Here is a 70609-nt window from a genome sequence, read left to right as displayed (position 1 = left end):
GGGAACCAGTGGACATTGTCTACTTGGATTTCCAAAAGGCTTTTGACAAAGTTCCTCACCAGAGACTGTTGAGAAAACTCAGCAATGAAGGAATAAGAGGGGAAGTCCTCCTATGGATTAAAAACTGGTTCAGGAACAGGGAAACAAAAGGGTGGGTATAAATGGGAAATTCTCACAATGGAGAGAGATAGTAGAGGAGTGGTGTCCCCCTAAGGATCCGTTATGGGACCCAGTGCTCTTTAACCTATTCATAAATGACCTGGAAGTAGGGGTGGGTAGCTGTGGTGGCCAAAGAGCTCTTTGCAGATGATACTAAATTATGTAGAGATTGGTAGAGAACCACAAAGGATTGCGAAAAAGCTCCAAGTGGACCGTGAGAAATTAGGTGAGTGGGCTAAGAAATGGCAAAATGCAGTTCAATGTAGCAAAATGCAAAGTGATGCACATAGGGGCAAAAAATCCAAACTTCACATACACGCCTTGGCCACAGCGGGTCCAGTGCTATCAGTCACAGACCAGGAAAGGGATTTGGGGCATCTTAGTTGATAGTTCCATGGGAATGCTTCAACTCAATGCATGGCAGCTATGAAAAGGCAAACTCTATGCTTGAGGGGATAATTAGGAAAGGAGTTGGATAATAAAACTGCAAGGATTGTCATCATGCTCCTTATATAAAGCCGTGAGATGCGACTCATTAACTTGGAGTTCACAGCATGTGTTCAGTTCACAATGGTACGCCCACATCTCAAAAAGGATATCGAAGAGATAGAAAAAAGTGCAGAGAAGGGCAACGAGGATGATTGAAGGATTGGAGCACCTTCCTTATGAGGGAGAGGCTGCAGCCGCTTTTGGGACTCTTTAGTTTTGGAGAGGGAGACGTCTGAGGGGGGATATGATTGAAGTCTATAAAATTATGCATCGGGTAGAAAATGTTGACAGAGAGAAATTTTTCTCTCTTTCTCACAATACTAGAACCAGGGGGCATTCATTGAAAATGCTGGGGGGAAGAATTAGGACTAATAAAAGGAAACACTTCTTCACGCGAACGTGTGATTGGTGTTTGGAATATGCTGCCATTGCAGGGAGGTGGTGATGGCCACTAACCTGGATAGCTTTAAAAAGGGCTTCTGGACAGATTTTATGGAGAAGCTCGATCTTATGGCTACCAATCTTGATCCTCTCCTTGATCTGAGATTGCAAATGCCTTAGCAGACCAGGTGCTCTGCAGGAGCAGCAGCGCGCAGGAAGGCCATTGCTTTCTACATCCTGCATGTGAGCTCCCAAAGGCACCTGGTGAGGCCACTGTAAGTAGCAGAGTGCTGGACTAGATGGACTCTGGTCTGATCCAGCAGGCTAGTTCTTATGTTCTTGCTTAAGTAAGGAGAGAAACCAAAAGCTGCTTTACTAAATTGTTCAATAATACTCAACAAACAAATGGTGTGCTGCACGCGTGAAGCAGTGATACAAACAGGGGAAAACGCGACTTTTCACACACACAGGCAAGCATGAGGCACAGATACATCAAAAGGATATTAATGAGCCAAAAGAGTCAGTAAAACGAAATTCATTCACTATAACAATTATAGGCTCATTCATTAGATATACCAGACGACGGCCACACAGCCCGGAAAACTTACCACAACCAGTTTCTCTGTGATACACCTCTGAAGATGCCAGCCACAGATGCTGGTGAAACGTTAGGAACAAGATCCACCAGACCACGGCCACACAGCCCGGAAAACCCACAACAACCAGTTTCTCTGTGATACACCTCTGAAGATGCCAGGCACAGATGCAGGTGAAACATTAGGAACAAGATCTACCAGACCACGGCCACACAGCTCGGAAAACCCACAACAACCAGTTTCTCTGTGATACACCTCTGAAGATGCCAGGCACTTTTCAGATGGCAGAAGCTGAAACATTAGGAACAAGAGATCCTACCAGACCAAGGCCATTACACAGTCCTGGAAAACCCCACCCACAACCAAGAAGTAGGGAGGAATGTTTAGGTGAGGGCCATCACCTTGTGAATACCCACTGCAAAGGACAACAATTAAAGAGTGAATGACCCATTACATTAACAGAAATCCAGGTACAAAAGAAATTTCCCCCAAATGAACTTCGTTATTTTCCTCACTCAACAGAAACCACTGAAAAGAGCCTCTAAAGTCTCCAGGAAGCAGGGAGGAAATCCTTCAGCCCCCATCCTCCAGGACTTCCCAAACACCCATCCAAGTCGAAAGATGCTGGACTCCAACCTGCTCCAGAACTCATACCTGGCAGCTCTGCACCCACCTAAGGGCTGCAAGGGCTCTGAACAAAAGCAAAGCTGCCAGCATCCCCACCCACCCCTCGCCATTGGCAAAGGCTCTTGCAGCAAGTCCCCACCCAATCAGTGGTGTAAGCCTCTCCTTCTGTAATTAGACCAATGGAAAATGAATAGCAACATAAAGGGATTTTAGGAAATGCTCGCAAGGAAGCTCTTTATTAATTTTACTTATTTTATTTTAATTGTTTCTTAACCTCCTTTCCATTTTGCAGAACCTCAAGGGGTCTTTACAGTGTAAATAAAATGGATATTTTAAAAAAATTTGTTTTGAGTACAAAAGTAAGCAATTCAATGATTGTTCGTGTACAGGGTTGTAGAGCCAGTAGGAATTGAATGGAACCCAGAATCCCAAGGATGATGGATCACAAAAAATCCAGAGGGTTGATGCTTCATTAATCCTTTCTGACCTCATAAGACAGAGTCTTATCTGATAAACAAAGCAGGAAGGGGAGAGTATCTTTTCCAAGAGAGGGTTAATGTGCTGCAATTTTCAGGGAAACTTGCAGGGAGCTAGTCAGTGCAGGTCACTGGGAGGAATGCCTGCCCGTGTTTGCACAAATCCTACTGAGTTCAGGACTCTGCCTGCTCCTCCCTTTTCGTCCCCATAGCAAAATGCAAAGCCCGTTTTGCAGACAGAAGAGATGGAAAGCGAAAAGAGTGGCTGGGGGTTTGCTTTGCATCCCAGAGGGAGGAGGGAGCAAACTTTTAGCTGATGAAAAGGTCCCTTGGCTGCCTCCTGACTCCACTGAGTCTTTGAAGCTAAAGTTACCTTGTCTCTCTTCCTTTTCCTCTTTAAACCGCTTCTCTCAAGACTCTCTCCTCTGCTGCGTTCTTTTGCTTCCTTATTTACCTTAATGCGTGTTGCATGCAGCCTCAGCTCTCACCTCCTGGCTCCAGAGAGTCTCTGTGTGTGTGAAGGGAGGGGGCGGAGAGAGCTGAAAGTCGACTGCTGAGAGTCGACTGCTGGCTGGCCCACCCCCTCCTTTTGTTTACCTTCAACTTCCTTCACTGCCTGAACTCTGAAGGTGCTGCTGGCTGCAAGTCTGTTTGCCTGGCAGGGCAGGGATGCTGACGCCCAAGCGGCCGGCCAGTGAGGGGGGAAGGGGGAGGGGCCAGGCTAGCCCTTAGCAACCCCTTCTCAGCACTAAAAAAAATTAGTAACCACCTCTCGGGAACCGGCTGCATCCCACCTCTGCACGTGACTACATCCCTCACATGCCCCCCACGTGACTAAACGGTCTCATGCCCTGGGCAGCCGCCCATCCTGCCCAATGGAGGTTACGCTAGTGTTCAAGAGTAAGCTTGGTGGTAGTCGGTGGTTTTGCTTTAAAGCAACTGTGCAACTCTTCCAACAGGTGAATCACGACCCTAGGAGGGTTTACTTAGAAGCAAACCCCATTGCCAGCAACCGAGCTTACTCCCAGGTAAAGGATCATGCTTTCGTTCTTCCCATGAAAATCAGTAGGGTTAACAGCGCTTAACAGGGTTACCTACACTGCTTCTCCAAAACTAGGTCTTCGGTTTAATGCTAATAATCTCCCTGAAATAATCACACTATTATCACATGATGAACTCTGTGCACACGTGCCCACAGAGAGGGCTCTGAGTGCCACTTCTGGCACCCGTGCCATAGGTTCGCCACCACTGCCCTAGGCCCTTCCTGGGATGCTTTGCTCAAGTTAGCCCCCAGATATATATTGCAAACAAAATCCTGTCTCTTTAGTGAAGAACTCCAACTCTTGGTTCAAGGAGCCGGGGAGGGGGATGTCCCCTGCTCACCTACATACCTTGGTATTGTCCCTACTAAAGTGCATATGGCCTTGAGTGCTGGGGTTGCCGGGTGCTGGAAGCTTCTGAGAGCTTGGATGCAAGGCCAACAAAGAAGGCCCTGCAGAGGAAGTTGTAGAAGGCGGCCATGTTGGAACAGCCAGATTTGAGTCCAGAAGCACCTTAGAGACCAGTGAGATTTCTGGGAATGAACTTACGAGGGGCAAAGCTCCCTTTGTTGTTCTCTGACTCCCCAATGTTCATAGCCCCCAAATCTGAGATATTCCCGGGTGGGCTGTTCTGCAGAGGCAAATTACCTCTGCCTCTCAATCGCCTAGAAAGCCCCTTGCTGGGGTTGCCATAAGGGGGCCACAACTTGACGCAGAACCCTGGTCCAGATGGAAACGGATCCATGCTGGTGGCAGCTGCAGCTTGACAAAACCCTCCCGTCCCTTTAGTGAAGAACTCCAACTCTTGGTTCAAGGAGCCAGGGGTGTGTGTGTCCCCTGCTCACCTACATACCTTGGCATTGTCCCTACTAAAGTGCACATGGCCTGCTATTAAAAGGTTCTGTTCAATCCCAAACAAAGGTGGGCCCTCACTAGAGCTGGGTGAAACTCTTTCCCCTCAGCCTTTCTTCTAGGGTGTTTTTTCAAGGACCCGGCTCAAGACCAGGTTTGCTCTCATTGCACCAACACTCCTGAGGCGATGCTGCACGTTTTATTTGACTGTCCCAAACATGCTGATTTTAGACCTGATTTTCATTGAATTATCCCTCCTCTGCTAAGGTGCTCTAATCCTAATCTTTCTTTTTTTTGTTAAATAATAGCTCATCCATAATATTGGAGATGGTTGCAAATTTCTTGGGAAAGGTTCTGGTATGCTGATCCTCCCCTGTACTTCAGACTTTCTGCACTGTTTGTTTGTTTTCAATCCAGTATTTTATTAATGCCTATTAAAGGTTTATGATGAAATATCTATAAAATCTACTTATCTCAGCGCTCAGAAGCTAAGCACGAACCACACTGGCCCGAATGTGGATGGGACGCCTCCAAGCAATGGCATAGTGCCAACGGGGCAGGGCGGGGGGATGACACCACGGGCGGAGCACCAGTGGAGGCATGGCCAAGCCGTGGAGGGGGCATTTCGGGGGCGGGGCGGTGTATGAGCCAACGGGCCCGTTCTGACCTCGCAGCCCTGCAGGCCAGCCGACAGGCAGCTCACAAGTTTTTCACAGGATCCTTCTCACAAGCACTTTCACTTCAGCAAGAGAGGAAACGGAAGCCAATTCCTTTCTATGACGAAGTCATAGGAGCAGCAGTTGCGTAGGAGGTTAAGAGCTCGTGTATCTAGTCTGGAGGAACCGGGTTTGATTCCCAGCTCTGCCACCTGAGCTGTGGAGGCTTATCTGGGGAATTCAGATTAGCCTGTGCACTCCCACACACGCCAGCTGGGTGACCTTGGGCTAGTCACAGCTTCTCAGAGCTCTCTCAGCCCCACCTACCTGACAGGGTGTTTGTTGTGAGGGGGGAAAGGCAAGGAGATTGTAAGCCCCTTTGAGTCTCCTGCAGGAGAGAAAGGGGGGATATAAATCCAAACTCCTCTTCTTCTTCTTCTTCTTCTTTCTTCTTCTTCTTCTTCTTCTTCTTCTTCTTCTTCTTCTTCTTCTTCTTCTTCTTCTTCTTCTTCTTCTTCTTCTTCTTCTTCTTCTTCTTCTTCTTCTTCCTCGCAGTCATTTAAAATCACAAAAAAACAAGCCATCCTTCAAACAGTTCCAAACATCACAAATGATGAGGATTGCTTTCAGTATACTGAGCAAAATCAAGGCTACGTGCCGAGTAAGTCACTTGTTAAAATAACTTGGTTGCTTTTGCGTTCCCCCCTCTATCTTATCTGACCTTCCTGGATCATCACCAGCTGCTTTCATTCAAAGGAGCTGGTGATTATTTTTTACAGACTGCCCTCCGACTGGTATTGTTTAAATCTATTTGCAACCTTTGCATACAGGCGGGCAGCGCTGTGGTAGGGGCACAGGGTGTGTGCGCGCCCCAGGTGCAGTTTTGATATGGACATATCGTTTATGATGTTTTAAGCCATTGTATTTAATCATACAAGTTACATGAGAGTAATTCACTGGGCACCAAGCACTTCAGAATGCCGAAAAAGAGAAAGATTTCAATGCACTGAAGATGAAATCAGGGTATGATTGTCTCACAAATGTCCCAACATTGAAAAAGTAACAAAAATACATGAAAATCCTGCTTAAATTATCAAAGCAAGGTTATTAAGAGTTTTCTGAAGTTTGTTGCTTTTATTCCTAGTTTAATAATATATATTTTAAATTTTGAGCACAAAGTGCAGCAGCAAACATTTTGATCTGGTTGTTGTGATTTTCTGGGGTGTGTGGCTGTGGCCTGGTAGATCTTGTTTCTAACGTTTCGCCTGCATCTGTGGCTGGGATCTTCAGAGGTATATCACAGAGGGAAGTATGTTACACACTGTGTCCAGTCTGGGTGTACCGCCCAGGGGGACATATGGAGTCAAATGTCCCTGGGCTGTGGCCATCTTGTTGGAAAATCCCCCCACACCCCTCCCCCTTCCCCCCAGGTCCATACACTGACTTTAAGACAAGTGATTTGCAGACTTGGTGTAACTGTGCTGGTGGCTGCAGCTTGCAGGCACCACTGAGGCGCATCTTCGGAAGGCTTCATGCTATAGGTAGCAAAAGAATGTCATGGTGACTTTGAGATGACCTGGTGCAAAAAAAAAGTTATTTGGTCATGGTGGGGAAGGTCGGCCACCCAAGGTGGGGGGGGGGACTAAGATTTTGCACCTGGCTACGTTTCCTCTAGATATGCCTCTGCCTGCAAAGAGGGGATTGGAATGTTGTTCAGTTACTGACTAGCACCTGCTGTGGAGTTTTGCTGTCTGTGTTATCTGTACTGCTTTGGCGCATTTCCCAGACTGGCCTGGTCCGGCGTGTGAAGGTTTCTGTGGAGGCTGGGCCAGAGTTCTCTTGGACACTTTTCGGAAATTTTTATCTCATTGCTTGCAAGTCCTTGGAAGGAGTCTAAGCCTTTCAATAAAGATCCCCTTCTTCTATGTTGATACTGATTGTCTGGTCTTGGTTCATTACACTGCCACAACACACTGTGCCCCAGTTGCACTTCAAGTGTGCCCCAGCTGCAATGCAGGCATGGCCAGTCACAGTAAAAAAGCCCCCCCCCTCCCAAATCTCTCCTTCCCTCCATGAGGCAAGGTGAGGTGGGAGGCCTGGATGAATATCTGATCCATGTGTGGGGCAGAATCTCCAGGCAAATGAAGGGCCTTGACCTGTTCAATTTACATGACGCTGGGGCAGGGGCAGCCGGGGGTGGGGGGAGCTCCCGCCTGGTTCCATTCATTAGTTGCCTTGGGGCTTTCCATGGCAGGGGTGCCCAATCTGTGTCCACAGTTAGACTGGTGCAGATGAAACCGGGCATTTCTGTTCAGCATTTGCCAGAATTTAGCTCTGAGATGACCAACCTGAAATCTCAAAAATGAAATGGAAACTTTACACCTCGAAGAGCTGTTGAACTTTATTTCACTTGTTTAGTTATTAATGTTATTTATAGTTCACTCAAGGTGGATCACACAGTCTAAGTCAATGCGATCGACAGGATGAGACTCCTGATAGGCAACGTATTATTGTTGTTGCTGTTAATTTGATTTCTTAACCACTCTACCCCCAAAGGGCTGGAATGGGGCTGGAATGGCAGAAATCTGAAACAAAGCTGAAATCTGAACAAAGTGCAAGTATTATACTTGACAAGTTAAACAAGTAAATGGTATTAAACATGCAGAAATAAAATCCACTGAGAATAAGACAAGAGAACACACACCATGCCCAGTAGTAGAGATGTAAAATTTCCAGAAACTTTGAAGTGATGGGGGAAAGGTTTTTTCAGGGGGGGGGGGGGTCAGAAAAATTGAAATATATGCAACACTTACTATCCTATTAAACCAATACTCATTTTACTGTTTTAACTACATAAAATGCATCATTCATATACTTAGCATACAACATTGCAATATTTGGCATATTTATTAGATTTTATGTGTTATAAATGTCATAGTTTTCTACAAGCAAAATTACAAATATACCCAGCACTTGAGACAAAACTGCAAGTTACTACCTTAGTACATGTACCTTAATTTTTGTGATTTGAAAAGTAGAAAAAATAGAAGCAAATATAAAATATTACCAAACGACAGTGATCAAACTATGAGTATGGTTTTACCTTGAACTCACAATAAATTGAAACTCTTAGCTTTCATTAATAATATCTGTATAACTAGATACATTTCCAGTCAGATGTTGTCTCCTTCCTTCTGTGGCTACTGGCTAGAGCAGTGGTGGCGAGCCTATGGCACAGGTGCCAGAGGTGGCACTCAGAGCCCTTTCTGTGGGCACGTGCCCCCCCCCTCACATCTAGGCTGGCCTGGGATATTGGGCTCGATTATTAGCATTAAACCTAAGACCTAGTTTTGGGAAAGCAGTGTAGGTAACCCTGTTAAGCGCTGTTAAACCCCACTGATTTTCATGCGAAGAACAAAAGTGCAACCCTTTACCTGGGAGTAAGCTCGGTTGCTGGCAATGGGGCTTGCTTCTGTGCAAACCCTCCTAGGGTCGTGAGTCACCCATTGGAAGAGTTGCATGGTTGCTTCAAAGCAAAGCCACCAACTACCACCAAGCTTACTCCCGGATAATGTACACCTCGGAGTGTACTAAAACCTCAGTATTCAGGTTAAATTGGCACTTTGCGATAAATAAGTGGGTTTTGGGTTGCAATTTGGGCACTCGGTCTCAAAAAGGTTCGCCATCACTGGGCTAGAGAGAGCTCAGTTCTCAACAAAACTGTCAAGAGTTCCCCTCTGAGGCTTTCTGTCATACCCCCCTCTGACTGGAGAGCCAGCGAGGCGTAGTGGTTAAGAGCAAGTGGATTCTAATCTGGAGAACAGGGTTTGATTTCCAAATCCTCCACTTGAGTAGCAGAGGCTTATCTGGTGAACCAGATAAGTTTCTACACTCCTACACTCCTGCTGGGTGACCTTGGGCTAGACACAGTTCTCTCAGAACTCTCTCAGCCCCACCTACCTCACAAGGTGTCCTCCTTCTCCTCCTCCTCTTCTCCTCCTCCTCCTCCTCTAGTCCAGCAAGATGGGGAAATAAAGCTACCTGTCACCCAGCCATGGGTTTATCAAAGCAGTTTGAGGGATGGCTGAAAAGGTCAACCACAAGGGAAGAGTGAGGTGAAAAGGAGGCCTGCCTGCATACTCCCTTCACAAAGACCCTTCTAGGTGCAGAAAGACATAAGAGCTTATGTCCACCTTGCTTACTTCTGCCTTCACATATTTCAAAAAGATGGGGTACCAAACTGTTAGAAAAGCCAGCAGATAAGTTCAATACTAGCCGTGGCCTGAGTCCACATTCAGATGGAGCTCACCAGCTTGGGCTGTCTCTGCCCATAGCCTGGCCTGAAACCAGACTGGAAAGTGTCCAAAGTAGATGAGTTATCCAAGAAGTCCTGGAGTTGGTCCACCACTATTAGCTCAGTCACTTTGCCTGAAAATGGCAGATTAGCAACAGCACGATAATTGACCACATGAATTTCTGTAGTTCGTTTTTAAATTTTTTTTAAAAAGAGTAACAGGCATAACTGGCAACGGGCGGCGAAAACTGAAAACGGCGTACTCTGAGGTACTCCGTTTGCGCATGTGCAATGCAAATGGCGCACGGGAAATATTAAAAAGTTGCCTCGGAAGCCAACGGAAGCTGAGGCAACCGCCGATCTCCAACTCCGAGGCGACCAAATGGCCGGGGGCGACTGTAAGTCTGAACACCACTCAGACAAAGTCAAGGTTAAAAGAAGAACTTTATTGATTTGGGTCGCCCTAGCTACAGGGTGCCGGAACTGAGGATTCTTGTCCTCAGTTCCAGTATTTATCCTATTTACAAAAACAGACAGCAACCAATCAGCTTTTCCCCTCCCCCCAGTTCCTGGTCTCTCATTGGTTCTGATGGAGCTACATAGTTTCGTTTTGCCGTAGCTCCCCAGCTCGGTTTCCCGCTCTAACGCAAAAAGGCAGGAGCTGGTGATTGCTGGGAATTGTAGTCACTGGCGTAATGCCCATTGTGCAAAGTGGGCAGCTGCCCAGGGCATCACCTTGTGGGGGGCATCAAAATGCTGGGTTCGTTTTTGGATATTTTTAGTGGTTTTCAATTTTTGGCCTGCAGGGGGAGCAGTTTTTAGGCTAGTGGCACCAAAATTTCAGCGTATCATCAGGAGATTGTCCTTATGCTACCCCCCAAGTTTGGTGAGGTTTGGTTCAGGGAGTCCAGAGTTATGGACTCCCAAAGGGGGTGCCCCTATCCCCCATTGTTTCCAATGGGAGCTAATAGGAGATGGGGCTACAGTTTTGAGGGTCCATAACTTTGGCCCCCCTGAACCAAACTGCACCAAACCTGTGGGGTATCATTAGGGAAGTCTCCTGATGAGACCCTGAAAGTTTTGAGACTGTGCCTTCAGAAATGTGCCCCCCCCCCCCCCAGCCTGCAACCTGCATTGACAGCAATGAAGAAAACTCAATGCAGAACAAAGATTCCTGGGCAAATTTCGGGATGTTCTTGCAGGGAGGGCATTCTTGGACGTATCAGCACCAAAATGTCAGGGCATCATCTGGAGACTGTCATGATGGCACTCCCAAGCTTTGGTGCAGTTTGGTTTAGGGGGTCCAAAGTTAAGTCCCTCAAAAGGGTAGCCCCCATCTCCTTAGCAAAGAATGTGGGATGGGGTACCCCCTTTGAGGGTCCATAACTTTGGACCCCCTAAACCAAACTGCACCAAACTTGGTGAGTCCCATAAGGACAGTTTCCAGATGATACCCTGACATTTTGACAGTTCTGATACACATCCAAAAATGCACCCCATTGGGAGCAATCCAGAAATTTGCCCAAGACCTCTTTGCATTACCACGTGAAGTTTTCTGTATTGCTGTCAATGGGGGTTGCAGGCTGGGGGGGGCACATTTCTGAAGGCACAGTCTCAAAACTCTCAGGGTCTCATCAGGAGACTGCCCTGATGATACCCCCCAGGTTTGGTGCAGTTTGGTTCAGGGGGGTCAAAGTTATGAACCCTCAAAACTGTAGCCCCCATCTCCTATTAGCTCCCATTGCAAGCCTTTATTGGCATAGACAACAGTACAACAACAAAAACGGATTAAAAAGCATATACAATACAGGAAATAAATGTTAGGTCGAAGGAAATCTACTGGCGTTTAGTAATTTCCAGGAGAAAGTCTGCCACTATCATACAGAGAGAAGGATCAGGATTGTCCAACAAGTAGTGTAATCTAATTAAATCGGGGAGATCTGGTAAATGTAAAAGAGTAAGATTCACATACTTGGATCTGATTTCCTTGAATCTGAGAAAGTGTAGTAATTGGTGGGCCAAAGATTCAACTGAGCCATCATTACATGGGCACAATTTTTTAGCCTTTTTCTTGCTTATTAAATCTGCCATGTAACAAGGCAGAAGGCATAACATTCAACCTGGAAAGCATTATGGCTCTCCTTTGAGCAGGGCAGTGTTCCAAGTGGCCCCATTCAAATGGGAGAGAAAAATACAGGGGTGAGCATGTTTTCTTGGCTGCGGTGATTAGGGTAGTTGACCTTTTAATTTTCTATAAGCTTCTGAATAGGACAAAGGGCAAAGTGAATCCACTGACAGTCCAATAGAGGCCATTTTTTTCTTCAATTATGAAAAACGAGGGGTTGGAATGGGTATCAGAGAGCAGACAGTGGACCAGGGAATTACAGTCCGAGAGAAAATGAATTTGCAGCCAGAATCTAAAAGCCCTCAGCCAAGCAGCTGATTCCAAGGAGTTTTGACCTAACTCCAGACAAGGGGCTGCATAGGGCATGCGATTTGGGGATTAGATCTTACTGGAAACAATAGGGGATGGGGCACCCCATTTGGGAGTCCATAACTTTGGACTCCTTGAACCAAACCTCACCAAACCCGGGGGGTAGCATAAGGACAGTCTCCTGATGATACACTGAAATTTTAGTGCTGATATGTCTAAAAATGCACCCCCTGCAGGCACCAATGTCCTGGTGCAAAAAAAATTTGGTCGTGGTGGAGTGGCCGCCCATGGGTGGGGGTGGGGGATCCAACTCAGGTTTTGCCCAGGGCTACAGTTTGCCCAGGGCTGCCTCGTTACGCCCCTGATTGTAGTCCTGACTGCAACCGGCGAAGACCGAAACCGTTGATCTCTGAGGTCAACTAAGACCGTGGTTTGACTGTACATGGCTTCCTCTGTCAGTGACTGAGGAGAGGCACCCCTAGTGTCACCAGCTGACTTTGGATGGGCATCAGTGGTTCATTGATATGATCCTCACAGAACAGGTATCAACTGCCCCATGAACCAATCAAGACCCCCTCCCCCAACATTTGCCCTGTTAGTTTCCACACAGAAGCCATAAAGCCATGCAGGGCTTGATGTATTCAAGGTAGTGTCACCCAATAGGTGCTGCCTAGCCATTATCATTGCTGCTCCAGGAACCCAGAGGGCTTCATCGTTGGCCACTCTTGATGGTCACAGGTGGCCATACAAAATAAAAGCTAATTAAATGGGGTATTGCATATTGTCCAGTATCAAACACAGAAATCCAGTGTCACTTAGCATCAAATACCAATATAAACAACTTAGTAAATATTTCAACAAATATTTTAATGGTGTGTTGTGGGGTTTCTGGGCTGTATGGCTATGTTCTGGTAGCATTTTCTCTTGACTGGGTTCCAGTAGCATTTTCTGAAGATGCCAACCACAGATGCAGCCGAAACATCAGGAGACAATGCTACTGGAACACAATCAGGAGAAAATGCTACTGGAACATAGCCATACAGCCCAGAAACCCCACAACACCCTAGTGATTCTGGCCATGAAAGCCTTCAACAATAAACATTTTAATGTTATGAACGTTTGAATAATTGGGGCTGATTTTTTTTTGTGCCATCAAAATCATCAGAGAATAATTTTTTAAAGAAAAACTGAGCCTATTTCAGTGATGGCGAACCTTTTCGAGACCGAGTGCCCAAACTGCAACCCAAAACCCACTTATTTATCGCAAAGTGCCAACATGGCAATTTAACCTGAATACTGAGGTTTTTGTTTAGAAAAAACGGTTGGCGCGGAGGCGGGCGTTACTCGGGAGTAAGCTTGGTGGTAGTCGGTAGCTTTGCTTTGAAGCAACCATGCAACTCTGCGACAGGGAGGAATCCGCGGAAGCCCTAGGAGAGGGGTTTACTCAGAAGCAAAGCCCATTGCCAGCAAGCCCAGGCTTGCTCCCCAAACCAAGGATCACGCTTTAGTTCTTTGCGCGAGAATCAATTCCATAGGGGTTTGCTGGCAGCTTAACAGGGTTACCTACACTGCTTCCCCAAAACTAGGTCTCAGGTTTAATGCTAATAATCAAGCCCAGCAACCCAGGCCAGCCTAGATGTTTGGGGGGGGGGGGGCACTCTGTTTGTGCGTGCCCGCAGAGAGGGCTCTGAGTGCCACCTCTGGCACCCGTGCCATAGGTTCGCCATCACTGGCCTATTTGGTCTCCTTTCCAAAAGCTGACCAAGCTTGGGAAGTTCCCTCCCTCCCTCCCTGCTGCAGGGGACTCTGGGCCTCTCCCCTTCCAGTTGTGCTCCTCTGGTGGCTCCATCCATCCAGATCCTGTGCTGAGAGAGCAAGGAAAGTTCAGACTCCTCCAATGTGCCAGGCAAGAGCATCATCACGACGAGGGCATCACAGATCGTATGTGTCGTTATCAGATGATGTCAAGAGTCTTAGATGCCAATCAAGGCCATGCATTGAATTGGGTGTAAAAAGCCATCATTTCAATAAATGTTAGTTAACCACCCAGGACAGGAATGGGTCTGAAACCTGTGGCTCTCCAGATGTTCATGGACTACAATTCCCATGGCCAATTGGCCATGCTGGCAGGGGCTGATGGGATTTGTAGTCCACGAACATCTGGAGAGCCGCAGGTTGCAGACCCCTGGGCCAGGTAATCCACAGTTCAAATCCCCCCTCTGCCATGAACTCCTTCGTGGTGGTAATCCGTACCCTCTCTGCCTTCAGCAATATGCTGGCCTACCTGATAGGGTTTTCTTGAAGACCACATCAAGATCGTTATAGCTTTGAAAATACAAAGCGCCCTCTAAACGGAAAGTAGAAATATCAAGGTGGCAGCTTCTGAGCTTGGGCCTCAAATGAAAGACATCCAGCGAGGAGGCCCCCGAGTCGAAAGGCCGGCGGGCTCCAGGTCCGGTTTCCGCTTCCAGAACCCCGTTTTCTGGTTTACGCCATTCACAGTCTTCTCATCTGTCCCGGCCCCCCACAAAGTGGTGCCCTGGGCAGCTGCCCATCTTGCCCAATGGGCATTACGCCCCTGGTCCCGGGAAACCCGAAGCGGCTTCTCACAGCCTTCTCCTCTCCTCCCAACCTCCCTGCGAGGTAGGTCAGGCTGGTGCCCCCCCGGCAGAGGAGTCTCCCACCCTCTGATCCCGGTTCGACCCCCTCGCCGCGACGCCGCGCTGCCTCTTGACTGCGGGAGGGGCCAACGTGGTCCGCGCGCCCCGAGCGACCCGGGGAGGAGGCCTTGGGGCAGCCGGCCTTTGCTCTCCTTCGCCGCCGCAGGCTGGAGAGGGGCTGTGTGGCCCTCGCAGGATGGGACCCGCCGCCCCCGCAGCTACTAGCCCCACCCGAGCGGGCCCCTCCCGGCCAGACGCAGGCAGCGGAGCGGAAGGCGGCCGGGCCCCCTCCCCAGGCGCCCTCCCCCGGCCAGGGCTCCCCCCTCCCGCCGGAGGTGCCCCGCCCGGCCCTGCCCGCCTGGGCGACGGTGGCCCGGCCCGTGGGTCCGTCAAGGCGGAGCGGAGCCGGCGGGCTGGGCCGGGCTCGGCGGGGGTGGGCAACGACGGCGAGGCCAGGAGGCGGCGGCGAGCGCGGGATGGCACCGGACGGGACGGGCGACGGCGGCCACGCCACGCCCCGGGCCGTCCAGGTAGGTCCCCCTCCGCCGGGCGCCGGAGCTCCCCTGGGCGCTTCCCGCTCCTGCGTGGCCGAGCCTGGGAGGAGCAGCCCTACCCCCCCTCCACCTCCCCCCCCCCCGCAGTTTCGGCATGGAAATGGCAGGCGGTAGGGGGGAGGAATGGCACGGGCGGTGGAAGAAAGGAGGCTCCCCCGCTCCCCCCCCCCCGTGAGTGTGCGGTTGTTCTGGTCGTTTCCTTAAGCCCCCCCCCCCCCTTCTCCGGCAGGTCCGGCAGCCTGTCCTCCACCAGCCAGATGCTTGGGAGGGCGAGGGAAAGGAAACGACTGAACTGTCTTGGGGGGGGGGGGGCTGCTCCGCCCCCTCCAGATTATACGTGTGTTGCTGATTGGGAAGCAGGGACGTGTCCCCCCCCCCCCGCCCCCAGTACTCCTCTCCATCATTAAGGATTCACGAACGCCAGACCCGATATTCCAAAGGCAGCCATGGAAGCAACACAGACCCGTCGCTCGCCAAAGGGTGGGACCCACGAGCCCCCGCCCGCTTTGGGAGGAACCACTGAGCCAACTATTCCTTTATGTGTTACATTATATAGCAGTCGGAGAGGAGATAACAGACCCCTTTCCTAAATCCTCTGTGTGGTGTGTGTGTGTGTTCCAATGGGATCATCTGTGGAATTCTTGAAACGTAAAATTATAATATTTCTAGTGAAATTCAGTTTGGTTTCAGAAATGGTTGGATTAAAATTGGCCCCCCAAAGCCCCATTTGGCCCTACAGCCCCACGGGTGCCTGTCTGAGGATGATCCAGTGGCCAGGGAGCTTCGCCGCCTCCTGTGAACTCATGAAACTGCTTTCGGGCAGTACTGCCTATTCTGACTGGCAGCTGCTGTTCTAGATTTTAGGTAGAATGTTTGACTGGAAGAACCAGGGATATTTTATGTATTTTCATTTATACCGTACCTTTCTCCCCAGTGGGGACTAAAAACACCCTTCGACAATCTCCCTTTCCCTATTTTATCTTCCCAAGTGCTATTAGGATGTGTGACTCCTCCCAGGTCAGGAAAAAAGTTTCCATGAAAGAGTGTGAATCTTAACCTGGGCCTTCCAGATGCTGATCTCTAACCAGGAAACCAAGCTGTGGACCCTCCATGTGCCAAACAGATGCTCTCCCAACTGAGCTATGGCCGCTTCCCAGTCCCCTCTAGATGCAAGAGGCCTTTTTTGGAATAGTAGCACTGCAGGTGGAATCTAAAGTCATCTGACAATGAAGTCCTGGGGTGTTGTGGGGTTGCCAGGTTGTTTGGATATGTCCCAGTAGCCTTTTCTCCTGACGTTTCGCCTGCGTCTGTGGCTGGCATCTCCAGAGGATCCTCTGAAGCCCGGACACCACACAACACCCCAGTGATTCCAGCCGTAAAAGCCTTCGACGATAAACTGAAGTCCTCTCCAGTGGTTCCTGCCACCCACAGCCCAGACCCCCACCAAGCAGGAGTCAAGACAGCAGTCCGGTACTTTACTGTTTATTCAGTCCAAGGCCAGGATCAACACAAGCAAAGGCTCATTCATTCCAAAACAACATTGCTGCACCACTGCAGCCCTATTCCTACAGCCTTATATACAGAATGGCCTCCCCACTAAGTGCCAAGCTCCCACAGCTCTTGCGCTCCCTTAGCCCTGGCTCCTGCCAGGACTCCCTCTTTCTCCTGGCTTGCTCTAAGGCCTGCTGCCGTACCTCCGCTCCTATAGGTGGCTCCTGGCTGCCTTCATCATTCATTGTTCGAGGGTTCAGGTGATCCCTGGGGGTGTAGGAGCTGATAGGCTGTCCCCTGACTGAACATCCGGGTACTGGGGAAGGACAGAGCTGGGATCTGCCAGTGGCTTTGGGGTAGCAGTTTCAATCCCAGGGGTTGCTTCCTCAGGTGTTGCCTGAGCCCCTGGCCCTGATCCTGTGCCACTACTGAAGGCTCAGGCTCTAAGGCCTCTTCCGTACATGTAGAATAATGCACTTTCAATCCACTTTCGATAATGCACTTTCAATCCACTTTCGATAATGCACTTTCAATCCATTTTCACAATTTTTTGAAAGTGGATATTGCTATTCTGCACAGTAAAATCCAGCTGCAAAGTGCATTGAAAGTGGATTGAAAGTGCATTATTCTGCATGTGCAGAAGGGGTCGAAGTCTGCCTGAGTTGGCTGGACCTCTGATGGCCCAGCTACAGCCTCCTGTACTCCAGAGTCACTCTCTGAGGCATCTGCCATGGGGCGCGGGGACCTGACAGGTCCCAACGTGAGGTACGCAAACCCCCAGGGATACCTGCTAAAGTGTTTGGGGGTACACAAAAATTATGTAATTGGTCTGCAAAGATGGGTACAATTTTAGGGGTACACGAGTGGAAAAAAGGTTGGGAGCTGGTAACCCGGCCCAAGGAGGTATCCAAGCAAAAGACGACTTTTCAGCTGCTGAGGACTTGACGCTGTCCTTGGTGCTAGACTCAGATGTCACTGGAATGCTGGAGGCTGGGCCTCAGAGGTCCCATTATTTTGAGAGAAAGAGAGAGAGAGAGAGAGAGAGAGAGAGAGAGAGAGAGAGAGAGAGAGGATTAGTCTGGCATGGTTTGCTCTTGGGAAACCCATATTGACTTTTAGTGATCACGCCATTCTCTTCTGAGTGCTTACAGATTGTTTAGTGATCTGGTCTAGAATCTTTCCTGGTATTGATGTTAGGTTGACTGGGTGGTAATTGTTTGGGTCCTCTTTCCCCCCTTTTTTGAAGATGGGGACAACATTAGCCCTCCTCCAGTCTGCCAGGACTCCTTCTGTTTTCCAGGAGTTTTCAGATAATAGTAAGTGGTTCTGAGATCACTTCTGCCAGTTCTTTTAATATGCTGGGATGTAGTTTATCAGACCCTGGAGATCTGAATTCATTTACAGTAGTAATGTATTCCCAGAGAGAGTGAGAGAGCGCGAGCCTAAGAAATTATTCCTCTCCAGGGAAGCTATATTGCTTAGGAATCTTGATTCCCAGGCTATATCATCTGCTAGACAAAAGTACAAATCCTGAGGGCTCCTCCAACTCCCTTTCCTTAGTAATCTCAGAGATATGGAATACTTATGGAGACGTAAGCTCTTGGTGTTCACTTAGAATGACATGGCCCCTAGAGGCATGTAGGCACAATAACTTTCATAAAGTGGCTGAAAGGTACTGACCTTTAAAGCCATTCGCGGCCTTGGCCCTGCATATCTGAGGGACCGTCTCTCCATGTATCACCTTTCTAGGCCCCTCCGCTCATCAGAGGTGAACCTCCTGGTGATCCCTGGCCCCAAAGCGATCCGGCTGGCCTCTACAAGGGCCAGGGCTTTTACAACCCTGGCCCCTACTTGATGGAGCAGGCTCCCAGGTGAGATCAGGGCCCTGCGAAACATACAGAGTTTCCGCAGGGCCTGTAAAATTGACCTGTTCCACCAGGCATTTGGCCAGCTGGGATAACATCGAAAATCTGCTATAATGAACATCTGGCCTCCCGTGGGTACAAGGAAGGGGGACGGTTGGGAGCTGAGGCCATCTGTAAGTTATATATGGTTCTTCTTAATCAGTTATTGGTTGTGGTTACTTGTCTTAATTGTTTTTATGGTTTATAGTTGTCTTAATGTAGGATGCAGCCTGAGCCCTTTTAAGGGGGAGGCCGGTATATAAGGTGATAAGAAATAAATGAAATGAAAATGGAAATAAGAGAAATAAATGAATGAATGAATGAATGAATGAATGAATGAATGAATGAATGAATGAATGAATGAATGACATTGTATCACGTATTCCTCATCCTGGCTTGGATCACCCAGCCTAGCCCAACCTCAGTAGATATTTGGCCCTGGTTAGTGCTTGGGTGAAAGACCCCCCCCCACACCCCGCAAGGAAGTCCAGGTTTGCCACACAGAGTCAGGGAGCAGCAAACCACCTCTGTTCATCTCTGTCCTGACCTAGATTAACCGAGCTAGCCCAATCCCATCAGATCCTGGAAACTAAGCATAGTCAGTCCTGGTTACTATTTGGATGGGAGGCCATCAAGGAAATCTGGGGCCGTGTCAGGCCTGCGCCATCCTTGGCCTGGCAGAGTGCATGTATGCAGACGAGCTGCAGCTGGCCTAGCCATCTCCACCACCCCAAGGCCATGGGACACCTCTTTCCTTTGTTCGCATGTAACTACTAGTTCAATAGAGCTTGCCGAGTACTCCTTAACTGTCTTTCATAGGGGATAACTGGCCTTTCCCAAAACAATGTGACTGTGGTACTGTCTTTCTCATGCTGATATAGGGGGAATGCAAAGGTGAACCAAACTTTATGGGTTGAACCAAACTGTAACCTTGAAGTATATACTGGGGGTCAGGGAGTTTGAATCTCAGATTCAGCTACCTGGCTGTTGGGCTGACACAGTTCTGAATAAAGCTCTGGAAACCTTCTTGAGACTTATCATTGACTGGAGTGCCAGACCCTTACAGGCTGCTATGCAGAGGCAGGTCATAGAAAACCACACCTGTGTTTCTCTTGCCTTGAAAATACCACGAGGGGTCATCATAAGTTGGCTGTGACTTAACAACACTTTCACCCTGACCTGGAGGACTCAGGCAGGTCTGATTTTGTCAGGTCTCTGAAGCAAAGGTTGGCTCTGGTTGGCATTTGGATGGGAGGTTGCCAAGCAAGCCCAGAGTCGCTATGTGGAAGCAGATGGTGGCAAATCCCCTCGGTTCATCTTTTGCCTTAAAAACTTTTTGAGTGGTCACCATAACACATTGTTGACTTGATGGCCCTTTCTTCCATGCTGGGCATTCTTTATTTGTTTCAAACATTTCCCTGCCATCTCTCCAGAGAACCCATTCAAGGTGGTCTTCAAAGTAAAACTATAAAAGCCATTAATAAACAACTGCAAACCAAGTGTTACAAATCTAATGTTGAAGATTTTTTTTAAATGATACTTTTGAATTTTATTGAGTATCCAGTGTTCTCACTACTTGGCAATATGTTAAAATGGTATGTTTGCAATTTGGTCGTGTGTACACTATTGGAAAGTTACTGTTATGTAATTGGTCTTCTGCTGTGTTAGATCAGTGGATTTCAAGTTGCTCAGGAAGAGCAGCAGTGGCGTAGTGGTTAAGAGCAGGTGTACTCTAATCGGGAGGAACCGGGTTGGATTCCCCGCTCTGCCGCCTGAGCTGTCGAGGCTTATCTGGGGAATTCAGATTAGCGTGTACACTCCCACAAACGCCAGCTGGGTGACCTTGGGCTAGTCACAGTTCTTCTGAGCTCTCTCAGCCCCACCTACCTCACAGGGTGTTTGTTGTGAGGAGGAAAGGGAACGGAGCTTGTAAGCCCCTTTGAGTCTCCTTATAGGAGAGAAAGGGGGGATATAAATCCAAACTTTTATTCTTCTTCAAATGTAAAGTGGATCACCCCAGGAAGCCCCAAGGATTGCCCATTGGGTGCAGAGTTCTGCCTTAGCTCTGACCCAGTGGCTTCTTGACTGGATCCAGGAGCATGTTGCATACCTTCTTTTAGCACAATGCTGGCTGCATGCCAAATCCTTGATGCCAAGGACTGTTTGGGGTGACAGCAACCCCAGCCTTCTCCCCTCACATGCCCCTGCCCTTCCCCTGTTCACCAGGCCCAAACCATGTTGCATTGCCAAAGAAGTCGTCCTGAGTTGTTGACAAGCCCGGGGATCTGTTTCCTGGTGTAGAGTTTCATGATCTGCCCAGTTCTGGTCCGATCCTGCCATGTCTCCCAGGCAGGATGTGGGAGGCTTTTGGTGCTGGCTCTCCTCCCTCCCTGGGACTGTTATCTGTTCTTTGTCTTTTACTTTCACTTGTAGGTGAGGCCTCATCTGCAGTGGCGTAGGAGCAGCAGTGGCGTAGGAGGTTAAGAGCTCGTGTATCTAATCTGGAGGAACCGGGTTTGATTCCCAGCTCTGCCGCCTGAGCTGAGGAGGCTTATCTGGGGAATTCAGATTAGCCTGTGCACTCCCACACACGCCAGCTGGGTGACCTTGGGCTAGTCACAGCTTCTGGGAGCTCTCTCAGCCCCACCCACCTCACAGGGTGTTTGTTGTGAGAGGGGAAGGCCAAGGAGATTGTAAGCCCCTTTGAGTCTCCTGCAGGAGAGAAAGGGGGGATATAAATCCCAACTCCTCCTCCTCCTCCTCCTCCTCCTCCTCCTCCCCCCCCCCCGCTGTTGAGAGCTGACACAGTTCTGAATAAAGCTCTGGAAACCTTCTTGAGACTTATCATTGACTGGAGTGCCAGACCCTTACAGGCTGCTATGCAGAGGCAGGTCATAGAAAACCACACCTGTGTTTCTCTTGCCTTGAAAATACCACGAGGGGTCATCATAAGTTGGCTGTGACTTAACAACACTTTCACCCTGACCTGGAGGACTCAGGCAGGTCTGATTTTGTCAGGTCTCTGAAGCAAAGGTTGGCTCTGGTTGGCATTTGGATGGGAGGTTGGGAAGCAAGCCCAGAGTCATAATAATGGGAAGCAGATGGTGGCAAATCCCCTCGGTTCATCTTTTGCCTTAAAAACTTTTTGAGTGGTCACCATAACACATTGTTGACTTGATGGCCCTTTCTTCCATGCTGGGCATTCTTTATTTGTTTCAAACATTTCCCTGCCATCTCTCCAGAGAACCCATTCAAGGTGGTCTTCAAAGTAAAACTATAAAAGCCATTAATAAACAACTGCAAACCAAGTGTTACAAATCTAATGTTGAAGATTTTTTTTAAATGATACTTTTGAATTTTATTGAGTATCCAGTGTTCTCACTACTTGGCAATATGTTAAAATGGTATGTTTGCAATTTGGTCGTGTGTACACTATTGGAAAGTTACTATTGTAATTGGTCTTCTGCTGTGTGTTAGATCGATTGGATTTCAAGTTGCTCAGGAAGAGCAGCAGTGGCGTAGTGGTTAAGAGCAGGTGTACTCTGTCGGGAGGAACGGGTTGGATTCCCAGCTCTGCGCCTGAGCTGTCGAGGGGCTTATCTGGGAATTCAAGATTAAGCGTGTACACTCCCACAAGCCAGCTGGGTGACCTTGGGCTAGTCACAGTTCTTCTGAGCTCTCAGCCCCACCTACCTCACAGGGTGTTTGTTGTGAGGAGGAAGAGGCGAGACTTGTAAGCCCTTTGAGTCTCCTTATAGAGGAGAAAGGGGATATAAATCAAACTTTTATTCTTCTTCAAATGTAAAGTGGATCCCTTGCCCAGAAGCCCCAAAGGATTGCCCATTGTTAGATTGCAGAGTTCTGCCTCCAAGCTCTGACAGTGGCTTCTTGTTGAGATCAGGAGCATGTTGCATACCTTCTTTTAGTACAATGCTGGCTGCATGCCAAATCCTTGATCTGTTGTTTGGGGGGGTGACAACAACCCCAATGCCTCTCCCTCACATGCCCTGCCCTTCCCTGTTCACCAGGCCCAAGCCATGTTGCATTGCCAAGAGGGAAGTCGTCCTGAGTTGTTGACAAGCCGGGGGATCCTGTTTCCTGGTGTAGAGTTTTCATGATCTGCCCAGTTCTGGTCGATCCTGCCATGTCTCCCAGGCAGGATGTGGGAGGCTTTTGGTGCTGGCTCTCCTCCCTCCCTGGGACTGTTATCTGTTCTTTGTCTTTTACTTTCACTTGTAGGTGAGGCCTCATCTGCAGTGGCGTAGGAGCAGCAGTGGCGTAGGAGGTTAGGCTTCGTGTATCTAATCTGGAGGAACCGGGTTTGATTCCCAGCTCTGCCGCCCTGAGCTGAGAGGCTTATCTGGGGAATTCAAGATTAGCCTGTGCACTCCCACCGCCAGCTATGGGTGACCTTGGAGCTGATCACAGCTTCTGGGGAGCTCTCTCAGCCCACCCACCTCACAGGGTGTTTGTTGTGAGAGGAAGGCCAAGGAGATTGTAAGCCTTTGAGGAGTCTCCTGGGAGAGGGGGATATAAATCCCAGCTCCTCCTCCTCCTCCTCCTCCTCCTCCTCCTCCTCCTCTTCTTCTTCTTCTTCTTCTTCTTCTTCTTCTTCTTCTTCTTCTTCTTCTTCTTCTTCTTCTTCTTCTTCTTCTTCTTCTTCTTCTTCTTCTTCTTCTTCTTCTTCTTCTTCTTCTTCTTCTTCTTGTTAGACACCTGCTAGCTTTTGGTCTCCAAAGGGCTGGGGAGTATGGGTTGCTTTGTCCTGGTGAAGGCCGGGATGTCTCCTTCCCGTGAGACTTTTCCAGACAGCCTCAGCCTTTGTGACTGCCTGCCCCATCAAGACGCTGCCGAGCGGGGGCAACCTGGAACAGAGCTGAACTCGCAGAGTTCAGGCAGTCTCATCGGTCAGCCATTGTGGATCAGGGCCTCTGCTGCTTGGAGGCAGAAAACAAGGCCCTAAGGAGGAGAATGGATGAGATGCAGAGACACTTCAGAGAGACAACGAGGCAATTCGAAGCATTGCGAGTTCCCTGCCCCTGGCCCCATGGGAGGCGGAGGTCAGCCAGGGAAGCTGACTCTTCAGCTGTTGCCAGAAGCCCCTGTACTGCTCATGCCTGTGCCACACATGGCTCCAGCAAGACGGGAGTAGTGGGCCAGGAGCTGAAAGCATCCTTTGACAGAACCATGGGGAAACTGCCAGAGGCGTATCTAGGCAAACTGGAGCCCGGGGACAAAACCTGAGCTTGCCCCCCCCAACCCGGCCCAGCATAGGTGGCCACCCTCCTTCACAACGACCAAACAATGATTTTTTGCACCAGCTCGCAAAACACCCCCCACCCCCAACAAAACATACATGGCTCTCTCCCCACCACTTTCCTAATTGTGTCCTCACACCAACCCTGTGAGGTAGGCTGCTAGCCTGAGAAACAGCTCCAAAACAGTGCAAGGGGAATCAACTTTTAAGCATGTAAATCTCTCACAAGTCACCCCCCATCAGAAGGTTTACCAAACAAATGTCAGCATCATCTTCAGTTCTGCTGCTGCTGGGCTCCCTGCTCAGCTTGCCTTTTCCTGTGCCTGCTGTCGGGGAGAAGGCTTCTGAGTAATGCCACACTTAATTTAAGGTGAAAAAGGCACGCTGGGTTAGAGGGATGGGAGGCGGAGCTCCCCAGTCCTGCTCCTGGGAGCCCAGTGGGATTTCTCCCCTGCCCCTTGGACACTCCAGGCCACCATACAGAGTGGGCGGGGCTATGACAGGCACCGGGAGCAGTCGGCTGCTTCAGCGCCTGCTTGCTAGGGCTTGCTCAATCACTCGCTGTATAGGAGGATGTTTTGCCATCCCCCACATGACCTCAATCGATGCACCCGGGGACAAGGCGTACCCCATGTCCCTAGGCAAGTACGCCAGTGGAAACTGCCATATTTCATGATCCAAATGGCGGCCTTTTTGCGTGACTGGGCAGCCTCATTTGCATCCAAAGAAAGCTGAATGTTCTATGTTGGGGTGCTGCTGGATGGAGAGCAGCTTCCTGGTTCGTGGGACTGTTCAAGGTGGGTACACCCGAACTAGTAAACTTTGACCACTTTCTGCTCCCCCTGCACGACTGTTCTGAGGATCCATTCCAGGAGGCGGAAAAGCCCACACGCAGCTGCAACACCCCCAGCAAGGAACCCAATCAGTGGTGGGATTCAGCCGGTTCGCACCACTTCGGCAAAACCGGTTGTTAAAATGGTGCTGGTAAACAACCAGTTGTTACATTATTTGAATCCCCACCACCGGAACCGGTTGTTAAATCACTTGAATCCCGCCCCTGGACCCAATCCATCACTGAGCACGCCTCCGTGTTCTGGCATCTGGCCAGCCCTCTGGGATAAGGCTATTCTGGAGAATTTCTTCCAAGGTGAACTGGATGCAGAAGTGCCGCGATGGTCCTTGGTGCAGGGAGCTTCCAAAACTACCATGAAGTGGATTCAGTGGCTGGGGACACGGAAGGGCATCTGCAGCCAGTGAGATGACCCAAACAATGCCAAAGTGACCCTAGTTGGGCTAGGACCCCAACGAAAGGAGAGTTGCAAAGTCCAAAGCCCATAAAGGAGATAGGGCCATCACCTGGGCCTGTGTCTCTCATGTTTGGGGTGAGGGACATATGATTGTGCCCTGCCCCAAGGCTGCACCCCAGATAGCCATGCTAACAGGAGAGAGGTTTAAAAAGAAGACCATGATTAAACCAGCCCAAAGGGGCTCTGCCAGGGTTGGGAACCGCCACACCTGAGTTTGCACTGGGGAGCAAAATCTTGGCCTAGAACCTGATGGATGAAGGGGTAGCCACCCTGCAGCTGCAGGGAAATGGGATTGACACATTGGCACCAAACGCCAGGATGGGAAGTGAGGGGCCACGCCGTGGGTGAGTGGACTTTTATTGCTCAAGTTAAACTTACAGAGTGTGCAGAAAGAGACTTGTGTGACTTTATGGACTATCGTAGACTCTGGCTGTGGCCGCTGCCTGATTAGCCCTGCAGAAGCCACAGGGCTGGGTTGACACCTCCTGAACTTAAAACATCCAATTATGTTTGAAGAGATGGACAGGGTTAGGGTTAGGGTTAGGGTGATGGGCAGGGTTAGGGTTAGGATGATGGATGGTCCCCCTGCAATTCAAGTAACTGAGCCTGTGTTAGCAGGGATAGGCTCCCACTGGGAGTGGATTCAATTTATAGTGGCACCAGTGGCGAAGTACCCACTGGTCTTGGGACTGGTTTGGCTGATGAGACATGAGTCAGACATTAAATGGAGTCAGGGGATGGTTGCGTTTACCTCTCCTTGGTGTGAGACCCATTGCTGGGAGACCCTGGTAGGAAGGGAGTTACCTCAAGAACCAGGGCCAGTCCTGCTTGGACTGACTGCAGAGGAGCTTGAAAGCCTCCCCCGAGTTTGTTTGTAAACATGGAGTTTGCTTGTAAAGTATATGAACAAATAGGACAGATCTCTTGATGACACACTAGACATAGAATCTATTCCAACAGATACAAGGATTAACATCACAAAGATGAAAATACATACTCACTTGCTAATTAATAGTTTATGAAGTATAAGTATCATTGTGATGATCAGATAACGTATATTAATGTTAAGATTAATTTATAGAATTTTAAGCTTAGAATGATAAGATAAACAATATAAGATTGTAATTATTACTCTTTATATTAATTGTTACATTTCTTGTTATTTTAATTGTAAAGTTTGAAAATCAATTAAAAAAAGATTAACCCCCCCCAAAAAAAGAAACGAAAAGATACCTCAGGAATACCAGGTTTTAAAGGCAGTATTTGAATAGAGTTGGTACCCTTGCTCCACACCATAAGTCAGATTGTGGAACTGAGCTGGTGGATGGTGCAAAGTTTCCCAAGGGGAAGTTATACCTCATGAGTCTGCGTGAATCGGAAGCACTGAGGGAATTAATAAACAAAAATTTGAAGTGGGGTTTTATCTGGTCCTCTTCCTCTCCCATGGCAGCTCCTGTCCTCTTCCAGATAAAAAAGGTGCCCCCCTAGGGTTGTGCACAGACTAACAGGGGTTACATGCCATCTCCATGACCAGCCGTTATCCCTTGCCTTAAGGACTTAAGGACTTGTTGGCGCATCTGGCTAAAAGGCAAGCATTTGTCAAACTGGACCTGAGAGAAGCTTATTTCAGATCCGCAAAGAAAGATAAATTACGGTTCACAACTTGGGCAGTTTGAGTATCTCATGCCCTTTGGGTTGAGCGGTGCACCAGGTGTGTTCATGAACCTGATTAATGAGGTGCTGCATGAACAATTTTACTAAGGTTATTTGGATGGTGTGCTAATTTGCATGGAGATTCTGGAACAGCCTGTGCAGCTGGTATGGTCCGTCTTGATCAAACTGTATGATAACCCATAAGTTCTCTGTATGGAGTTGAGCAATCTGGGAGAAAGAGATTGGAGCCATTGTGTTGGTGGTGTCAGCATGGCGCCACTGGCTGGAGGCGGCTTCATGCCTGTTTGAGGTGTGGACTGACCATAAGAACCTTGAAGCGCTGTGGTGCCCCCAGCAGTTGGCTGCCAAACAACGGCGCTGGGCAGAGTTCTTTTCCAAGTTCAATTTCACTTTGGAATACCTCCCATGGAAAAGTAACTTTCTGGCTGATGTTTCTGCAGCATGACAGGGAGTGTGAGGAGGTAATTGATGCTGTGTTCACACTGAAACAGTTGGGTTTGGGTTTGATGGCTTGTGGCCAAGTCCGAGCCCAGGAAGCTGCCACCTAGAATGGTAGGAACGCCAAACCAGCCAGGGCTGAGAGTGGAAAGAGGACCATCTCTTTGACACAATTGATCCGGAATAGGGAGGCAAACCTTTTCAGAGGGATGTGGGTAGATGGAGATGGATTGTTGTGGTCTGGGGTCCGGATCTACACCCTTTGCAAACAAGTGCTATCCGTTTGCCATGACTCCAAATCTTCTGGGCATTTTGGGTTTGTCAAGACTTTGTATTTGATCCGTAGGAAGTTTGGGTGGAAATCTCTGCGGAAAGATGTGGAGGACCGTGTGTAGGGGTGTCTTGTGTGTGCAATGGCTAAACGGGCACCAGGGAAGACCCAGGAGTTTGCTTAAGCCTTCGGAGATACCACAGAGGCCCTGGTTTGTGATTGCTATGGATTTTATAACTGATCAAGAAGAAGAGGAGGAGGAGGAGTCTGGATTTATACCCCACCTTTCTCTCCTGCAAGGATACTCAAAGGGGCTTGCAATCTCCTTTCCTTTCTGTTCCCTCCTCCCACCCACAACAAACACCCTGTGAGGTGGGTGGGGCTAAAAGAGCTCCGAAGAACTGTGACTACCCCAAGGTCCCCCAGCTGCCATGTGTTGGAGTGCACAAGCTAATATGGTTCCCCAGATAAGCCTCCACAGCTCAAGTGGCAGAGCAGGGAATCAAACCTGGTTCTTCAGATTAGAGTGCACTTGCTCTTAACCACTACACCACGCTGGCTCTCTTTCTGCCCCCCTCCCCACCCCCCAGTCACAGAAAGACAGTAACCTGGGTCATAGTGGACACCTTTTCTAAACAGGCGCACTTTGTGCCCCTGATGCAACTCCCCGTGGTGCAGTGGTTGGCCCAGTTGTTTGTGAGGCACATTTGTATGTTACATTGGGTTCCAAATAAAAATTATTTCTGATAGAGGGACTGAATTTGTGTCTAAGTTTTGACATTGCTTTCTAAAGTTTCTGGAGGTGGAGCAGGGCTTAAGCTCTGCCCACCATCCAGAAAAGGCTGGCAGTCGGAGAGGGTGAGCCAGGTGCTTGAACAGTACCTGAGATGCTATATCAACTATCAGGACACCTGTACCAACCTACTGCTGTTTCCTGAATATGTTTACAATAATGGTGTGCATCAAAGTACCGGACAGTCCCCTTTCAAAGTCATCTACGGATTGGAGGGTAAACTGGGCTTTCATTGGGGGAGGGGCCAAAGGACCTGCAGGACTGGTTGGGGAAAATACAGCAGTCTTGGCCCCATATCTCCAAGGCACTGTGTAAGACCAAAGAGTCTTATAAATCCCAAGCTGATAAGAAGTTCAAGAATGTGCATTTTGAGGTGGGGGTTTACATCTCTACTAAAAAACCTGCATTGTGCACAGCCCAGCCACAAGCTGGGGCATTGGTACCTGGGGCCCTTCAAAGTTGTGTTCGTTATCAATTAAGTGACTATAGAAGATAAGTTGCCTAAGACTTATAGAGGTGTATACTCTGTGTTTCATTCCAGGCTCCTGAAGAAGGCAACACCAGTCAGAGGTGTATGGGGGGAAATGACACCTGGGGACAACACTTGCTCCGAGCCCCCCCCCCCGCCTCCCTGCCGCAGCGCACCTTGCCTCTCCTGCAGAGCCTGAGGCATCTCCCCCGCCATGAGATTGCACTGGTGTGCCCAACCTCTTCCGGGGGGATCGTGGGGAGAGATGTCTCGCATGGTAGGGGAGAGGCCTGCACAGGGATTGTGCTGCCGCACCTGAGAGGCCTCGCACGACGGGGTATGCTGGTGTGCGAGGCAGGGGGATTACACCTGCGTGAGAGGCCTCCCCTGGCGCACAAGGCCTCTCTCCCACCAGCACACTGGGCCTCTCCCATCTTTGGCCTCCCTCAGTCCTGCCCCCATTGTCCTGTTTCCTCATCTTCAACAACGTGGACAGGGCCGAGGGCAGAAGTTCAGTCTGTGGGGAGCGATTTTGCGTCCCCCATGTGACCAAATTGGTTGCGCCTGGGGACATGAGCAGATATGCCACTGCCACCAGTCTACCTCTGGCACCCACAAGTGGATTTACCTTTTCCCCTCCCCATATTCTGGATTCTTGATTACACAGTGGCCACTTGCAATATTTGGTTGCTTGGAAACACTTTTCTACTAGGGAAAATGAATGGGTTAATGCATCTGATGTTCGGGTTCCCCATTTGGTGCGCAGGTTTCACCAATGTTATCCTCATTGCCCTGTGGGTATTGGGAGTAATCCTAAGTGGAGAAGAATGTCATGATCTGCCCAGTTCTGGCACAAGCCTGCCATGTCTCTTTGGCGGGATGTGGGATGCTCTCGCCAGTGACTGTTTCCTCCCTCCCTCCCTGGGACAGTCATCTGGTTTTTTGTCTTTTAGTTTCGCTTCCAGGCGAGGCCTAATCTGCTCGTTCGACACCTGCTGGCTTTTTCACAGGGTTGGGGCCAGTGGCGTAGTTACCACAGGGCAGGGTGGGGACATGCACACTGGGTGCACACCACTGGGCTCATGTGGAGGGTGGAAAATCGCTCCACACACCCCTCCTCCTCCCCCCTCACCCCGCCCTGCCAGGCCCAGCAGAGGCCACTGCCGGGCACCACTGCCCAGCCCCGCCCTGCCACTGGCTAAGGTAAGCGGGGCACGGGGGCACAGGTACCCATGCGGGGGTGCAGAAAACTCAGAGTCTGCTCAGGCTCCATTTTCTCCAGCTCTGCCCCTAGTTGGGGCGTATTGGTTGCTTTGAGTTAGTGAAGGCTATGATGCCTCCTTCCTGTGAGATCAGAGGGGTACCGTTCTTCCTTTGGAACCGGTGTCAAGGGGGTGGTGTCGTTTAACGTGGAGGGCATGGAAACAGGGTATAATGTATGTGGCTTTGGGCCTAATCTCTCGTTCTGGCAATAGAAGTCTAAATGTCTTTCCTTGATGCTGTTTCTAATAAAAGAAAGTCTCACTATTGAGCAGTGTGGAGGCATGGCAGGAAGGTTCACCGTGATGGCTGCATGGAGGTAGCTGCCCTTCAGGGTCCAGAGGCCCTGCTGCACTCGACCGCCTGCTTGGAATCCTACCCTACATGCTGGGGGCAATAAATGGGTGAAAGGGGAAGGAGTCATCACGAGCTTCTTGCTCCAATCTCACTACCTCCTCACTGACCCTCAATCTGTCACCGATTGGCTCCTTCTCCTTAATGGCTGTATCAGCGTGTGTGTTTGTGTTCGCTTGGCTGGTGCAGCACAGGGGATGCAGCAGTCGTGCGGCTCTTTTAGTTGGTGGCAGTTGAAAATGTGGCTCTCCACAACCATGGAGTGAGTGCCTCCAAGCTAATATAATTTTCAGCTGATCATTAAGTCTGTATTTGTTGATCGCATTGCCTTGACCATTTGATCTTGTTTTGTTTACAGTGCTAGAATTCCTTTTCTTTCTAAACTGTCTTCCAACTGCCATTGACACAATTGCATTGTGATATTATTGGAATGCCCTGACCTTGGATGGCCCAGACTAGTCCAATTTCACGAGATCTCGGAAGCTAGCAGGACTGGCCCTGGTTAGTAGTTGGATGGGAGACCACCAAGGAAATCCAGGGTTATTATGCAGAGGCTGGTGATGCAACTGCCTCTGCTTTTCTCTGTCTCACCTGGATAACCCAGGTTAGCTGGATCTCAGAAGCTAAGCAGTATCAGTCATGGTTAGTAGTTGGATGGGAGACCACCAAGGAAATCCAGGGTTATTATGCAGAGGCCAATGATGCAACTGCCTCTGCTTTTCTCTGCCGCACCTGGATAACCCAGGTTAGCTGGATCTCAGAAGCTAAGCAGTATCAGTCATGGTTAATATCTGGATGGGAAACCACCCAAGAAGTTAATGGTCACAATACGGAGACAGGCAACAGCAAACCACCTCTGTTAGTCTCTGTCCAGACCTGGATGACCCATGCTAGCCCAACCTCATCAGATCTCAGAAACTAAGCCAGCATAGTGTAGTGGTGAAGACAGATGTGCTCTAATCTGGAGAACCGGGTTTGATTCCCCGCTCTGCCACTTGAGCTGTGGAGGCTGTGGAGGCTTTTTCTGGTGAAAAAGATTAGCTTGTGCACTCCAACACAGCTGGGTGACCTTGGGCTAGTCACAGTTCTTCGGAGTTCTCTCAGCCCCACCCACTTCACATGGTGTTTGTTGTGGGGGGAAGGGAAATGAGATTGTAAGCCCCTTTGAGTCTCCTTACAGGAGAGAAAGGGGGATATAAATCCAAACTCTTCTTCATCATCTTAAGCCACTTGAATGAAAGACCTCTGAGAAACTCAAGGGTTACTATACAGAGGTAGCAATGGCAGAGCAGCTCTCTTGATCATTTGCTCTGACTTGGATAACCAAATCTAGCCCAAACTCAGAAGTTAAGCAGTGTTGGCCCTGGTCAGTATTTGGCTAGGAGACCTCCATGGAACACCAGTGTCAAGATGCAGAGCCGAGCAATGGCAAACCACCTCTGAACATCTCTTGCCTTGAAAACCCTGTGGGGTCACCATAACTCAGCAATGACTTGATGGCACTTCCCTGTCCACCACCACTACTGGGAAAGCTATACAAAGACTGGGTAGAGCCAGCAGGTGAGGGACAGTCCCTTGTCCCCACCACCCATTCCCCATCTGGGTTCTGGAGGTCCTTCAGCTCCAGCAGCACCCTTTTTCCTGATCATTGAGTTGCTGGATGGTAGCCCAGGTTCTCTCATCCCGGTCTGCTGCCGTACACAATGTTCTAAACTGAGGCCTATGCAACTCAGTAGGCAGTAAATACTACTGAAATTAGTGGGATTTATTCCTGAGTAAATATGGATACCTCCACAGCTACGAGCTCATTCTGGTTTGACAGAGTTAGTTCCATGAGAAGTTGGGATCTTAATACAGAGAATGCTTTACAGATCACCAAGTAAGATCCCAGGATTATTTCAGATAGTAAATGGTATAAAGCAGATATCAGTTCATTGTTAAATCAGTTTTTCTCAAAAGACCCAAAGTCTTAGGACAGGAACTAGTCCTGCCTAACTTAATGTGCATTGCAGCAATAATATTCAATGGCTTCATTCCTTAAGAACATCCATTGGACACAGAGAGAGAGAGTTGATGGTGGTCTTGCATTGTAGTTGTGAGCCAACAGGAAGTCCTCAATCCTGTCTTCCCTCCGCCATGAGCTCACTGGAGTGGCCTGAAGGAGCCCACCCTTGTAAGGATTCCCAGAAGATAACTTTTTGAAAGCACCAGCAGCTATTACGTCTCAAATATTCTTCTTGATGCGGACAAGAGTAGAAATGTGGGATTTGAATACAGGTTAGCTATAGGGTAGGGAACTGTCCAAGGTAGACTTGATCTGATACCCATTGTACAGTCTCTCATTCTAACTTAGTGATTCCCAACCAGGGTTCTGTGGTACCCTGGGGTGCCATGAGCACATCCCAGGGGTACCGTGACAATGCTACCACCTGCCCCCCACACTGGAATCAAATGGATTTCAAAGGGGGTGGGGTTGGAAGCCTCATGGGCTCCCTTTAAACAACATTGAAAAATAGCATTGTTTTATTAGCCTAAATCTGGCGTGGATTGGGGGGGGTAGGTTTAAAGGGAGTTCTCCCTTTAAATCCCCCCAATCCACACCGAATTTAGGCAAACAAACAACATGGCTGTCAATGCTGCTTTCCCTCTCCTCCACTCCCCCTGCTTGCCATTTCCCCAACCTACAGGCCAAAATGGGAAAAAAACCCCTAAAAATGTAAATAAAAAATCAAATGAACCTCAAGGGTACCGCAAGGTCAAGGGTACCATGACATCAAAAAGGTTGGGAAACACGGTTCTAACTGCTATAGTCTTTCATTCTAGTCTTTCCTTCAAACTTCTGATAAGAGTATATGAAGAAAGGTTTTCCTTGGTTCTTGAGAAATCCAGTAAGTCACCAGACTACAAGGTCTCCAAGGGGTTGTTTATGATTCATAAAGACTAGCAGTGCTCCATCTGGGTACTGGGATAGCCATGAGGGTCAGTGAGCAAAGATTTGTGAGGCTTTGATCGTTTTGTCATCACCGACCACACTATGAAGAACGTTTCCAAAAGCCCTTAAAGACAAAGGGTATAAATTGCTCTTGGCTCAGCGGAGGCACCAGTTTTGATTTTGCATAGAACTAAGGGCAGACTTTGGATTGGACAGTCACCAGAACTAGAAGTCCATATTTAGTGGTTCAGAAGCGCTGCCACTCATATTTCCTAGGGCAGGTTAAAATATCTGTGAATATTTCTGAGGAGATGTCTCCTTCTCTTCTGTCTCGTTCACAGGACAAGATGTCTTCTCTGAGTGAGTTCCTGTAATGGAGGCTTGCTGAAGAAGAACAGGTTGAATGGCTAACTCCCTTCGATGACGGGTATTCTTGGGTATATAATACGGATAGCGTTGTTATTGCTTGAGAATACGCGTAGTTGAGGGGAAGTTGATTCACCTCAGCACTTGCGGGTTTTGTGTGTGTTTACTCCCTCTGCGTTTCTCTCCCTCTCCCTCCAGTCCTCCCAGGATGAAACCAATGGGGTGAAGAACCACACACCAACAGAACACACACGGGGTTGCATTCCTCTCCTTGCTCCTTCAGCCGTAACCGGGCTTTCATATTTCTTGGCCAGATTCCTAGTTATTACATTCAGCCTTTGTAATTCGCTGTCACAAGTGATTTAAATGGAGTCTAGGCATTTATAGAACCCTGAGAGTAAAATAAGATAGAAGTCCTCTTCTTGGGTGACATGACCTGTACTCTATCATTCAGAGGCGTAGCAAGGGAAATGGCACCCAGGACAACACCTGCTCTGGATGCCCACACACACACACACACCACCCCCGCGCCCCACTTACCTTAGGTGGTGGTCCTGGGCAGCCTGGTGGGGTTGGGCCTGGTGAGGCCGAGGGGGACTTGGCAGCAGCCCCATCAGGCTGCTCCTTTAGCTGGCAAAGGCTCAGCTGGCTGAAGGAGCAACCTGTCAGGGCTGGGCTGGGCAAAGGGGGGAAGGAGGGGGGGTGGGAGCGATTTTCCGCCCCGCACGTGACTGAACGTTGGCCTGCCCAGGGCAAAAGTCCCCGTATGTCCCCATGGAAGCTCTGCCTCTGCTATAACTTTTTCCAGAAGCAGTTTTTCAGATGATCCCATCTTTTCCCTTTTGAAAGTGAATTATCTTCTTGACACAGGAGCACCCAACTTGATAAGTCCATCTGATAGCTTTCCCCTGCCCATGGATGCTCTCCCGTCTTTTCATGGAGGCTCTAAAGCAGCTGATACAAGCTGTTGTTGCAATAGGAAGCTATTTAAGGCAGGCCTGGGACTGATGGTCACTTTATAGCCTTTGTCATGCAGCAGGGGCTGATGGGAATTGTAGTCCATAGCATCTGGAGTGCCAAAGGTTCGCCACCACTGTGCTAAGATCTTTCCAGTTACCTTTCTGTGATATTATTGGGAAGTTGTTAACAATTAGTAGCAGGATTCAATTCAAGGTGCTACTGGTGATCACCTACAGAACCTTTCACGGCTTTGGACCTGTGTCCCGGCAGGACCACCTCTCTTGCTTTCTTCTACTGTGATCGATCCACTTGTTTAAGCAAAGCCTCCTGCAGGCGAAATCAGCAACTGCCTGTTCCCATGCATTCTCAATGGTGCCACTGGCTCCAACATTATGGAACCGTCTGCTGGAGACTCTCAGCAAGACCCCCAGCGTGGTGTAGTGGTTAAGAGCAGGTGCACTCTAATCTGGAGAACCGGGTTTGAGTCCCCGCTCTGCCACTTGAGTTGTGGAGGCTTATCTGGGGAATCAGATTAGCTTGTGCACTCCAACATGTGCCAGCTGGGTGACCTTGGGCTAGTTGCTGTTCTTTGGAGCTCTTTCAGCCCCACCCACCTCTCAGGGTGTTTGTTGGGGTGGGGGGAGGGAAAGGAGATTGTAAACCCCTTGAGTCTTCTTACAGGAGAGAAAGGAGGATATAAATCCAAACTACTACTACTACTACTACTACTACTACTACTACTACTACTACTACTACTACTACTACTACTACTACTACTACTACTACTACTCCTTCTTGTTCTTCTTCCACTGCCCAAAATTTGCACAGTGGAATTGTTCAGGAGGGCATCCCTGTGGAGGGAGCAGAGCTGTGGTGCACTGGATCAACTCTGATTTCTATTAGGAATACTGTTTTCATTCATCAAATGTCCTGCTGCTTCAGACAGTGGTCAGTGCATGCTGCAACTGGCATTCTCTGAAATCTGTTATTAACCAGTACAATATAAGCCTTAATTTTTTCCAGTGGTTAACTTTTTGGTCTAATGAAGTAGGTCACAGAATATCTGGAAAAATCATTTATAAAAGTTAGCAAAAATTTGTTTCCCAGATGTGGTTTGCATTTTTAAAAGTCCACAGGCATCATTGTGTATTAATTCAAGAGGATACTGGGTTCTGCTTTTGCTTGGGAGCTTTGAACAATCTGGCCTTTGCCTTTAAGGCAAATTTCACATTTCTGCTCCTGGGGACATCAGACTATTTGAATATTCTTAGTTAAATTCTGGCTTTCAAGTGGCTTAATTGCATCGATATCCCTGTGTCGATAATGTCTGTACCATAAATTTATGCAATATCAATTAATGCATCTCTGAAGGTGATGATACAGCCCGTCTTTTCTGCTTCTTCTTTTATGGGCCATTTTTGGCTGAACAATGTAATCATTCCCTTGTCTGTTAAAGCATTCATTGAAATCAAGTTGCTCAGGAGGGGAAAAAATGACAGTTCATATTTGTAATCTCCCACAAATTCTCCTGGTAGCAAGTGCTTAATGGTAACTTACCCCATTCACACTGCTTCTACAGGGTGATCATCTGCTTCATATAGCATTTCTCTTTTACTTTCTCTCCACATAAATGGGGTGTACAACTGCTGTCAAGGATCCACATGTCTGATTGTATTCCTCCTGGTTTTAATATGAACATTTTCTTTAATAGAGTCTGTTTGTCTGTGGTTCCAGCATGGTTATTTATAACTGGAACTGCTCTCACCTGAGTTTTTGGCTCTTTGTTTGTAAAGGCTGGCTGCTGCTTGCCTGCCAGGTCCACCATATAGTCTGCATTCATTTGCAAAATAGCCCATTCTCCCACCCATAGGCATGCCGCTTTAGTTCCCCTTTATCTTGTGTATTCAAAGTTTTGAGACTATTTGTGCCTTGAAGGAATTAACTTCTGATAGGCTCCTCCTGTAATTCTTTGATAATTTTTGCCAAAGTAGTTTTTCCTTGCTCTGTATGATAGCAGCCTCTTGGGAAGTGAAATCAACAATAACCATATCACATCCTCATCAGCCATCTGTTTTCCTGGGTTTTTTTTAATGCTGGTCAACCAGACATTTGGTTTAAATGTTTCTTTAGATCTCCTCCTTTAACCATGACCATAGTATCACTTCCATGGATGAATGGGAACATAAGAAGGCTTTCGTGATTATTATGCCTCATATTGATTCCTAAGATTGGACATGCTACTAAGACATTGGAAGTGATCAAGCCCTTTACATGGAGGGCGAAACGAGTCTCTTATCCGGAATTCCCCATCTTCTTCATTCTATTTTGGCCACCAATACCAAGTATATCTTCATTGTTCATATGTGACTTACCTTATTTTTGTATCTGCCAGCAATTACAAGAAGATCCTGTTCTATGGGACACTACTTTCTTAATATATAGAATCCTTTGGACTTATGACCAGTTGACTTACCAGTGATTCTGTTACTTCATATAATCCCTCTGACTTATTTATTGTTATATGGAATTTTGATGTGCTAGAATAATTCATTTGTTTATGCATTGTGTGTGTGTGTGGAGGGGTTACACAGATTTGTATTGTGTATTTCACATTAAATGCAACATATTCTGCATTCTTGTCTTTTTTGCCTTTATCTTGGTGTAGTGAGTTAAGAATCCAACATAATTCAGCAGAATAATTAATTAATAATAACTAATTTCTTCAACCTTCATTTAGTCCCGTTGATGGTTCCCAGCTTGTCTTGATCAGTCTGGTCTCATGTGCCCATGCCATAGGTCCCAGTGGGTTCCTGGAGAACTGAATGTTGCATTATTTTGTGTAATTGCAACCTTTGCATAATTTCTTTCTGCAGCAACAAGTTTAAGTGCTATGCTTCATATTTTGATATATTTTTCATATTTTCATGTTAGTAAATGTTTGTACATGTGTGTTTTCTCCTATTTTCAGAGGCTTCTCAAAATACCAAAAGGATCAGCAAACTGAAATACCCAAAAAAATAAGTGGCAAGGCCGTGATACTGAGCTGAAAGTCAAGAAGGCTCGTGTGGAGGGCCCTACAGTGGGGATTACTGATGAGGAGTTGTTCGAGGCCAGTGACATACTGGGCCCAATTCTGTGTAAATTCTGTGAGAAAAAAGATTGCTAAGTGTAAGGAATTACACTCTGTAAGGAATTACACTCTGCCTCCCCTAAAGTGTAAGGAATTACACTCTGCCTCCCCTAAAGAAGACCCCTTCCCCCCAGGTTTATGCGGAAAGGCGCGGTGGAAAGCAGCAATAAGGGTGGGGGCTTCAATGTTTTCGGAATAAACCCATTGATTATACCCAGAGGAATATCCCACCCAAGAAACTAAATATTGCAAGCGTTTGCGATTAAAGCGAGAGTCCAGGATAGCGTCAATTTCGTAGTGCTTGTGGCCATCAATAATAGTCGGTGGGGGCCTCTCCGGCGGGTCGTGCCAGGCATCGGAAGCGGGAGCCTCCTTGAGCAAGCTGGAATGGAAGACAGGATGGATATTACTAAGAGAGTTAGGCAAATCTAAGCGGGCAGTGACATCATTAATCACTTTAGTAATCTGAAAAGGTCCCACAAATCTCTTGCCAAGTTTGGAATATTTATGCACGTCTCTGAGATTTTTTGTAGACAAATACACCCAGGAGCCCACACGCAGAGGGAAATCCGAGCGGTGTTTATCCGCTTGCAGTTTTTGGGAGTCCTTTGCTTGTTGTAAGGCAGTCTGGACCCGGACACTTCCATCCCTCGGCTAGGGGATGAAATCCATTGTTGAAATTCTGGGGGGTCCCAAAGCAGCTGCGGGTAGTTGTGGCAACGGGTGGGAAAGGAAGCCGGACCAGACACACAATTTCAAAGGGGTTTTCTTTGTACTACTATGAACACAGCATTTATTTGTAGGCGTACTCCATAAACGAATAAGCTCTTCCGCACCAATTGTCTTGGTGGTAGTTGGTGTAACAAAGCGTAAATACTGCTCTAGGGTTCTTGAGTTCGTTCTCTCCGCCTCGCCGTCACTTTGAACGCATTGGTAGAGGCCCCGGCGACGGCAGGCGGCCCCCAACAACCCTATAAACGCTTTCCAGAACTTTGATATGAATTGGGGGCCGCTGGGTCGGAGACCACCAACGGGGCGGAATGGAGACGGTAAACATAAGCTTGAATAAACAGCCGCGTGCCAACTTAGGAAGGCGGAGGGGATGGAAGCACATGGAATAAAATGGGCTTGCTTAGAGAATAAGTCTACCACCACCCACAAAACCAGTTATTGCCAAAGCGACTTTTCGGGCAAATCTGTAATGAAATCCATGGAGATGACTTCCCAAGGGCTGGAAGCTACCGGGAGAGGTTTCAATAGTCCATGGGGCTTTCCCGGGATGGTTTTGGCTTCTGCACAAACCGAAAGCAGCCTTTTAATGTATGCCTCAATGTGCTTTGCGCATTGGGCGCTGCCACCAGAACTGCCGGCGGGCTAAGTGCAGAGTTTTCAAAAAAAGCCAAAATGTCCAGCCCGAATCGAGGCATCGTGGCAAGCCCTCAAAGAACTTGCCTTGGCGGAGGGAGAGCCGTATCGTACCAACATTTCCCCCCCTCCGCCAAACTCCATTCTCCAAACGCCAATTGGGAGTCTCCTTCGGCCGTTGGAGGCTTCATGCAGCCCCCGGGCCTCCTCCAATTCCCGCAGGGAAAGGAGAGACGAGACTGGGAACGGGGGGTGGAGGAGAAGCGGGCGTTTGAGATCGGGTGACACAGCCAACCCCAACTGAGGGAGGGGGTAAGAACAGTCAGCGTGGGAATGTCTCAAGTAAGGCAGCCCCACCCCTCCCCGGGTAGGCTGGTGAGCTGGCGATCAGCCAGTTTGTTGGTTTTCCCAGGGAAAAAATGAACTGTAAAAGAGAAACTTGAGAAAAGAAATCGGGCTCCAACGAAGTTGTTTTGCGGACATCTTGAGGGGGGGGGTGGAAAAGAGCTGCTGTAGGTTTTATGGCGGATCCGATACCAAACTTGAAAGGGGTGCTTTAGCCCCTCCAGCCAATGGCGCCAAGTGGAGAGTGCTGCTTTGATGGCCGCAGTCTCCTTGTCTCCCACAGTCCAGTTGGAGTTCGGCACCAGAGAATTTTTTTAGACAAAAAAGCACACGGAACCAGTCTACCATCTTATTTTTTTTCTGCAACGGTGGGGCTTGCCCCAAGTGCTTTGTCCGGGAGAGCGTCCACGTGAACCACAAACGGAGATCCGGGTCAGGGTGCTTTAGGATAGGTTACGGTGGTAAACGCCAGGATTTTAATAGTTGAAAGGCTGTTTGACATTTCTCAGACCAAGAAAAGTGTTAAAGGCCCAGGGCTTATGGCGGACCAGTGGATCTTTACCTTTTGTAATGGCATGTAAGAGGTCTGTGAGAGGAGAGAGTCAGTTCAGCAAATTGGGGTATAAAATCCACGATAGAAATTAGCAAAATAAAGAAACGTAACTGGAGTTCTTTCTGCGGTTGGTGGGGGCAGGCCATTTGGAGGACTTCTGCTTCCAATTTTTTAGCAGGATCCATTGTGTTAAGCCCTCGGGCTTTGAGATCCGGTAACCTAAATAGTCAAATGGAGGTCTGGGTGAAAACAGCATTTGGAGAGTTTGGCAAAGAGAGAGTTGTCAAGTAAGCGTTTCAATACCTCTCGAACCAATATTTCATGCTCTTCTATAGTTCTGATGCAAATTAAAACGTCATCTAAAGTATACAACCACTCCCTTGTACAGTAAATCATGGAGAACTTCGTTGATAAAAGGGCCATAGAAAGCTCCGGGGGCCCCAGACTTAACCCGAATGGCATTATTAAATATTCAAATTGTCCAAACTTTGTGTTGCTAAGCACGCAGTCAGGTGTTCATATCCTTCAGCAATTCTGACTCACCTGTAATACAGCCTCTCAAGTCCAATTTAGGTAAAAATGCTGGTCCTTTGCCGAGTGCATCTAAAAGGTCCCTATGATCAAAGGCAAAGGATATTTGTTGGACAGGGAGACCGCATTGAGACCTCGATAATCTGTGCAAAGCCGTAAAGACCCATCTTTCTTTTTGACAAAATACAAAACAGCGGAGGCGAAGCGCAGGTGTGTGTTTGGTAGCCCGCCGTATGAACCCGCGAGCAAGGTTCTTATCTAAGAAGGCACGAAGTTCCTTCTCCTCATTGGGACTCATGCGGTAGATTCTACCCTTGGGTAGTTGTGCCACAATGTAAGGAATTCCATAGACGCAGAAATAAAAGGCTTTGGGAGTAAAAGTCCATTTATTAAGACATCTTAGAAAGCTCAAGTACACGCAGTGGCAGGAATGACACTTCCCGCCAGAAGCACAGGTTATAATACCAGTCACCCCATCCCCCCTTCCTGCTTCCCATGGGAACAGAGGCTTCATCTCCCGCGCAAAGATAAAGTCTCCGCCGATGCATCTGGCCCATCGCCCGGGCTGTGGAATGCACTCAAGGTTACTTCACCATCAACACCATTGAATCCTTTACACTAAGAAAGCCAATGCAGAGGTCAAAGAGGTGGTGGACAAATATCTTAAAATAATGAGAAACCTTACAGCGAAAAATAAACCAACTGATTTCTATTCCAAGCATCCTGTGAACACTACACAAGTGGGGGATGGTTTACCACGGAACTGTCCTGATGATGACCCCTGTCAGAGTTCCGATCACACATTGACAGACTCTGAAAGGGATGGAGGTGGGGGGGCCAAATGCATAGCTGCTGGAGAAGAAGAAGGGGACGAGGGTATGAGCACTTCATCCTCGCAGGGTGGGGAGCAGCCAGATGTCTTTGTGGAACATATAAGGTCTTGGGAATGGCCACATGAGTGGTTTAGAAGCGTGGTCATCAGTGAAGAGTTCCGTTTTGTTAATTTAGACAGACTGAATTCTTTCAGCCGTGCTCAAGAAGCGCTGACAGACGGTGTTCAAAGTGTTATGAATGATATTAGTAGGAGGATTGAACCCAATGATTTTGTACAGTTGCGCTTGGAAGGGGGAGGGTTACGTGATCCTGTCTATTCTTTTAAATGAAAGAATGGACAAATTAATGCTGCGGATTTCCTTGATTTTGTGGCAAGTGCACTTCAAAGCAGCCATGAAATTTTGAGCAGCGGTATGCTAAGACTCATTGTAACCATTTCCAGGCCCCCACGGGGTGGCGGTGGGGTAAGACGGCTTAATTCCATTCCTTACAGCGCAATCACTGATTAAAAACGCAGGTTTTTGGTAGACCTTAACAGTGATCAGCACACTTTATGTTTTGCTGGGGGGCTGAAGGGCTTGCTGAAAAGAGAACAAAACATTGATTGAATTGTTAATGTATGCAGAGGGTTTACACGGGCAGCTGGGGTGGTCTAACCAAAAGAAAGTAAGTTTAGCTGATATTCCAGTTGTGGAGCACCATTTACAACTGAACATACGAATTGTTATGAGCACGGGCAAAGAGGGGTGATCTATCTTTAAAACAGCAACCCCTAAGTTCCGAAATCATATTATCTCCTTTTGTACGATGACTAGTATTTTGGAATTTTGAGCCCCCGGGCATTTTTTGGTAGCAGAAATGTCTGCACCTTTTGTGATACGTTATATGAGCAAACGCATTTTTGTGGCAATTTTTGCAGAATGTACGGTACTGAGAAGTGTAAAACCATTCGGGGGTCCCGAAAAAATGTAAAAACTGTCAAATGAGATGCAGCAGCGAGGACTGTTTCAGGAAACACTGTGAGCTTGCAGCAAAGGGTGAAATTGAGTGTCAGTCCAGAATATGGTGTGCAGACTGTAAATCTTATCAAAACATGAAGCACCTTTTTTAAAACTGTAAAGGGAAGTCTTGCATGCAGTGCGGGGGAAGCCTTGAGAAAAATGAGGCATCACACGTACTGTGTTATCTTCAACCTATTGAACAGCCCCCAGTCTCTTTAAAATACATATTTTACGACTTTGAATGTATGCAAAAGATAAGCCTTCATACGCCCAATTATATTTTTTGCAAAGGCCATGAATGGGGCTGCGGGCTGGAAGCCAGCGGGAAAAAGTTAGGAGTTCAAGGGTGGAGGCTGCTTACATGAGTTTGTCCTTGCTGTTACAAAGTATAAACACTTCAGAAAGAGCACCTTCATAGCCCATAATTCGAAATCTTATGATTCCTATTTCATTTTACAACAGCTAATTGAGGAAAGGCTAGAGGTGGATCTGGTTGCCATCGGAGGTAAGCTTATGTGTATGACTATCAAGGCACTTGATATAAAATTTATAGATTCTTTAAACCATCTACCTCTAGCCTTAGCTAAGCTTCCCGCTGCTCTTGGGTTTGCAGAACACAAGGGCTATTTTCCCCACTTTTTCAGTACACGTGAGAATCAGAATTATGTAGGACCGATGCCTGCCCAAGAGTTTTATGGTCCAAATAGCATGGGAGCTAAAGAAAGAGCAGCCTTCCTGGCATGATATGAAGAAAACAAAGGTATGACTTTTGATCTACAGAAAGAGTTGGCATTTTACTGCAAAAAAGATGTTGAAATTCTAGAAAAAGCCTGCGTTCTTTACAGGCAGGAAATCATAGACATGACCACTAGGGAAAACTCTCTCTCTACGTAGACCCTTTGCAGCATATTACACTCGCCAACGTGTGCTTGGGTATGTACCGTTTTCATTTTCTCCAACCCCTGTCTAAAGCCATTCTACCGCCTGACCTCTATCACAGACAGGCAAAGTGGTTTTCAACATCCTCCATACAGTGGCTGACCTATATTGACCCTTACACCATTGATGCAGGAAAAACAGGCAGTGCTGGCCGCATGTGGTTGATGCTGGCCCCTGGAGTTTTTTCTGGTGAAAATAGATCTCCTTAGAGTTTTTCTTTAAAAAAACATCATGGATTGTGGGTAGAGTAAACTGTAAGGTGGGTTTCCGTAAGAGTCAAAAAATTCAGCATGCTCATGATCGGGGAGGTAAATAGCCAGCCAGTGCTCACCAGGGAGGTGTTGAGGGTCGGTATTCACCACTAAACACACTGGCCTCTGAGATAGCTTTTTAGCAGGTAAGAGATCACTGGCAAAAACTCCCAAGAAACTTTTTCTAGTCCTGGTGCTAAACAATGCCCGCGATAGCTGCACCGTATCCAGTCTATGTGTGGTCAAACAGAATGTTGCGGTTTTGATTGATTTCTACCACAGAATCAAATGCTGCGTACACAACCAGATTGACAGTGTCGGGCAAAGGGTTTGCAAAGCCGATTTCAGCCCTCAGGTTACCCATTTTGATCAGAGAGTAATGGTCTCCACACTCTTGATCTGGCACTAGGTTGAAACCGTACAGCGCGTACCCCCATCCAAACTCTTCGCAGCTCATCAGGAAGGGCCTGTCCTGCAAATGCTTCCTGCCCACCTGCAGCAGACTCATATATTCACTTGTGTAGTTTTCTGCTTCATAGTCGGGTTGAAAAGGTTTCAGGGGGGTTTGTTCCCCGTCAACGTAGAGAGCCACGAAATTAACGTTGTAGTGCTTAAAGTTAAAGGGGTTTTTGCTGTAATCCCCGCTAAAAGAATCATTGTCCACGAGAGCCAAGACCAGCAATTTTGGAAGCTGACCCAGAAATAAGTTGTCCATGTTGCTTATGCACGTGCCTGCCGTTATGCTTAACACCTTCATGCTCACTCTTTCCACAGGGTATTTGGCCGCAGTGGTTCGCAGAGCTTCTGTGTGGGCCAGCCTTATCCCCAGTGCCAACTTCACTCATTTCACAAAGAGCGAAGCCGTCAAAATCTTCACATTGAAACCAGTGGCGGGGTCGTTGGTGAAAGTTTCAGAATGCATCTTTGGCATGGGTCAATTTAATTTTCAGATCAATCCCATTTATCATAAGTCGGGGTTAAAATAAACAGATTCCAAGATACCCTCTTGAGGAAGAGACATCCCGCACACCCTGTTTTCTTCACAGCAATGAATACTTTCTTTCTTTATTCAGAGCATTTTTATACAACGGTAAAGCTTCACCCCCCTCCTTCCCCTTACCCTTCTTCAGTTTCCCTTCTTTACCTGGTCATCCTCTTCTTTCTTCCTGGGGGAGGGGTGTCTTTCACAGTCCTAGAGCTCCCTGTGTGACAACCGCCGTCACCACATCATACAGGGCTAGTGTTTTTGAACATATGAACCATTCCGCACCGGCAACAAAACTCAGAGTTCAGTTCTCCAGGAACTTGTCTGGCCAGTAATGTGAGGCCCACAGGGTTGTTCCATATCTACATTAAAAAAAATTAACATGCATTCAGTTCAAGCTATTGACTTAACACACCTTTATCATTTTGCATACTTACATTGGGAAATAACTCCTCCACACAGAGAAACTCCCTCACATCACCCTGCTCCTCTGGGGGTGTCGGTGTTGGTGGTGGGGGGGGGTCATCGGCCAGACTCCATCTTCTGCATCAGGAGTTTCATGCTTCAAACCGTGACCAGAATCGGGTTCATCATCATCATCACTATAATTGTCCCTGAATTCTCTATGATATACAATGTTGAAGCAATAACGACAACAATCCGGATTCAAGTTTCCACCAGTGGTGTGCACTATTGTAGCAGTGTCCGCCATGAGATACCCTCCTAAATAAAAAAGAGAAAGAAGACCCTTGATTTTTTTTCTCCGACACAGCTTCCCATTACATTTTTTTTAAAAACCCTACCCCACCCCACCCTCCAGAATGGTTACCTGCTCTAGCATGGGCCCTATACACTCGGTTTGCAGCAACCTGTGTCATCATTTAGGTTTTGTTTGGAGCTGAGCCATCTCCACATAAATGGGCTCTTCTTTTGGGTTGATACCAAATTATGTAGGGTGGTGAGAACTACAAAGAATTGCGAAGAGCTCCAAGCGGACCTTGATAAATTCGGTGAGTGGGCTAAGAAATGGCAAATGCAGTTCAATGTAGCAAAATGCAAAGTGATGCACATAGGAGCAAAAAATCCAAACTTCACATACACGCTACAAGGGTCAATGCTATCAGTCACAGACCAGGAAAGGGATTTGGGCGTCTTAGTTGATAGTTCCATGGGAATGTCAACTCAATGCATGGCAGCTGTGAAAAAGGCAAACTCTATGCTGGGGATAATTAGGAAAGGAGTTGATAATAAAACTGCAAGGATTGTCATGCCCTTATATAAAGCCGTGGTGCGACCACACTTGGAGTTCACAGCATGTGTTCAGTTCTGGTCGCCACATCTCAAAAAGGATATCGAAGAGATAGAAAAAGTGCAGAGAAGGGCAACGAGGATGATTGAAGGATTGGAGCACCTTCCTTATGAGGAGAGGCTGCAGTGTTTGGGAGGACTCTTTGAGTTTGGAGAGGCAGATCGTCTGAGGGGGGGATATGATTGGAAGTCTATAAAATATAATGCATGGGGTAGAAAATGTTGACAAGAGGGAGACATTTTTTCCCTCTCTTTCTCCACAATATTAGGAACCAGGGGGCATCTCATTGAAAATGCTGGGAGGGAAGAATTAGGACTTAATAAAGGAAACACTTCTTACACGCAGCGTGTGATTTGGTGTTTTGGAATATGCTGCCACAGGAGGTGGTGATGGCCACTAACCTGGATAGCTTTAGAGAAACAGAGGCTTTGGACAGATTTATGGAGAAGTCGATCTGTGGCTACCAATCTTGATCCTCCTTGATCTGAGATTGCAAATGCCTTAGCAGACCAGGTGCTCAGAAGCAGCAGCAGCAGAAGGCCATTGCTTTCACATCCTGCATGTGAGCTCCCAAAGGCACCTGGTGGGCCACTGCGAGTAGCAGAATGCTGGACTAGATGGACTCTGGTCTGATCCAGCAGGCTAGTTCTTATGTTCTTATGTACTTTATATCTTTACAAAACTTTTTAATTTTTTTCAAATTAAAAAGGAAAATAAATAAATAAATAAATACATAAATGGCCTTCTCCAGTCTTCCAAGGCTGAGGAAAAAGAAGAATTTGGGTTTATATCCCCCGTTTCTCTCCTGTAGTGAGACTCAAAGGGACTCACAATCTCCTTTCCCTTACCCACCCCTCACAACAAACACCCCGTGGGGTGGGTGGGGCTGAGATCTCTCTGAAGAACTGTGACTAACTCCAGGTCACCCAGCTGGTGTGTGTTGGAGTGCACAAGCTAATCTAAGTCACCAAATAAATGACAGCTCAAATGACAGAGCGGAGCATCAAACCCGGTTCTGCAGATTAGAGTGCACCTGCTCTTAACCACTACCCCACACTAGCTCCTAAAGGAGAGCTATAGGACAGGTTGTGGCTTCAGTCAAAGCACCCTGGGAGCTCTAACCTAGATTCCATGGCTGGGGTCATGCTTCAGACTCTTACTTTAAAAGCACAATTGGCTGTTTGTTCACAATCTTTGGATTGTGTGTTTATACTATGTTTCTTGTGTCTTGTGCTTAGCTGAAGCAGTGAGTTATATTTGTAAATAATTTCAAGCCCTGGTACTCTTTCTAAGCTTTCTTCCCAGGTAAATTTATGAATTACTTTTTAAAAATCCTCATGACTGTGTTATTATAGGGGAGACGCGTTATTAATAACCAGCACAGGAAAAGAGAATAGAAGACTTCTAACACTGCCCCATCAGGTTCGGTTCAACTTTCCCCACAAATGAGACTTGGGTGGTAGTAGTGACTGTAGATAAAATCCACAGCATGACCCACAATATGTGCACCCGCACCAGTCACAACCATCAGTAAAAGGGAGGAAAATCTGCCTTTGAATTTAGCTAACAGATTTAGCTACATTCATAGGCAGAATTAACTGCAATAGTTGCTTTCCAAACACACCTTCAAACATTACCACCACCCAACAAATCCTTTTTCACACTTGAAATGTATTTTGAACTTCTGTATACAAAAAAATTCATGTATGTTGATCTATTTTCAATAATAAGTATAAACCTTACATATATAGTTCTGCAATCATCTGTTGTTCCTTGGCTTGGAAACCCTGCCTTGGGGAGAAATGTGGCTTAAAATACAATAGAATACATTGCCTGAATATATTCAAATATGGGTAATCTGAACCATTCCATTCTTTACTAGGAACCATCATAATCTTTGACAGCACAGTTCATATATTTGTTCAAACGGAGAATTCATAAATTGTGAAATGAACCTAGTTTTCCATTTAAATTAAACGGAGGATCATAAATTACAGAGTTATAGTCTGTGTAAGTCATTTGCATGTGTGTGTGTAAAAACAAATAAATTACTGTTTTCCCTGTCTGCAATTCCCCCTATGCACATCCATGTGCCGAGTTTAGGGGTGAATTAACCAGCTGTGCAACAAAGCTGGATTACGTGAGGATTGTCCCTCAGAGTCCGAAATGGGTGCCCACTGAAAGGGGCCAAAGAACCTGAGCACACCTGCGGCGCACTCCCGTGTTTAGTTGCTCTAGTCTAAGTCCACTGAGTCCACTAAGTCTGGAGTAACGTTGAGTAGGATGCCCTGTTAGTGTCAAGCCCTGGATCTGTAGACAAATATAGGACTCTGGATTTCAAATCAGTAGCCTTTATTGACAGACAGAAGAACATAAGAACCAGCCAGCTGGATCAGACCAGAGTCCATCTAGTCCAGCTCTCTGCTACTCGCAGTGGCCCACCAGGTGCCTTTGGGAGCTCACATGCAGGATCGCTAGAAAGCAATGGCGCTTCATAGGCTGTTGCTCCCGATCACCTGGTCTGTAAAGGCATTTGCAATCTCAGATCAAAGAGGATCAAGATTGGTAGCCATAAATCGACTTCTCCTCCATAAATCTGTCCAAGCCCCGTTTAAAGCTATCCAGGTTAGTGGCCATCATCACCTCCTGTGGCAGCATATTCCAAACACCAATCACACGTTGCGTGAAGAAGTGTTTCCTTTTATTAGTCCTAATTCTTCCCCCCAGCATTTTCAATGAATGCCCCCTGGTTCTTCTTTTAGCCATTGGCATGGCTAAAGAAGCCAGTTCTAAAGAACTGTCCTTGGGTACTTATCCCCCTCCCAACTTTCTCACCCCATATCAAAGGCAGAGTAAAACAAGACAGGAATGTTACAGTTGTTAGGTTCTCAAGGCCTGTGTGAAGAGATAGCACCAGGCGCCGGCACTTGGGTGCACTTAATGCACTACATGTTGCAAATCAAGGGAAGGGGGGGAGGCAAAAGTAAAGTGAAGGACCTTTAACGTAACAGAGGACAGAGCCCCTTGGATGTCCAGAATGCTCTTCCTGACAGTTAGGTGTCCACTAGCAGTACCCAAAGAAATGGATGACAATATATCCTCATTCCTTTTCAGCTTAATTTCAACTGTGATGTGGCATCTACATGTGCTGATTAATGCAGAAAATATCATTGGAGGACCAATGTAGTTGGAATTTTGGAAAGAGAGAGGGAGGAAGGAGGGCAAGCTCCATCTTAGTTATAAACGTCTGTCCATGACAGGCTGAAAGGAGCTCTTTGCGTAACCTGGCAACTGGCTCTTTAGTCACTAGGCAACAGGGTTGCCCCAGGCAGTACAAAAGGTGATTGGCAGTTTTAGCAGACAAGACTGGAAAACAGCATTTGAGCCAGGAAACCACCGCCAAAAGCCACCACCCCCCCATTTTTTACTACACAAAGACAACTCCTCCTTGCAAGGCCTAGAGAACAGCTCCCCAGGGCTAAAAGGGCAGATGAGCGGGTGGGGGGGCCTTAATTAAATTTCAACCTTTGCTGTCTGATGGGGTTCTAGTAGAGCAAGGAAGGATGCAAAGGCCTGAGGACGAAAGGAATGGAAATCTCCTTTCCCTCAAAGCCCTAAAATAGAAAAATGGGGAATTGGGGGAAGGGGTGACTGAAACTATTTACATGGCTTGTTGCTAAATCAAGTATGTTTAGGTTTCATATGTAATGTTGTGTATTTCAGTTTTAAAATCCCTGGGGGTTCCACCTCTCACCTCAAATACAGTTTACTAGCAGCAAAGCTCATTGCGGCAGAGATGCAACGGTCCAAGAGGAAGCATCTCCCCCTGCAATGGGCTTTAGTGGGACTACAGTGTCCCCCCCCCCCACTCAGCATGACACTTATGTGTTTCTGGGTCTGTGGCTGGGGGTGGGTGGGAGAGGCTGGAGAGGCATGGGTTGGGGTACATTGGAAGATGGGGGAGGATGGAGAGGGGTGGGAGCGGGCAGCAAGGTGAGGGTTGGGCTGGAAGAGGATGGAGCCAAGTGGCTTGGGATGCCAGGAAGGTTGAAAGGGGAGGCTTGGGGAAGGGGAGGGTGGAAAGGTGAGGGTTCTAGCAGGGCAAGGTGAGGGCTGGGCTGGAGGGAGAGCTGGAAGGTGTGGCTAGGGGTGGGGGAGGGTGGCAAGGGGTGGCTAAGAATGGGGGAGGGTGGGAACAGTTGGGGAGGGTGGGAATGGGTGGCTAGGGATGGGGGAGGGTTGCAAGGGGTGGCTAGGGGAAGGTGAGGGTGGCAAGGGGTGGCTAGGGGTGGGGGAAGGGGAGGCAGGGAGGCTTTGCTGGGGCCACGGAGGGACTGTTCGGGGAGTCCTGGGGTCTGGGGGGAAAGGGGAAGGTCTTGCCAGCGCACCCAGCTGGGAAGGCTTTGCCAGCCTGGCAACGGCCAATGGGAATACAGGACGCACAGGGTTTGGGTCTCTGTGCATTCTGCACCATAATTGGCTAAGGGTTCGTCATCAGACGTTAAAACCTGTAGCCAATTGTGTATTGTAAGACTAGCGGTAAAGTCTGTTGTGCTAAATCATGGGCTCTGGACAACTGTTGGTGGTGATCCCCCCCCCCGGGCGCGCTTGTCCTTTCTCCTTTTTTGTTTTGAAGGAAGCGTCTACATAGCTATGATGACACCACATGAGAACTGTAGCAGCTCAATCTTGGTAGACCTGCTCTCTGGAAGGCTGGTCTACCAGCGATTGAAAGTAATGTGTAGACCTGGCTCTTCCTTCTTAATGGGAGGCATACCAGCCCTTCATGTGGCTGTGATTCTCATATGGGGTCATCGTAGATATGAAGACACTTCCCTCAAAATGAAACAAAAAGAAAAAGAAAAAAGGACACAAACCCACTGAATGAAGAAATACAATTCAGTGGTGGAGTCTCCTTTGGAGGTTTTGAAACAGAGGCTGGTGGCCATCTGTCAGGAGTGCTTTGATTGTGTGTTCCTGCATAGCTGGGGATTGGACTGGATGGCCCTTGGGTTCTCTTCCAACTCTATGATTCTATGATTTTATCAGTTTGTGGTAATTAGGACATGCAATACTTACATTGCTTCCTTGATAAAAAAAATCCTTCTGCCTCTGCATTTCTAAGAGTTTGGATTCATATCCCCCCTTTCTCTCCTGTAGGAGACTCAAAGGGGCTTACAATCTCCTTGCCCTTCCTCCCTCACAACAAACACCCTGTGAAGTAGGTGGGGCTGAGAGAGCTCCGAGAAGCTGTGACTAGCCCAAGGTCACCCAGCTGGCGTGTGTGGGAGAGTACAGGCTAATCTGAATTCGCCAGATAAGCCTCCACAGCTCAGGCGGCAGAGCTGGGAATCAAACCCGGTTCCTCCAGATTAGATACACAAGCTCTTAACCTCCTATGCCACTGCTGCTCCTTTTCATAGTGAGCTAACCATTTAAGAGAGAACACAGATACACACTTGTAGAATCATAGAGTTGGAACAGATCCAACCCCATGCACAGCAGGAATACACAATCACTCCCAACAGATGGCCATCCAGCCTCAATTTTTAAACCTCCAAAGAAGGAGACTCCACCACGCCCTGAGGCAGTGAATCCCACTGTCAAACAGCCCTTACTGTCACAAAGTTTTTTCTAATGGTTAGGTGGAATCTCTTTCCCTTCACCTTGAACCCACTACTCCTGGTCCTAGTCTCTGAAGCAGCAGAAAACAAGCCTGCTCCCTCTTCAACATGACATCCCTTCAAATATTTCAACATGTCCATTGTGTCGTCCCTTAACCTTCTCTTTTCAAGACTAAACATACCCTATAAGTCTCTCCTTGTAGGGCAGTGATGGCGAACCTGTTCAAGACCGAGTGGCCAAATTGCAACCCAAAACCCACTTATTTATCGCAAAGTGCCAACACGGCGATTTAACCTGAATACCGAGGTTTTAGTTTAGAAAAAACAGTTGGCTCCGAGGCACGCGTTACTCAGGAGTAAGCTTGGTGAATCAATCGTGCAACGCTTCAAATGGGTAAATCACGATCCTAGGAGGGTTCACTCAGAAGCGAGTCCCATTGCCAGCAACCCAGCTTACTCCCAGGTAAAGGATCATGCCCAGGCCAGCCTAGATGTGTATGTGTGTGTGGAGGGGTGGTGATTTTCCACCACCCTCCCACATGATGAACTCTGTGCACAAGTGCCCACAGAGAGGGCTCTGAGTGCCACCTCTGGCACCCGTGCCATAGGTTCGCCACCACTGTTGTAGGGCATGGATTCCAGACCTTTGACCATTTTGGTCACCCTACTCTGGACATGCTGCAGCTTGTCAATATCCCTCTTGAATTGCAGTGCACAGAAGTGGGCACAGTATTTCAGGTGAGGTCTTGTTACCGCTGGGAAAATTGAAAAATTATGCTTTCTAATAAATTTCTTAAATGAACCTCTTCGCAATATACTACACCAGTGGTTCTCAACCTTCCTAATGCCGCGACCCTTTAATACAGTTCCTCATGTTGTGGTGACCCCTGACCCTAACATTTATCCATTTTACAGATGGAGAACACTGATGCAGAGAGTCTTAGGCACCCCCTGTGAAAGGGTCGTTGGACCCCCAAAGGGGTCCCCACCCCCAGGTTGAGAACCACTGTACTACACCCTCCATGGGGCCAAAGAATGAAAAGGTATGTGTGTCAATAGCAAAACCACTCCTGGGACACAAACAAATCCTTTCCTTTACTTTATTTAACATATATTTAGGCATTCATTATTATGTTGTAGATTCTTTGACGTTACATTAATATTGATTTGACTTTAATAATGTTTGTAATCATTTTAGGACGTTGTTGTTGTAGGTAGGAAAATATATATTTTATAGTAGCCAATATTAGCTGACATTAGAACTCAAGGAAGTTAGTCCTGGAATGTGGCAGAAGCCAACACCCAGAAGATCCCATCAGCAAAGGCCCCTTGGATTTACAAACTAAACCTGATGATGGCAATTCCAGAAGTTCCAGCCGTTGAAGAACATCCCTGCCCCACCACTGGACTATTTGAACCTCCTTTTGTTTTAAGACCGAGAGGCGGGAGCCTCAGGGCAGGACGATGTACAGCACCCTCTGATAACAGGACTCTTGGGTGTGTTATCAATCGCTCAAGTTTTATGAATGGGACGCTCTCTGCTCTTTGCTTCCGCGACCCCACGAGGAGACGTCGAATCACGAGATTTCACAGCTCCATTCATAAATGTGAAACTGTATCTTTCTTTTAATGTGTTGATGTTTGTTATTGTTGTAGGTAAGGGACCTGCCCCCTTACCTGCCTCCTCTCCTGCCCTTGCCCCCTCCCCTTATTAGAGAGTATAAAATGATTTGCGCTGACCTCCACAGGCACGTTCTTTGCGTTCTTTTTCTTTGCTTTTGCTGCCATGAGCTGAAATCACTTGAATCACCCCTAGAATCACTCTAAGTTACCAGGGCAGCGGTAACAGTCTGATCAGTGCAGAATACAGAGGTATTGTTACATCCCTCGATCTAGACACCGTACTCCTATTGATGCAGCCCAGAATTGCATTGGCTTTCTTGGCTGCCACATCACAGTGCTGACTCGTGCTCATTTTGTGGTCTACTAAGACTCCCAGATCGCTTTCGCATGTAGTGTTGTCAAACCAGAATTTGTGCATTTCATTTTTTCTGCCAGTGTAGTATCTTACATTTATCTCTATTCAAATTCAGTTTCGTAGTTTTGACTCGGCTCTCTAGTCTGTCCAGTACATTTTGAATTCTGGCCCTGTCCTCTCCTAATTCAAATTCTGGCCCTATCCCTCCTAATTTGGTGTCATGTGCAAACGACACCAAGTGAAGACACAGCGTCACTGCTACTGTGGACTAGAGTCTTTGTGCAGGAAACTACAATATGGGGATGGGTAGAAACTTTATGTAGATGCAAACAGCATTTTGGGACATGCACGGAAGTGGCTGCAGCAGAGGAAGAAGAGTGTGGCCGCAGTGTCTCTCCACGCTCTGCCCTCGGCAGCCCCTTCTTCTCATTGGCTACACAAGCCACTACATACGCCATGTGTCCTTGCAGCAATACCAGACTGAACACTCCAGGTTTTGGGCTGCTCCTCCTTGTTCCCCTTTCTGGAGACCGGAACAACACTGCCCCCACCCCGCCCTCAAGGTCCCCCAAGAGCATCGGAGAGCCCCCAACAAGGCGGGGGGGGGGGACCCTTCTAGCTCTGAACTCATTCGGTTGCTGAGTATCCCTGAACCTTTGTGGCCCGTTGTGCTAATTCTGGGGACTGGCATAGCAAGCGGGTGGTCAAAGGGAAGGAAACACACATTCAATCTCCACAAAGGCTTTTTAATGTGCACGTCCTGCTTCCCCGCCCTCCCCCGCCGCCACTAACCACGGCCCAAAGCAGCTCTCGCCCCTCCTGCACTTTATGCGAACAACAGCCTTGCGAGGCAGATCAGTCTGGGAGCCGGGGAGGGGCCTCGCTTCCAGGGGCAAGCTTCCCTGGCCGGGGACTGGGGGATTCGAACCCTTTCAGGCGCGATTCCCCCCTCCCCGGGTCCCTGCCTGCGCCCCCTCCTCTCCAAAAGGCAGTCGGGGCGGGGGGGAGGCACGGACTCAGGGGCCGGCAGGGAAGGAGCTGCTCAGGGGGGCCGGCAGGGCTGGCTGCCGTCTCCGACCGGGAGGGAACCGGCGCGGGAGAAGTCGCATCGATGGGGCCGCCCTCTCCGAGCTGCAGCGGTCGGTTCTCCCGGGGGCCTGGCACCCGCCCAGCCGCACGGCCCCAGGCAGGCCCAGCCCCCGTGCAACACCACTGCACAGGCTCTGCGGCGGGCGGGGAGAGGGAGGCCCTTAGGCTGCCAGTCCAACCGGTCGTGCGGGCGGCGAAGACCAGCCTGGCTGCTCGTCCGGGCGGGAGGTCTAACACGCCCCTTTGCCCGCCCCCCGCTCCAGCGGAAGGCTCCGCCGAGGAGGAAGGAGGCGTGGCTCTCGGCGTCCCGCCTTCTGGGCTCCCCGGGGCGGCCGGCCATGGCGGGATGGGGGGCGCCGCTGCTGCTGGTGGGGCCGCCTGGCTCCGGCCGCTCCGCCCTGCTCTTCCGCGCCGCCCGCGCCGCGCCCCCCGGCCGCGTCCTCTTCCTGGCCCCGCGGCCCCTCCATCGCCTGCCCCACCCCGCCCCCGACGCAGTCCTCCTCCAGGTAACTACAGCCCTTCAGGGCCAGGAGGGCCGCGGTGGGGTGGAGGACCTGGGGTGGCGGCGGGGTCCTTGGCCAAGAGGAGAAGAAGGGGCGCGGGGCTCAGAGAGGTCCTCTTGCGGGTCCCAAAGACACAAGAGGGATGGGGGGGGGGGGCGGCTTTGAGTCTCCAACAGCCAGCCCCCAAGTTCCAGGCTGAAAACCCAAACGGCCGTTACTTGGAAGAGCCAGCGTGATTAGTGGTTAAGGGCCGCGGACTCTGATCTGGGGAACTGGATTTGTTTTCCTACTCCTCCACATGAAGCTGTCTGGGTGACCTTGGGCCAGTCTTGGTTCTCTCAGAACTCTCTCAGCCCCTCCTGCCTTTCAAGGAGTCTGTCGTGAGGAGAGGAAGGGAAAAGCGCTTGTAAGCCGCTTGGACACTCCTTACAATTGAGAGAAGTGGGGTATAAACCCAAACTCTTCTTCTTCTTCCTGTTGAGCATCTGGAACTTTTCTGCCAGGAAACTCCACACCTTCCACAGCCTCCCGTGCTCTACCTGTGAGGTAGGTGTCAGTGGCAATATTGCAAACACCACTGGATTTGAGTCCAGGAGCACCTGAGAGACCAACCTTCATCAGATATTGCAGAAATCTGTGGGGAATCATCTCCCAGCCACCCACCTTTTGTGCTGTCCAGTCACAGCTGGCTTATGACAACCCACAGGTGTAGCTTCCACCCTGACCCAATTGCTACGTGAGAAACATGGCGTGTGAACCAAGTGCTTCCTCACGCCGTCTGCAGCATTTCCTGTCAATCATGGAGAAAAAGAAGAGTTTGGATTTATACCCCTCCCCTTTCTCTCCTGTAAGGAGACTTAAAGGGACTTACAACCTCCTTTCCCTTCCCCCCCCCCCACAAACACCCTGCGAGGTGGGTGGGGCTGAGGGAGCTCCAAAGAATGGTGACTACCCCAAGATTACCCAGCTGGCACATGTGTTGGAATGCACACGCTAATCTGGTTCACCAGGCAAGTCTCGACAGCTCAAGTGGCAGAGTGGGGAATCAAACCCGGTTCTCCAGATTAGAGTGCACCTGCTCTTAACCACTACACCACTACTGGCTCTGAGTGTCCAAGCATGCCTGGTCCTCTGAGCAGTGGCTGAGCACACACACACACACACACACCCGACCTCATTCACACCCTTCCTTCTCTTCCTTCCTCTAGAGAATTCAGTTCTTGTACCCGGCATCCCTCGGGGAGCTGCTTCAGCTGCTGGCCTCCCTGCACGAAGTGTGGCCCGGCAGGCCTTCTCTGATGGTGCTGGATAGCTTGGAGGAATACCTGGCCGGCTGCCCTGGCCCTCACCTAGCCGCCCAGCTCGCCGCCTTGCTGCTGGACACAGCTCACCATTTCAGCCAGCAGTGCGGCGGGGAACCTGGGGGCTGCCAGCTCATAGTTTCCGTGAGGTTCCTGGGGGAAGGTGGAGACGGAGCCGAGCAGTTGTCAGTCGTCCGGCGCTACTTCCCGGCCCAGTGCTGGCTGCGGCTGGAGACACCGGAGAGCAGGGGTTCTGACGGCCAGGGAGGCACCAGGCTGGTCAGAGCCTGTCTCTCCCAGCCAGGGACCCAAGATCAGGAATGGCGGCTGACATTTGAGCCACAGGAGGAGATGAAGTTTTCTCCCCTTCCAAGGGACAGGGACTCGGCTACAGGGAGCCATGGATCACCTGCCACGGACGCTGCCGGCATGGTGCCCGACTCCCTGTTCTGGACCTCGGGGGGGCCTTAGCCTGGACTGCTGCCACGTTTCTCTTCACCATTCCTGCCTACCTCTGAACAGCTGTTACCTGCAAATCTTCCCTGAATGGACAGGGAAGCGCTGCATGAGTGTTCCATATTCTAACCGTTTTTCCCCCCTCCTAGCTTTGGGTGGACTTTCATTTTTGGTCGGGCTTGTTGGCTGCGTTCGTGAAGAAGTAGCAACTTCTGGTTTGAGGATGTGCCATCTTCCGGCTTCTCGGAAGCATCGCTGACCCTACAGATTGGAAAGCAGAGATTGCTGGGTTGCTGGAGCCGGAAAACGTCTCGAATGGCCGTTCCTTCGGGGCCTGTTCTGCCAAAAACAAGATGTCAGAAGAATAAAGCCCGCAACTTGCGGTTTTAACTCCAAAATGCATAAGCCAATTATATAGTGGGAAATTGTAAACTGGGACTTCCAAGGGAGGCGCACAGCATTTGGGGCTGGGGGGGGCGGTGGAGGTACCCCTCTGACACACATCCTCTTCCTTCCAGGGACTTCCCTGGATTAGTTGGTTTCCAGTTCTTCAGCAAGAGGGCCAGGGGATATGGGTGAGGGTCTTCCAGAGGCATTCCCAGTTGCTCTGCTGGCTCAAGACATTATTATTATTATTATTATTATCATCATCATCATCATCATCATCATTATTATTATTATTATTATTATTATTATTATTATTATTATTATTATTTGGGTGCTGTGTGGTTTCCGGGCTGTATGGCCGTGTTCTAGCAGCATTCTCTCCTGACGTTTCGCCTGCATCTGTGGCTGGCATCTTCAGAGGATCTGATGTTGGGAAAGCAAGTGGAGTATATATCTGTTGGAGTGTCCAGGGTGGGTAGAAACCTTGTCTGGAAGAGTAAACAAAGGTGGCAAACCAGGTCAATAGTTAGAGGGCATCTTGAATAGAAGTGCATGAAGTAACAAATGAAGACTGCATAGCCTGGGAGTAACCCTATAGATAGCAAAGGTCACTGGTGGGAACAGCATCTGAATAGAAGTATCCTGGCCTTTGGTTTCTTTTGTCTATAGGTCATCCTGTGTTTGTGTGGAGCTGGTTTGGACACAGTCTCTTGGCAGCCCTAGTATTTTTCAACACTGGCAGCCAAGTTCATGTTCATTTTCATAGTTTCTTCCTTCCTGTTAAAATTGTCCATGTGCTTATGGATTTCAATTGCTTCTCTGTGTAGTCTGATGTAGTGGCTTTCAGAGTGGTCCAGAATTTCTGTTTTTTCAAATAATATTCTATGTCCAGGTTGGTTTATCATGTGTTCTGCTATTGCTGATTTTTCTGGCTGAAATAGTCTGCAGTGCCTTTCGCGTTCTTTGATACGTGTCTGTGCGCTAAGGAAGGAAGAAACTATGAAAATGAACAGAACTTGGCTGCCAGTGTTGAAAAATACTAGGGTCAAGACTGTGTCAAACCAGCTCCACAAACACAGGATGACCATAGACAAAAGAAACAAAGGCCAGGATACTTCTATTCAGATGCTCCCACCAGTGACCTTGCTATCTACAGGGTTACTCCCAGGCTATAGTCTTCATTGTTACTCATACTTTTATTCAGATGCCCTCAACTATTGACCTGGTTGCCGCCTTTGTTACTCACAGACAAGGTTTCCCCACCCACCCTGGACACTCCAACAGATATATACTCCACTTGCTTTCCCAACATCAGATCCTCTGAAGATGCCAGCCACAGACGCAGGCGAAACGTCAGGAGAGAATGCTGCTAGAATACGGCCATACAGCCCAAGTGATTCCGGCCGTGAAAGCCTTCGACAATACATTATTATTATTATTAACAGATTTATATATCAATCTCCAGCATGGGCTCAGAGCAGCTCACGACAAAACCACAACATAATTATATAAATACACACATAAATAAATAATTATATAAATCCATACAGCAAACTTTGGGTGGCTGGATATAAAATCCAAACTGCTGTAGGGAGCTAGTTCAACCCCCCCTCCCTTCATGCTCGTGAGGGAGAAGTAATCCCACTGGGAAATTATCTCAGGCATGTGAAGGCCTAGGCAGTGGTGGCGAACCTTTGGCACTCCAGATGTTATGAACTACAATTCCCATCAGCCCCTGCCAATTGGCCATGCTGGCAGGGGCTGATGGGAATTGTAGTCCATAACATCTGGAGTGCCAAAGGTTCGCCACCACTGGAGAATAAACCAGAAAGGACTGGGGGGACACCCCACATTTTTTTCCCCCTGAGGGCTTTCAGTTTTCCCAACCAAAAATTTGGGGAGCCTTGGGGCCTAGATAGAAGCAGCCCCTCTCACATGGACTCGAGTCTGCTCCGGCCCCCCCAAGCCCGCTGTGGCTTCAGGTCCCAGAAAGGTTATATTGGGCAGTACGTTTTCTAAAAAGAAGTATTTCCTGAAACAGAAAGTGTGAAGTTAAATATTAAGCAACCTACCGCTCACCCTCTGAGGTTGGGCCAAGCCCCCAGTCTGTTTTATATCAGAGGTCAGAGCAACCAGTTAACATGAAGGTGATGCAGACGTAACCCATTGGCCCTTCTGGCACACAGCAGCGCTGCTGGCAAAGAATGGCAGCTCTCCAAGGGCGGGCAAAGGGCAGGGTTTTTTCCAGCTCTGCTCTCTCAGCTCTGCTTTCAAGTGGAGATTCCAGAGGCTGGGACTTTACTGTTCTCCTCTCCCGCACTAAGTTACTTAGAAAGCATCTAGATAGTAATAATAAACAGATAATACATAAACAGAAATCTAAGAAGATCGAGGAAGGGAAGAAAGAGGTGGCATTTTTCAGCAACTTTCTGATGGATGCCAAGAGACCCACGCTGCCCGAACTGAAGCCCAACGAGCCGCCAGCCCCAGGGCTGCCCTAGCCTCCCGAGACCCCCCCCCAAAACTTGATGCCCTACAGACAGCCCCCCTCCATCTTGAGCTATGCAGGGGCCCCTCCATACCCACCAGCCCCATAGGCTGCTGGCAGGGGGAGCTACGATACCTTCAGAGGGCAGGGTGGATACCTGAACATGCCACAGAACACGATGATTCGAAGAGGCCCACGGGCAATTGTAGAGGAAAGAGACCTGGATGCCCCGGAAAATGTGGATTTCTTCTGAATGAGAAGTCCCCTCCCCACAACCACTTCCCTGGGCTGGGTCTTTTTTAAAAAAATAATTCTTGTGTTTATTTCTCCTTCCCACTGTGTCTTTTTTTTACACTTCATTTTCTCAGCTTCAAATAGATTTCAATAGACTTCAATTTAAAGACAAAAAAAAGGTAATAAACAGAAATCTTTGCTTTTAATCAGTCCCTTGGTGATTGAAATCATGGAACGTGTTCCTGTGATTTCGATTGGTCTGTTCTAGGTAGCCGCCTCGTTGAGCCTGTCATTGCCGCACCACAACATTTTACATTTGTCATGCCCTCATGCCTCCTTCAGCTTTGACATGATCAGCTACCGGGTTCGTCACTCCTCCTAGGGTTTATTCTCTTTGGGGGAAACATTCCACGCACACCATTCATCCCAAGGTTGGAAATCTCTGAAGGTCACTCTCTGGCTGTTGTAAAAGTGCACTGAGAAGTTAGGAAGAAGAAGAAGAGTTTGGATTTATACACACACACACCCCTTTCTCTCCTGTAAGGAGACTCAAGGTGGCCTACAAGCTCCTTTCCCTTCCTCTCCCCACAACCGACACCCTGTGAAGCAGGCAGGGCTGAGAGAACTGTGACTAGCCCACGGTCACTGCAAAAAGAAAACCTCTGACTCGAAGAACAGCATTAAAACTATAACTTTAATGGAAATAATTAAAAAGTCTATCAAAAAACAAAATAGCAACAATAAAGAAAATTACACAACATGGATAACACATTACAAACAACAAGGGGATCCCAAAATATACACTTAGAACTCCCAGTCTCTATATAAATGATATCGCTTTAGGGAAAATCCAAAAAATAGCTTCAGAGAATTGGAGTTCCAAGTGTATATTTTGGAATCCCTTGCTGTTTGTAATGTGTTATCCACGTTGTGTAATTTATTGTTGCTATTTTGTTTTTTTTATACAAACTCTTTAATTATTTCCATTGAAGTTATAGTATTCATGCTGTTCTTTGAACCAGACAGAGGTTTTCTTTTTGAGGTATCTATATTGTTTCTGGCTCATATACTAGCCCAAGGTCACCCAGCAGGAATGCAGGAGTGCAAAAGCACATCTGGTTCATCAGATAAGCCTCCAGCTCAAGTGGCAGAGCAGGGAATCAAACTTGGTTCTCCAGATTAGAATCCACCTGCTCTTAACCAGTACGCTGGCTCTCATCCTGGGAAAAAGCTCCAATCTGTAGTAAACTTACAAGCCTTGTTCTCTTTAGCCCTGGGAACTTGGAAAAGCCCCGTGGCTATCCCAGGACTCCATCCAGTGAACACCACTCTTTCCCAAGATGTGTATGCCAAACTTCCTGTCTGGGTGGAAGCCAGCAACCAATATGTTAGGCCAAAGTTTGCTGACATTTAATCATTTTAAGGCTGTTAGTTTCTCCAGATTTATAGAAGTCGGTGTCCTTATCTGAGGAACTGGGAGCTGAGTCTCTATGGCTGAGGCACAAGTGAACTTGGCCCATTATGTTCCCTGCAGCACTGATCCAGGGGCGTGGATGTGTCACAAAATGCACTGTGTTGTCTCACTGGCTGAGGACTTTGCTTGGCATTCAGTATCTGAGCTTAACTGGCACTTTATCTTATGGACACCAGCCCCAATGACTGGGCAGCTCTAAAAAAAATCCCATTCTCCCCCACCTCACCCTACCCCGAACACACTCATAATGAGAAACGCAGCCGAAAGACTATGCAGTATTGGAGACCCAGTCCTCCTGGACCAAAGCTCCTGTTTGCTTTTGCTCTGCCATGGTTCGGTTCACCAAAAAGAATATCCTGTACCTTTAAGGCTCAAGCACTGTGAAACAGTTTCCTTAAATAATGCTTAACAAACACAAAGGTATTACTACCTTCACAATGACATTTTTACTACAGCAATCATTTTTATGCCCTTGCAATGATAACAACTCAAAACAAAAAAACTCTCTTTACATGGATATAAGTATCAGAGGCCTACTGCCCATTGGGCAAAGTGGGCAGTTGCCCAAGGTGCAGACATTTTTAGTCATGTGGGGGCGCCTGATTCGTAAGCCCCGCCCACTGCAGACGGTGGCCCACAAGCCACCAGAGGCAGAGCAGGAGGACGGGGGAGCTCTGCCTCTGGTGAACTTGGGCTGCTGGGGCCATCCAGGAAGGGTGAGTGCTGCGGCCAGGCTGCTCCGCCTATGGGGGGGCATCAGGTTTTGCCCAGGGGTCCAGTTTGCCTAGGTACGCCACTGATAATATACAAGGGGCTAGCTAACCCCCAGGTTAGGTTATGCTTCGCGAACACCAGCAGTTTGAAATATTGGCATTTGATTTACTTGTTGACGGTATTTCTCTCAGCCCTTTCAGAGGGTGCTGCATAAAGTACTGGGAGAACCTTCCAAGAGATCTGTGGGGCAAAATTGTCCAGGTTGTCATCAGAATCCTCTTGGGGCCACTTCCGTTTGTCCGTGAAAGAGAGAGATCTCAGCCCTCTCTTCACTTTCTGCAATCTCCCCAAAAACTGTTCCAATGGGTGTGGCAGTGTGTGCAGTGGTTAGAGTATTGGACTTGGATCTGGAAGACCCAGGTTCCAATCCCCCCTCTGCCCTGGAAGCTTGCTTGAACCAGTCACACACTCTTGGCCTCACCTACCTCACAGGGATGATGTCAGCTGCTTTGATGGGGCAAAAATTAAGTAAGCAAGTGAGTCAAAGAGCAGGTGGTTGGTCTTGGGAGGGAGGGAGTCGCGGCTGCTGCTTCCCCACGCGTGACCGGAACACTCTACCGCTCTAACATTCTACCACTCTAGGAGCAGCAGTGGCGTAGGAGGTTAAGAGCTCATGTATCTAAGGAGGAACCAGGTTTGATTCCCAGCTCTGCCGCCTGAGCTGTGGAGGCTGATCTGGGGAATTCAGATTAGCCTGTACACTCCCACACACGCCAGCTGGGTGACCTTGGGCTAGTCACAGCTTCTCGGAGCTCTCTCAGCCCCACCTACCTCACAGGGTGTTTGTTGTGAGGGGGGAAGGGCAAGGAGATTGTCAGCCCCTTTGAGTCTCCTGCAAGAGAGAAAGGGGGGATATAAATCCAAACTCCTCCTCCTCCTCCTCCTCCTCCTCCTTCTTCTTGGGACCTGAGGCCCGCCCTCTTCCCCAAAAGCAGGCTGGATCCTAAGTCAGAACTGGCTGTGGCAAAATGGGCCGGCTTCATCCTGATGTGAAAGGCCTTGGGCCCCGGAGCCTTTCCTGTAAGCTGTTATGTTGGAAGTGTTACCAGGAAATGGAATGCTTCTCTGGAGGGGCGGGGGAGAGATGCCAAAAACAGTCTCACGAATGGGGAGGGGGCTCTGAGGCTCCGGTTTTGAAGCTGCAGGCTCTGGATCTGGGCCAAGCCCAGCGAGTGTCTGGCAGGCTCTGCTGCGTCCGCATGCAGTGCCCTTGATAAGCACTTCAAGGTGTTTCAGGCCATGGGGCTGATAAGCGCTATCTTGGACTCAAGGCAGGGGGTGGACCTGCTGTGTGGGGAGCGGGTGAGAAGGAACATTGTGTTCCTGAGCTCTGGCCAGACCCCAAAGAAACCAGCCCTGAAGTCTTCTGTGCCCTTTGGCTGGCCTGCTTTCTACAAAGGGGTGAGGGGGACAGGGCTATGAGTAGGGTTGCCAAGTCTGGGCTAGAAAAATCCAGGGCGATCTGGAGGCAGCCCTTGTTTGTGTGTGGGGGGTGGGGGTGGGGCATGAATTCGGGAAGGATTTGTCGTGTGGAAAAATACTTAATTTGCAGAGTTAATGCAATAATGAGGCAGAGACCAGTTGCTTTACTGAAATAAAGTTTACTTGCTACAGGGAACGGAAACTTGGAAGAAAAACAATAAACATCTTTCTTACTAGCTAGCACCAACAGCCAGCTTGCTGCTTAGACTATGACATGGCTACTAAGCTATGGATAGACTGAACTGACCACGTGCAGAGTGCAACACAAGGAAGATATAGCTAAAGCCTACGTGCAGACCTGCATGTAGCCCACCCAACCAATAGGTATCAATTACCTGGTCACTGACTTCTGACCTCACTAGCTAATTAGCATGCAACAATTACTGGATTGTGTGACTGGCACTTGCCAAATCCCATCAGGATTCCACCTGGAATCTGTGGAATCCCTCCACAACAGCCACTTTCTCCAGGGCCACTGGCCTGTGTGTCCAAAGATCAACTGTAATTCCAGGGGAACTCCTGGCCCCACGTGGAGCACAAGGCGCCATGATGACACACAAAAGGTCTTTGTGGATCTCTCCGGCAGGGGATTGGAAAAAGTTTGATGGCCCCTCCTTTTCTGAGACCTCAAGCTATTGCCAGTTGTGGGCCAGCACGGGGACCGGGGAAATGGGGGAGCCAAATGCAGGTCAAAAACATTTCAAACAATACATTTCCAGGTTCTGAATGTGTAAAAAACAGCAAATTCTTCTGAATGTGTGCAGGGCCCTTTATCTCAAGAATGCATAACCAACCAGCCATGGGGCTGCAGGAGCGGGGGGCATGTTCTCCATGTCTCAATCTGATTCTGAGGCCGGGCAGCTGCTCTGGGGGCTTCCTGGAGCATTGTGGATCAGGGCAAAGGCATCATCCTGCCTCCTTTAGATGAGCAAGATTGGGGGGGGGGGGGCTTGGCCACAAGCTGTGGGGAAGAATCATACGGTTGGAAGAGACCTCAAGGGCCATCAAGTCTAATGCAGGAACATACAATTAAAAGCGCTACTGACAGATGGCCATCCAGCCTCTGTTTAAAAACCTCCAAAGAACGAGACTCCATCACCCTCCAAGGTAGTGCATTCCACTGTCCAACAGCCCTTACTGTAAGGAAGTTTTTCCTGATGTTTTGGTGGAATCTCCTTTCCTTTGCCTTGAACCCATTACTCCTGGTCCTTGTCTCTGGAGCAGCAGAAAACAAGCTTGCTCCCTCCCCAACATGACATCCCTTCAAATATCTAAACATGTCACCTTTTAACCTTCTCTTCACCAAACCAAACATCCCCAGCTCCCTAAGCCTTCAACCCAGGGCATGGGTTCCAGACCTTTGACCATTTTGGTCACCCTCCTCTGCACCTGTTCCAGGTTGTCAATATCCTTCTTGAATTGTGGTGCCCAGAAGTGTCCACAATATTCCAGGTGAGGTCTAACCGATGCAGAATAGAGAGGCACAATTACATCCCTCGATCTTGACAGGATGCTCCTATTGATGCAGCCCAAAATCATGTTGGCTTTCTTGGCAGCCGCATCACACAGCTGCCTTGTGTTCAGTTTGTGGTCTACTGAGATTCCCAGATCCTTTTCGCGTGTAAGAGGGAAGTTGGGATCCAGGCCCTCCCCAACCCGACACAGCTGGGAAGCAAATCCAAGTAGAAGCAAAATCTCTCCTCGCTTTTATTTACATTTCAAAATAATATCTTTAAAATGTACAGTCTGAAGTGAATTCTGATATGTATCTATAAGAACATAAGAACAAGCCAGATGGATCAGACCAGAGTCCATCTAGTCCAGCTCTCTGCTACTCGCAGTGGCCCACCAGGTGCCTTTGGGAGCTCACAGGCAGGATGTGAAAGCAAGGGCCTTCTGCGGCTGTTGCTCCCGATCACCTGGTCTGTAAAGGCATTTGCAATCTCAGATCAAGGAGGATCAAGATTGGTAGCCATAAATCGACTTCTCCTCCATAAATCTGTCCAAGCCCCTTTTAAAGCTAAAACTGTGGATCTATGCAAGGCTGCTATGTGAGTCTCCCCATGAGGAGTATTGAAGCATCTCTGATGCCACCACAAGAAAGAGTCCAGACAGAGGAAAGACCACAATCTTGCCCAGTATTCATTCTCAAGAGAATATGACCATCATCTCTCAGTGGAAAGTAACAGTAATCCTCCACATGACCCACATACGATTTCCACCCACTCCAAATTCTCCCCCCTCCTAGGCCAGGGAACAACCATTGCGTCCTTTAAGCATTGTGTTCCTGCGGCTTTTCTCGAGGCTGTGTGTTTATTCAAGCCCCGATGGAAAGACACCCACGTAACATTTCAGTCAGCATTTTTATCCCTGTTTTCCAAGGCTGAAGCGCTGATTACTTCTTGAATGGAGACTCCTGGGCCCCAGAGAATCTTCGGGCTGTAACCAGTGGTGGGATTCAGCCGGTTTGCACCACTTCAGCAGAACTGGTGGTTAAAATGGTGCTTGTAAACAACCAGTTAAATTGGGGTGCTGTGTGGTTTCTGGGCTGTATGGCCGTGTTCTAGCAGCATTCTCTCCTGACGTTTCACCTCAATCAAAGGAAACAAAGACCAGGATACTTCTATTTAGATCCATTCACCTATTGACCTTGCTATCTTCATTGTTACTCCCAGGCTACAGACTTCTTTGTGACTCACATACCAGGCTACTCTATTCAGAGGGCCTCACCTTTTGACCTCACAGTATATATACTCCACTTGCTTTCCATTCCTACTATCAGATCCTCTGAAGATGCCAGCCACAGATGCAGGCAAAACGTCAGGAGAGAATGCTGCTAGAACACGGCCGTACAGCCCGGAAACCACACAGCACCCCAGTGATTCCGGCCGTGAAAGCCTTCGACAACCAGTTAAATTATTTGAATCCCACCACCAGAACAGGTAGTTAAATTATTTGAATCCCACCACTGGCTGTAACCCCTGAACCTGACTTCCTAAGAAGCTAGGACTCTTCAGTCGAAGGATTCCCTTCTTATGCAGGCTGCTTTTGTTCAGAGAACAAACTATGGAAATGCGCCCTGTGGTCCAAGAAGGTGGACTGGAAGGGGAAAAGTGGTGAGCTCCTGGCAGGCTCGGAAGTCAGGGCGTGAGGGGTAGGCGGGCTGTTGGGTGGTATTGCCCTTTGCACTCCGTTCAGGCAGACGGAAGAACCCCAAGCCTGCCAACCCCTCCCCCACCCGCCCCCCCTCAGCTTCACAAAGAACTTCCTCGAGATTTTGACCATTCGAGAAAACAATATGAGGAACGCCTCCAAAGTCTCTGTATAGTCACGACACCGTTCCCTTCACGCTTTCCTCCCTGCAGGAAGGAGCTGGGAACAGTCACAGCTGTGGAAGTTGCACGTCTTCGCTGTCTTCCTCTAGAACTTCATCGAAACCAGGAAAAGCAGAGTCAGGTTCTTGATACCCCCCGTTCTTCTGGGTCAAGGCCCAGCGTCTGCCGTGGCTATGAGCATACAATGTAGCTGGGCAGGAAGGGAGGCGGCTGTATTCCCCCTTCGCAGAGGTTGGTGTACAAGCTCGCCTGGCCGACATTGGAGCCCACAGGGCTGTAGTCAGCGGAGATGCCAGAGTCAGACACCATCCGGTAGGTGCTCTTGAGCTGGGGCTCTGCCTGACGGTCCCAAGGGGTGAGGCGCTCCGAGCTGGGGTCAAGCACTGTGTACTCGAAGCTCGAAGAAGCCTGGCTCGGCTCCCGGGTCTCTGCTGCTACATCCCCTGCACTCTCACCCGTGGCACCGTCCACGGAAAGCAGAGAATGACCCTCTCTGGGGCTGGAGGGCACCAAGTCGTCGTCCAGTACCAGGTAATCCTCTTGAGACGCGTCTGGAGAACATGGGAGCTCCACCAGGCCTCGGGTCTTGGGGGGTAGAGGAGGAGGACAGTCCACCTTACCCCGGTCACAGTCGGAGAGGATCTCCACCAAGAATGGCTGCTCTTCCAGGCAGTGGGGGTTCTGGCTCCACCTCAGGTAAATGCTCTGGTGCCCCAGCCATAGCTACAAGGGGAAGGCAGGGTCAGAGAGGCATCTCAGAGCTGGCCTCCTCCCACCACCGCCCACTCTGTTCCCTGGCTGGATCCTCTCCTGATCTTTCCCCACCTGAGCCCCATATGGGCATGTCTGTTTCCAGGCATTCTGGTGCTAAAGAAGCTTTTATCTCTGCAGAGGGAATGAGGTACTAACGACCCCTTTAAAATTCAGGGGTGATGGCTGACATCCCATTGTGGTTTAGGGCAGAGGTGGGATCCAGCAGGTTCTCACAGGTTCCCGAGAGTAGGTTACTAATTATTTGTGTGTGCCGAGAGGGGGTTACTAATTGGTGATTTTGCCACGTGATTTTTGCCTTAGTTACGCCCCTCCTCTCAGCAGCAGCGGGCAGAACTTGAAGCAGTCTAGCAGGAGGTGCACCGGCATGCTTGGCAGCCTGTGCCTGCGTGCATTCGTTTGCCGCCCAAGGACTGGCGCAGCGGCTGCGTCCTTGCCACAGCCCTGCCCAGGAATACCCCGCCCCTGGAATGCCTGGCCAAGCCCCCGTTGTGCCTCACCCAGCCCCATTGGCGCTACGCCACAGTTTGAATCCCACCACCATGGGAATCTGTTACTAAATTTTTTGGATCCCACCACTGGTTTAGGGTGTCATAATATAAAAAAGAAAGGTTCACAAAAGGTTCATCTTCTAGTCAGCAGAAGTTTGCCCAACAAAGAGGCCGGAGACAGTCAGTTTAGGGACAAGAAGCTATAGTTAACCTTTAATATGATTGGTGAGTTCAACTGTGACTCTAGACCAATGAGAGGCTGTTGCCGGGGCGAGGGGGGGGGAAGTATCCAGTTGGATGTATAGAAGGCAGAGCATTGTGTATGCTAAGTTCTGAATCTGAGTTAAGTCTGAGTTGAGTCTAAGTTCAGTGTGTGTTCACTGTGTTCTTGCTGAAGAGTTCTGTTTAGCTTTATAGTCTTGTAGAGCATAGACTTGTGTAACCTTGCAACTGCTAAAGTAAAACCTTCCTATGAAAAGAACATATTGCGTGGAGAGTATTCTTTTCCAAGTGTGGTAGGAGGCTGCAGTGAGTGCAAGAAGACTATAAACCTTCTCATCTTACCAGAGTAGCTCCGCTTTAAACTCTGCTGATATAGGGTCAGTCCTTTCTCTGTCCTGGCCTTCCCATGGGTCCCTGCATGTCAACCACGGCTACCAGGCAGCCATCTGCTGGCTGTCCCACCACTCCGGGTGACCTGTCCAGCATCGACCTGTTCCATTGTGGTTCTTTCTCTGGGTGGGTGGGGGGCTCCCTGAAGAGGGGAGGGGACCCTTCCTTGGAGATCTTCAGGAGGCACTGCAAGACCTTCCAGTTTGCCAAGGCTTTTGAGGGGGTTTGAATGGCAGCTGTCTTTCAAGAGGGTGGGGGAGGCTAGGGCTTGCCTTTTTATTTTGGTTTTAGACTGAAAAATGTTGACTATTATTGCAAGTCAGGATTATAGACCAGTGGCACTCACCCCCATCATCATGAAGTGTTTTGAAAAACTGGTCCATAGGCATATTAGTTCTTGCCTTCCAGATACCTTTGATAAAACATCCGGATTCGCATATCCGGAGGACTAATAGATCTCTGATGGAGGGCACGCCATTGCGGCCATTACGTGGCACTCCACAGCAGCTTTGAGCGCATCTTGGAAGACAGCAGGGGAATTATGTGCGAATCGCTCTTTGCGGACTCTTTAGTTCACGCTTATTTAATACAATCTGCGCCACAAAGACTGGTGACAAAACTTTGGTGGATCTTGGACTCCTCTACATTCAATCTGTTTGTGGATTAGGGGACTTCTTGTCTGGATCGTTCCCAGAGGGTTAGGAGCTGGGAAATGCCGGGTTTCCTCAGTTCTTACTCTAAATATGGGAACGCCACAGGGCTGTGTGTTGAGCCCTTTACTGTTCACCCTCTTATACATAATGATTGTACTCCTGTCTATCATAGTAACACCATTATGCAAATTTGCTGATGACAACAGCTTGGCGGTGGTGGGGCTCTGTATCTCTGGAGGGGATGAGTCTGCCTATCCGGAATGAAGTGGACCGACTGCTCTCATGGTGCAGGGAAAATAACCTGGTTCTGCTAACACTCAACAAGACGAAAGGGAGCTCATAAGTGGACTATAGAAGGAATAGACTCAGAAATTCAGCCCTTTGGACTATAAATGGAGATCAAGAATGGAGGTGGGCCGTGGTGGCTAGTTTTAAATTCCTGGGCTGTTATGATTTCAAAGAGGATTTGACCTGGGGAGTACAGACTACCAAGGCGGTGGTTAAAGAAAGCCCAGCAAAGACTGGTACTTTCTGAGACTTTTAAGGAAGCAACAACTAGATGGAAAACTTCTTGGTGTCCCTTTTACCGCTGTGCTATAGGAGAGTGTCCTAACTCTACTGCATCTGTGTAGCCTTGGACTTTCTCCAGTTGCCACAGTATGGGCGGGAATAGGGAAGAAGGCGCTCAAAGGGTGATCAATACTGCACAAAGGGGATTATCGGCTGCCCTCTCCCCTCCTTGGAAAGAAATCTATAATGCACTACCGAAGTCTAAATAAAAGCCCCAAAAAAATATTCTAAGGGACCCCGCGTCTCTATCCAGCACACTCTCTTTTTAAACTGCTACCATCTGGCAGGTGATACAGGCTGGCCCCTCAGAACTAGGACAAAGAGGCTGTAGAGACAGCTTCTACTCTAGAGCTGTGGCTATGCTAAACTCGGCTACTTCATATTGATGTATTTGGGGCTAAGTGTAGGAAGTAGATTGGGTGGAGGATGATGATGTATGAGTCTGAAATT

At 48.6% G+C, this 70609-nt stretch overlaps 3 protein-coding genes across 3 annotated transcripts in view; 2 read left to right on the top strand and 1 right to left on the bottom strand.

Annotated features, from left to right (window-relative positions):
- The first annotated feature begins 14567 nt into the window (after positions 1-14567).
- LOC125427961 (translation initiation factor IF-2-like) lies at positions 14568-41349 on the top strand. Its single transcript, XM_048487530.1, has 5 exons — positions 14568-14647; positions 14831-15194; positions 33710-33728; positions 37663-37860; positions 41242-41349. Exons 1-4 carry the CDS (start codon positions 14568-14570, stop codon positions 37713-37715), a joined length of 516 nt encoding a protein of 171 aa, XP_048343487.1. The 3' UTR covers positions 37716-37860; positions 41242-41349.
- Positions 41350-54910: 13561 nt separating this feature from the next.
- On the top strand, positions 54911-57286 carry SWSAP1 (SWIM-type zinc finger 7 associated protein 1). The gene is made up of 2 exons (XM_048487171.1): positions 54911-55134; positions 56340-57286. The coding sequence occupies exons 1-2, from the start codon at positions 54967-54969 to the stop codon at positions 56901-56903; spliced, it is 732 nt and encodes a 243-aa protein (XP_048343128.1). The 5' UTR covers positions 54911-54966; the 3' UTR covers positions 56904-57286.
- A 9331-nt stretch (positions 57287-66617) lies between these two features.
- Positions 66618-70609, bottom strand: part of EPOR (erythropoietin receptor) — a 21870-nt gene continuing 17878 nt past the window's right edge. The window contains exon 2 of the mRNA XM_048487529.1: positions 66618-67785. Within this exon, the coding sequence (XP_048343486.1) occupies positions 67234-67785 (552 nt within the window). The 3' untranslated portion in view covers positions 66618-67233. The remainder of the gene's footprint in view (positions 67786-70609) is intronic.

The sequence above is a fragment of the Sphaerodactylus townsendi genome, linkage group LG03 (genome assembly GCF_021028975.2).
Source record: "Sphaerodactylus townsendi isolate TG3544 linkage group LG03, MPM_Stown_v2.3, whole genome shotgun sequence".
NCBI lineage: Eukaryota > Metazoa > Chordata > Lepidosauria > Squamata > Sphaerodactylidae > Sphaerodactylus > Sphaerodactylus townsendi.
The sequence above is the reverse complement of the archived record's forward strand: the minus strand, read 5'-3'. Positions and strand labels throughout refer to the sequence as shown.

Coding starts and splice junctions, on each gene's coding strand:
- SWSAP1 (XM_048487171.1), top strand. CDS start 54,967: ATGGCGGGATGGGGGGCGCCGCTGCTGCTGGTGGGGCCGCCTGGCTCC. Junction 55,135..56,339: donor CCGACGCAGTCCTCCTCCAG/GTAACTACAGCC, acceptor TCCTTCCTCTAG/AGAATTCAGTTCTTGTACCC.
- LOC125427961 (XM_048487530.1), top strand. CDS start 14,568: ATGGGCATTACGCCCCTGGTCCCGGGAAACCCGAAGCGGCTTCTCACA. Junction 14,648..14,830: donor CCTCCCAACCTCCCTGCGAG/GTAGGTCAGGCT, acceptor TCGCCGCCGCAG/GCTGGAGAGGGGCTGTGTGG.